Source organism: Nicotiana sylvestris, chromosome 12, assembly GCF_000393655.2.
Source record: "Nicotiana sylvestris chromosome 12, ASM39365v2, whole genome shotgun sequence".
NCBI lineage: Eukaryota > Viridiplantae > Streptophyta > Magnoliopsida > Solanales > Solanaceae > Nicotiana > Nicotiana sylvestris.
In genome coordinates, this window is record NC_091068.1 from 140,030,507 (window position 1) to 140,102,595 (window position 72,089).

General features: G+C 36.3%; 4 protein-coding genes and 1 long non-coding RNA gene across 9 annotated transcripts; 4 read left to right on the forward strand and 1 right to left on the reverse strand.

The window, feature by feature from the left end:
* Nucleotides 1–10,154: 10,154 nt before the first annotated feature.
* Nucleotides 10,155–11,736, forward strand: LOC104229670 (uncharacterized). 2 transcript variants are annotated; one of them, XR_011404535.1, is made up of 4 exons: nucleotides 10,199–10,346; nucleotides 10,470–10,586; nucleotides 10,694–10,746; nucleotides 11,306–11,736. It is a non-coding gene; the product is annotated as an uncharacterized lncRNA (long non-coding RNA). The 2 variants fall into 2 exon arrangements; XR_011404534.1 differs by having other exon boundaries at nucleotides 10,155–10,346; nucleotides 10,470–10,746.
* Nucleotides 11,737–14,402: 2,666 nt separating this feature from the next.
* On the forward strand, nucleotides 14,403–14,777 carry LOC138883846 (uncharacterized). Its single transcript, XM_070164563.1, has one exon. The coding sequence runs from the start codon at nucleotides 14,403–14,405 to the stop codon at nucleotides 14,775–14,777; it is 375 nt and encodes a 124-aa protein (XP_070020664.1).
* An 11,865-nt stretch (nucleotides 14,778–26,642) lies between these two features.
* On the forward strand, nucleotides 26,643–29,639 carry LOC104227352 (uncharacterized). 2 transcript variants are annotated; one of them, XM_009779577.2, is made up of 3 exons: nucleotides 26,643–26,987; nucleotides 27,622–27,952; nucleotides 29,193–29,639. In XM_009779577.2, the coding sequence occupies exons 1-3, from the start codon at nucleotides 26,743–26,745 to the stop codon at nucleotides 29,292–29,294; spliced, it is 678 nt and encodes a 225-aa protein (XP_009777879.1). In that variant the 5' UTR covers nucleotides 26,643–26,742; the 3' UTR covers nucleotides 29,295–29,639. The 2 variants fall into 2 exon arrangements, with proteins under 2 accessions (XP_009777879.1, XP_070021242.1); XM_070165141.1 differs by having other exon boundaries at nucleotides 26,701–26,987; nucleotides 27,627–27,952.
* A 1,019-nt stretch (nucleotides 29,640–30,658) lies between these two features.
* Nucleotides 30,659–36,080, reverse strand: LOC104227351 (vacuolar protein-sorting-associated protein 37 homolog 1). Its single transcript, XM_009779576.2, has 7 exons — nucleotides 35,878–36,080; nucleotides 34,885–35,109; nucleotides 33,863–33,950; nucleotides 33,152–33,191; nucleotides 33,017–33,063; nucleotides 32,775–32,895; nucleotides 30,659–31,140 (listed from the first exon to the last, which is right to left on the reverse strand). Exons 1-7 carry the CDS (start codon nucleotides 35,889–35,891, stop codon nucleotides 30,977–30,979), a joined length of 699 nt encoding a protein of 232 aa, XP_009777878.1. The 5' UTR covers nucleotides 35,892–36,080; the 3' UTR covers nucleotides 30,659–30,976.
* Nucleotides 36,081–42,232: 6,152 nt separating this feature from the next.
* LOC104227349 (protein RGF1 INDUCIBLE TRANSCRIPTION FACTOR 1-like) lies at nucleotides 42,233–44,831 on the forward strand. Of its 3 annotated transcripts, none has more exons than XM_009779575.2 (4): nucleotides 42,233–42,809; nucleotides 43,149–43,367; nucleotides 43,978–44,060; nucleotides 44,292–44,831. In XM_009779575.2, the coding sequence occupies exons 1-3, from the start codon at nucleotides 42,630–42,632 to the stop codon at nucleotides 44,017–44,019; spliced, it is 441 nt and encodes a 146-aa protein (XP_009777877.1). In that variant the 5' UTR covers nucleotides 42,233–42,629; the 3' UTR covers nucleotides 44,020–44,060; nucleotides 44,292–44,831. The 3 variants fall into 3 exon arrangements, with proteins under 3 accessions (XP_009777877.1, XP_070021561.1, XP_009777876.1); XM_070165460.1 differs by having other exon boundaries at nucleotides 42,235–42,809; nucleotides 44,299–44,435; XM_009779574.2 differs by lacking the exon at nucleotides 43,978–44,060 and having other exon boundaries at nucleotides 42,237–42,809.
* Nucleotides 44,832–72,089: the final 27,258 nt, after the last annotated feature.

Below are 72,089 nucleotides of genomic sequence, written 5' to 3' on the forward strand. Positions count from 1 at the left end.
GGACTTCGATTTGAGGTCCGATTTCAAAATAAATTATATATTTGGGTTCGTGGGGGAATGGGTAATCAGGTTTTGGTTCGAACCTCGGGTTTTGACCATGTGGGCCCCGGATCGATTTTTGACTTTTTGGGGAAAACATTGAAAAACTTATTTTCATGCATTAGAATGGATTCATTTAAAATTTATTAATATAATTAAGTAACTTGTGGCTAGATACGAGCGAATTGGTGGTGGAATCAAGAGGTAAAGCGATAGTTGAGACTTGAATTGTGTTCGTGGCATCGAGGTAAGTGTTTGGTCTAACCTTATCTTGAGGGATTAGGAGTTGTGTCTTATTTTCTATGTGCTAATTGTGGAGTTCGACGTATAGGCATGGTAACGAGTATCTATACGTCAGTGTCAAGCATGCCTGTGAGCCTTGTATAGTAATTGTTGTGACTCTGTTGTATTTTATTGTGCTTCATATGAGAATTATCATTATTGTACCCTTTCCTGGATGTTGTTGTCATTATTGTTCCCTTACCGGGATGTTATTGTGATATTATTGTTCCTTTGCCGGGATGTTATTGTCATATTATTGTTCCTTTGTCGGGATGATGTTGTGATATTATTGTTCCCTTGCCGGGATGTTATAGTTACATTATTGTTCCCTTGCCGTGATTCTTTTATTGTTGGTGTTGATAAATGAAAGGGAGTGGGTTGCACGCCTGCAACAGTAAGATGTGAAATGGGAGCGGGTTGCATGCCTGCAACGGTAATAAATAAAAAGGGAGCGGGTTTCATGCCTGCAATGGTAATATATGAAATGGGAGCAGTTTCACGCCTGCAACTGTAATATATGAAATGGGAGCGGGTTGCACGCCTACAACGGTACTATATGAAATGGGATCGGGTTGCACGCCTGCAACGGTATTACATGTGTACTTGTTTCTTATTTCCTTATCTTTTGCTGGTATTTGATTTACGGCATTCTTTACATTTTTCTACTGTTATTCTGTTGTTACCTATTACTCCCCGCAACATGTTTCCCCCGCCCATCTTTAGTTGCAATTATCTGCTTTTATTTCTGTTGTACATGATTTAACTACACAGGTTTATTTGGTAGTCTGGTTCTAGCCTCGTCACTACTTCGCCGAAGTTAGGCTAGGCACTTACCAGCACATGGGATCGATTGTGTTGATACTACACTCTGCACTCTGTGCAGATACTGATACAGGAGCGTTTGGACCGCAGTGAAGGTGTTGTTTTCAGTCCACACAAGCGGCCCCAAGTAGTCCTGCAGGCGTCCGCGGGCCTTGGCGTCTCCTCCTATCTTTCCTCTTTTAGTTTTTACTTTTTCAGAGACAGACTTATGTATTTCCATTTAGACCTTATTTGTAGTATTCTTAGATAGTCTGTGACTTGTGACACCAAATTCTAGGTAGTATTGTACTTCAAATTATGTAGCAGTGTTTGGTTGAATATTAAGTTTCGGCTTCCGCATTTCCGATTATTTAACTTATTCCGTTGTTTAATCACTTATTACTTTAAATTATTGAACATGTTTAATAGAAAGGATAATGATTTTATAATATTCAGCTTGCCTAGCTTCCATGAGTAGGCACCATCATGACTCCCGAGGGTGAAAAATCTGGGTCGTGACAATTTCTACCCAGTTAAATACAACTACAATAACATACAACTTAAAAACAAATTTTATACAATATGTCTTTTGTATATTTTGTATCTGATTTATACATAGTAAAAATAAACTTCATACAACTAATTATATATTATACAACTTATCTACAATTTTTATACATTATTTCTACTCATTTATATACAACTACAATATCATACAACTTAAATATAATTTTTATACAATGTTGTTCAACTTTCATACAATAGTTAAATGAATAAAAGAAAAATATATAAACAATAGAATACAATTTTTCTATAATTTTACTACAATTTCTGCAGTATAATGTATGTCATGTCTTCTTCTTCTTCTTCGAGTTTCAATCTGAAATTCACCCAAAACCAAATCTAATTTTCACCAAAACTCCTCAAAATTGAGATATAAACTCCAAACCATATTCCCAATTATTTTCAATATCACCCAATCCAAACAAATAATATTTTTTGAAAACCCAAATTCGAATTCAAAGCTTCAAAGCTTTTTAATGGTTGTCAATGATGAAATTGCTGCTCTCTTTTTCTTTTCTTTACATTACTGAAATTTGGGATTGAGAGATAGAGAGAGAGTAGAGAGAATTCTCAATTCTTTGAAACAACATTCAATTCAAATAAAATAATATTTTTTGAAAATCCAAATTCGAATTCAAAGCTTCAAAGCTTTTTAATGGTTGTCAATGGTAGAATTGCTACTCTCTTGTGCAAGATACGTGGGGAAGGGGGGTGAGATGCGGAGAGAGAAATGTGGGGGGAGTGGAAGATATGTTAGAGTAATTTTAGGACACTAATTATTATCATTAATTCCCTTAAAATATACATAAATGGTAATTGGGTATATAAAATGTAATTATAGTAAAACTGGAGTAGGGAGGGTAATATAGTTTTATATAGTGTATAGGAATGTAAAAATTCCTTTAGAAAACAAAGGCTTCAAGCCTTAAGAAAAACAGAACCTTGGTTCTGTCATTCACACAAAAGGGCCGGAAAAGAAGGCAGTTTGTAAATATTCAAAACAACGACAAAAATATAGATTTTCAAGTAGCAAGAACAAGGCAGCGTATAGGGCATTGTGAGAGCTATTCCGTAGGACCTCTTTAGGCCACGACTGAGGTAATTCTTTTTTTGGAATTATAAGTTATAACATCATTATACACTAGAATGTAACACTCTAATGGGATGAATTCATAAGAAAGTTTTACAAAACCTCAAGAACACCCATCAAGTACGAGTTAAATTTTTGGTCTTACAAGATAAATTCTTCACTTCTACTGGTTGCTATAATGGGTTATGGTTGTTAGAGATAGTAAAGAATTGTTAGAACAATACCTCATCCCAAAACCTAGAAATTTAAAAGTTGAACCTAAAGTTCTTAGAGTTGAGAAAAGATTAATACTTTGGGAAAGTTGGATACTTATTGTGACTTATTATTGTAGTATTTAATCGTTGACTTGCTTACAAGAATTGGAACTTACATTGTTGCTTTAAAGGAGAAATTGAGGTGAGTGGATATAACTCTTTACTAAGGTGGTTCTATTCACAAAAACATGCCCACAAAGTGTTTGATAAAATTCTTTAAAGAGTCAACATGTGCTTAATTGGAACGAATGAATACATGTTGACTAAGTATATTCTAGTTAAAGCTTATATATTTTACTCGAGAAGCATAATCGTCTATTTTTCATATTGTTATGCTTTATTACATGATCATACATGTTAAAGTTTCAAGAGTTAGATAGAACTTTAGAAATACTTTGAGTAATTTTATTTCATGTTTATGCTATGCATACACTCAAGAATATTATTATGAATACTGATGTATCACTTCCATACAAGAATTAGACTTGAAAAGATACAAGAAGAAGTTTTAGAAAGAAAAGATTGTTGGGAGTATCCTTTATTCTGAGAAGCGGTCATCGTCCAGGCCGAGGGTCCTGACCCAGGGTGTTGACTTCCTGAAATTACTTATGCCAAAGTAGGGAGCACACGAGCCGAAGGTCTCGTTGCTGATAATTTACTTAGTCATGCTAAGGTATGATACATGAGTGCTGAGAACCATGAAGCGAGTGGCACCTCGTGGATTGGGCATATTCGATCAGGTTGGGATCGAACCCGTACCGATCATATGGTAACTAAGACAGAAACAGGTCAGGATAGTTGGAACTCCCAAAGTATAAAGTGAAGTATTTTTTTGGAAAGAAAAAGAAAAGAATTTCTTTAGAATATTCATAAACTGCTATTAAGCAATTATTTTAAAATTGTTCTTATAAGCTTTATGTTTTACATGCATTTAGAACCTTTGCTCATCATGTATATGTTATTAATGTTTCGTCCCCTGTCATTGAGACTCACTGAGTACAATGGATGGTACTGACGTTCTCTTTTGGGAACCTATATTGGTCTGCGGTACAACGTAGGAATCGGTTTTGCAGGCGAGCAGGCTACGAGTTAGGACTTCCCTCACTTCCAGTACTATTGGTGAGCTCCGCTTTTGTTCATAGAGTATTCCTTAGAGTCATTTTTATTTAGCTATTTCTTTGTTTACTTAGAGAAATGGCCAGGAAATTTCATGTTCTGAGCAGTGCATCACAATGTTCGGAATGAAAGTCATGAACGAATTACGAAGCTAGAGAATAGAAGTTCTACAACTATTCAAGGAACTAAGCTTAACTACATTTCTGAGGCAATTAGCAACGTTATAGAAGAAATATAGTGTAGGGAGAATCATTAATATTCCCAAACATAAAGAGTTAGCCTCACATACCTTGACTCTGGCCTTTTTAAGTGTATCACAATGGTCATCGCCTCTTTCAATGATAATCTATGGCAATATATATCAAGAGGAACCAATATTAGCACGAATGCCTATGTTTTAGTCACTTAAGCATTTTATCAAATACTTGGCGGACATAAAGCTTCACAACTCTTATTAATGGTGTTTCTACACCCAAAAACTCATTCTCTTGCTCCTAGATAATTCTAAAATCTTAAATTGTTATAATCAATATCATTCTTCATCGCCCACAAGATAAACAACACCCTTAATCAATAATCAATACTCGACAACCCAAACATATAATCGTTCATGCTTTTCTATCAAACCCATCAACTCATATCTCATGAACTTAGAGCCTATAATCATTAATCCAATTCTATAATCAATTAGAGGGTGAAGATATTACCTTTTTGACATTCAATCCTCTTGAATTCGAGTTCTATGATTTTTTTTCTCAACAATGATGTCTCAATCAAATATCTAGTGATTTGAAGAGTTAACCATGTTAATAAGGTGTTGTAGAATTGAAATTAACTTAGAGTCTTCATTAGAACTTACCTAGGATGGTAGAGCGATCTCGGAGGAAGTTGGGTTCTTCGGAGCTTCCCTTTCTAGAGCAAATTTTCGTATTTTAGGGTGTAGGGAACAAGGTAGGGCTTTTAAAACGACCATACAGGTGCACGTCCATGAAGCTGAAGGCCTAGCCGCACAGCTGAATGCGCAACAATGGAAGTGGCACTGCCACAAGTGTGTTGCCGCGTACCTGAGCACGTAGATTGCGCATTGTCCAGTAATATGTGCATAACTTTTTGCACAGAGATCCGTTCGAGCTCCACAATATATCATTGGAAAAATATTTCAAAGAGCTACAACTTTCACGTTTTAAGTTTTCTAAAATTACTAACAAATTTTATGAAATTAGGCTGGAAGTCAGACCTTCTATAAACTTAGTCGATTTTATCGAATCTTATGTACCTCACTCTCTGTCTTGATTTCAAAACAACTATTTCCACTCATACTCATTCCGATAGGACTTCACATGTCTAAAATATCTGTAGAAAATATTGGGTCTACCCATAAGGGGTGCTCTAAGGCCCAATAGGGCTATTAGTTAACTCTAATATTCCCCGTATAAGTACACTTAGGGTGTACACTAAAAACATGACTCTGAGCAGTATTTTTCCTACACTATCTATATCTCACAATCAAACTAGGGTTTAGACTGTGGAATTGGGGGTTGCTCCAATACACTGTGACAACCATCGTAGACCAGTAATTCCAGCCACGGTTCATCCGTTTTCACTTCCGCTTCACGAAGAACAAGTAAGTTCTCGTTTTACGATTTACGTGTTATCTAATGTGTTTAGATTATCGTGTGTTTCTTCATTGGTATCAGAGCCATATGCAGGATTTCTGGTCCGAAAAAAATTATAAAACTATTCTGATTTTATGTGTAATCTAGAACTGTAATTTTTTTATCTATGTGCAATTAGGATAGCTTAATATGTTTAACTGTTGCATGGTCTTTTTTTTGACCACTTTGAAATTCGTTTTCAGATTTTTTTTATAAAGAAAAATATAAAAAGGACGATGTATAAAAAGAAAATCAGTTTCTTTTATATCTGTAATGCGATATAGAATATAGATTTAAAATAAGTTTGAATCAGTTCCTAAGAAACTTGATTTTCGAAATTTTTTTCATATCGTTCTTTTTTAATATAAAACTTGACCAAAGAAACAATTTCAAAGAGATAAGTTCTTTTGGAGTTTTCTCGATCAGTCGTCGCACCATAGCCGCCTGAATTTTAATACCGCTGAAGGTGATTAACGTCTCAGTCATGGCAGAGTCACTGTTTGAATGATAATAATAATAAAATTAATGGAACTTTGTGCTCCATTGATGGTGCGGCAGATCAATGGCAGTGGAGAAGAAGAGAAACTAATACTTCTCTTTTAATGGAAAGGGAAGGCGGCAGAACCTAAGAATAAAGGAAGATGAGAAATTAGAGTTTTACTCTTTCAAGTTTCGAAATTATTTAATAACTAGTTAATTAGCCTGCGCTTCGGGCCGCAAAATATTTTTTTTTATAAATCTAGTTGTTTAAATTTTTCAGTAACTAATTTGGTACATTTTGTATTCAAGCTAATGTTATTCCCACTCTTTTTTATTAAACGAAAAATTAACGGATTTCAGCTTAAATTTTAGTATACATTAATAGACAGTTTTGTGGAAAAAGCAGAACACGCATATATACTATTATGGTGGAACACTGACATTAGCTCCCTATCACCAAATCTCTATTAGGGAAGCACGACTCATATATGAATTAAAATACAATAACAATTCAAATATAAAAAACTCAAAATAAAAAACTACAATAGATATGTATAATACTGGAGTAAAAGATAACACCCTCCTCCTCAGCATAAACTCCCAACTTCTCTGTAATATTTTGCAGCTTCGCTTCAGCATCAAAACTACAAAGACAATCTATAGCAGTATTCTTATTACTTCTACGGGGAATGTAGGAGAAGAAGGAAAGGTGTCATTAAAATTCGGGAAATGCATAGTGATAAGGAGAAAGGAAGGTGAGAATGGTGCTACGAGCAAAAATAATACTATTTAAAACTAAAATTACTTAATTAAGGAGAAAGAAGCAAAAGAAAATTGAGAAATTGCTTGATCAGGACACAATATATAGCTTCTTCTACCCCAGTGACACTTCTCTTCATAATACTTAGCTTCCTAGCAAATGGCACGAAGAGAAGTTATCATATAAACACAATAACGCTCACAAGAAAAAAAAACCCGCATTATTGAAATTTTTTGTAGGTGTAGAAGGAATGCCATTAGCACAATATAAAGCAATTCTCTCATCAATTCAGCAATATAATTCTGCCCAGTCTTTGATTACTAAAGTTGGTGTGGCTTTTAGTAACTAAATAACCAAGATTAAGATGTATCATAAAAGAATTTTTTTAGTGTTATCTGATAGGTGCCCTATTTCAATCTTTATGTCAAAAATTATTTTCATGTACTACAAATTATCTCTCCTTTACAACAAAAGGAATCATTAATTACATAGACAAAAGATAATAAACTTTGAATAGAAGCTTAATTCATCTGACAAGTTATACGATTTCCTAGCATTTTTTTGAGTCAAATAAAGAAAAAGAACTAATACATTATATTTCCAAGCTTCAATTTGACAGGTCTTAGTTGCTTCTTGAATTCAAGTAAAAGCTAGTGGAAACTACACTACAACAAAATGATCTGTAGCTATGAAATCTAAGCTACAAATCTAAATTTCGTAGCTATTACTCACTAATAGCTACAAAAATTAGAATTTTGTGGCTATCTATAAATTCTTAAAATTTCTTAGCCACAAAACTAAATTTACAAAGCTAATTCATTATTTTTGCTATAATTACAAATTTTCGTGGCAATAACTACCTAAACAGCTACAAACTTATTGCTACAGTAAAATTTCATAGCTAATCATAAATTTTTGCCATGGGTTAAAAGTTACCATAGCAATAGTATACTTTTAGCTACGATAAATTTTTTGAAACAAATTATTGTAGCTAAATAAATATTTTTGCTTCAAATTATAAAATATTATGGCAATAGTTGACTTAATAGCTACGATTATTTGTCATGACAAAATAATCTTATGATAAACTTTCATAGCTAATCAATAGTTTTTGCCACAGGCTGAAACTTACTATAGCAAAATAAATTTTTTATTCACAATAAATTATTTAAATTAAAATGGTGTAGTTGAGAAAACAATTTTGCTTCAATTTTTAAATAAATCGTGGCAATAGTCGGCTCAATAACTATAATTATTTGTCATAAATGATATAGCCATATATTTATTATTGTGCTGAAATTTTATAGCTATTCATAAGTTTTTGCAATGACTCGGAAGCTTTTTGTAGCAATAATAACATTTCAGACACATTAAATTAGTTAAAATACAATCTTGTAGTCAGTTAATACTTTTGCTTCAAGTTAAAAAAACGTACAAATAGTTAGCTTAATTGTTCCAATTATTTGTCATGACAAAATATATAGTAGACAATTACCTTTCATAATTGACCATAACTATATATATTTTCATACAATTAATGTTATCATTGCAGTAATAAATATGTTAACTATAATAAAGCTATAAAAAAATTTGTAGAATAATTCTTTTACTTCGACTATGAAAGTCATGACAAGAGTTAGTCTAAAAAATATATGCGTTTATGAAAAAATAATTTCATATAGAAATTCGGAAAAACAACGATATATATAACTTGAAGAATTAATTAACTTCTAAATAAGAAAAATTAAAATGAAAAACATTTTCATTCTTAAAATAGAATTTAAACAGAATAAAAATTAAACTAAAATAAAATTGAGTTGTTCATATATAATATGAATTTTATAATTAACTAAAATACAGATAACTTACATGTTTAAAATATAAGAAAGTTTTCACTAATAGTTGCATATCTTATTAAGCAATTTGAATAAAAAATTTCAACAAAAATATTTATCTTCTATATTAAATTTTATATAAATAATATATAAAACTTTTTATTTAAAATTTTAATTTTTTTAATAAGTATATCTTACATACAGTCAAACCTCTCTATAACGACCTCTTTTGTTCCATTGTTTTTGTGGCTATAGTGAAAAATTGTTATAGAGGATACATATTATAACAACAACAACAACAACAACAACATCATCATCATCATCATCAACAACAACAACAACTTAGTAAAATCTCACTAGTGGGATCTGGGAAGGTTAGTATGTATGAAGACCTTATCCCTACCCCGAAGGAGTAGTAACAATGGAGATGCGGGGTATCGATCCCCGTACCTCTAGAATGCTGGATACATATTATAACATAATATAAAAATCAGTTATGAGAAAAATTTGACTTTTAAAGTAAGTGCTTGTTGTATAAGGATGTTGTATAGAGAGATCTGACTGTATAAGTTTCAATTATAATTTAAAAAAATTAAATTATATACCTCAATTATGTACATGACTAATTATATCAAATTTAAACAACTAGTATAATATTGTACTAACTACACTGTACAATAAATATTTTATATTACTGAATCAAAGAATTAAGAATTTAATATAATTCATATACAGTAAGAGGATTTTGTCTTTCAAAAAATTAAGAATTTAATATTGCTTGATAAATGAGTGTATAAAAAATTAATTAGTATATAATAATTCATATCAAACTAAGTAGTACTTGTGATTTTCTAATATAATTTAAAAAAAATATGTAGTTATACAGTAAATGTATAACTTTGTGCTTGTAATTATTCACATTGATCACGAATTATTCAATTTGAATAAGCATAATTTTTTTTATAAATCTAATTAAACACTAAAATATGAATCTAATATAATAAAAATAGGAGTATATAACAAACTACTAACAATATCATATAGGATGAAATTAATTAAGAATATCTTTATTTTATGCAAATAATTATTTTTTCTATGTTACTTAACATAAATTATATATTTATTCTTTTTATATTTTCGTAGGCAGTGTTCTTAGTTATAATTGTTAGCACTTACATTTCTTTGTATTTGTACTGAATTAAGATGTATTAATTAAGAAATAAAAGAAAGCAATACACAAGAATATAATAACAAGTAAAGGAACGAAAAACACTAATTGCATTGGCCCAAAGCAAAAGCACCAAAACCTAAACTACATTCTATTCTTTTCTGCCGCCAATCCCACCCCCACATCTCCTTCCCCACTTTTTCAATTCTTTCTTCAACCATGGCTAGACTAAAAAATGCGAGAACGACAAAGAAGAAGAGTGAGAGAGAACCCCATAGCTTTTCTATTCTTGAGCAGAAGAGGTAAGCTCGTATCTCTATATTTTACGGTTTGCTAATTTTCTCATACCTACTTGACACGAATTTTTGGTTTTAATTTGCGAATTATTCAGCAATTTAATATTCTGTCCTATTTTTTATATATAGTGAGTGAAAATTTGAAGATTTTGAAGTGGTAATTTTGGGAGGAGCCATAGTTCATGGACTGAAACAACAAAGCAACATTACAAAATTGGGATGAAGATTCTTTAAGAAGTTTAAAAAGTCTACAAGTTTTTTTAATTCTTTTGTTGCTTTGTACTTTTCTCTTTTGTTATCTGTTATAAATTCTTGTAAAAGAATTAACAAGATTTTTTTTTTTGTCTTTTTAGGCAATTGTGTTATGGGCATCAATGTAAAAACAAACAAGTTTAATAACCATGAGGTATGTATAATAATTCACTCTTTCTCAAAACAAATTCAATTGGATATACTACATACTGAAGGATGAAGTGTTTACAAAATTCTTGTTAAAATATGTAGGACTTCTGATATTTTATTTAGAGTACTCTAGGACTATTTGTTGTTATGAAACAAGTGTGAGGTTGAACTGGTTTAGCTTGTGCTTTTTCCTTGAGCCGAGAAATATGAGAATATAATTTTTTGGCAGTTACAAACATAAGGATTTACAAGACTTAAGAGTTGGAAATGCCTAGTTATTAGATACAAAGAAGAAATGCAACTTTTTGATATTGGTAGTATTTTCTTATAGTGTTGCACTTCAAATTAAGAAGAGCTAAATAAGGCTTATGTTTTGAACGGTTTGCAAGTCTTTTGGTATATACATTGCATTAATAATCTTAAGGTTTTAAAGAAGCGAATTTTTGTTTCTAGCAAAATCTTACCCTGCCAAAGGAAATGTTGTTATGTTCAAACGTAATTGACAAGTCCCAACTAGTTAATGTACTAACCTTATGGTGTGGATGTCATTTTTGTATATATAGGTTGGTAGTCCTGCAAGATCAAGAGGGTAACATTGCCGTCTTGCTGGATCAGGAGGTGGTGTCACCGGGTGAGATAATCGATGGAGTGCTATAAGATCTTATTTACTGTGCCTGCCTTCTTGATATCCACAAGAACAACAATTTCTTTCACGCATTTGGTACAAATACAATCCACTAATGTCTCTCAACTCGCCATCAAAACCTGGTATTAGAAAAACATTGGAGCACTTTTGGGTTTTCACTTCTTTACTGGCAGCTAAAGGTTACCATCACTATCCAGTCTCACATTAGCTAGCTTTTTTTTTTTTTTTTTTGAACTTTATTATTCGTGTTGTAAAAGAGTTATGTACTGTGGATCTGTATGAAATTATTCTTTCTTTTGTAAAAGAATACCGTTACATTTTGAGTATATCAATATTTTAATTTATCTTGAATGATATTGTTGAACCTTTAATTATGTATTCTTACTAATGTATATCATTTATTAAAAATAATAGAAAAAATATTTTCCTAAAAATTTATATATTTGATGCTAAAATATGGATTGTTAGCTACAACATATAAATTCTTGTAGCTAAAGCTGATCGTGGCAAATTCTTCAGTCTATTGCTACGAAATTATGGAATTCATAGCTAAACACAAGTACTATTGCCACGGGAGTAAATTATAAATTTAGCCACAAAAGTTGAGCTTGTGTAGCAAACAAATTATATCTCTTGCTACAATACAAAATCTTGTGGCTACAATACGAAGAAAGCTACAAATTTTATTTGTCGTGGCAAGAGAATAAAACCACTTGCTACAAGTATATTTTTTGTGGCAAGATTTTTTTACCATCACAGCTACAACATAAAAAAGATTTGTGGCAATAAGTGTCCTTAGCCACGGATCATGTAAAGTTTGTAGCTAACATTTAGCTACGCTATATTTTGCTACGAATGCTACGGAAAAAAATATTGTGGCTAAAGTGTTTAGCCACGAAATTTTTCATATTTCGCTACAATGTATTTCGTAGCTACAGATGCAGTATGTTGTAGTGCTATTTCAAGCTTTATATTCATATTATTCTTTATATTAACATGTGACCTTTTACCTATAACAATTTCATTGAAGTTGTCTCCATCCATGTAATTCATTAAATTTTACAAAAGTAAACTGAAATCTCTAGAGCTCTTGTTCAATTCTTGAATCAATAAAAAATTTAAGAAAAAATGATTTGTTTATGTGGATATATCTTTGACAGATTTTATAAAATGATTTTTCCTTTTGTGCATTAAATATACGTATATAAGTATATTTATTTCCATTATAAGAGACTCAATTTAATACTTTGCAATTTTGTTCTTACTTAAAGAATGTAAAAAAAATCATATACAGAGAGATATGAAGTCGTAATTGCACTAACCAAAGGTCACTCTTTTATTGAACTCAGATAAAATCGCAAACCTGGAAAGAGAATATCCCCAAAGCCAATCATACCATAGCCATAATAAGGATTAGAAGATTAGATAGTCGAGAACTCTTAGAAGCTACAAAAAATTTAAAAAAAGAACTGAGTCATATTTCATCCCATACAGTTTAAAGAAAAACATATATAGTAAAACTATTTAAGAAATAAAAGTTTATCGCAAAGAACAAACAGAAGGGAACATAAACAAAATTCCAGAATATTGGATATAGTGATACAAGGAATACCAACCAAAAAATCTCAAAAATAAGGAAGAGATAATCAAATCACAAAATCAGAGAGAGGCGATTTACCTCTAGCACTAGTAAAAATAAGAGAAACAGAAATTGAAGGGAAAAATTAAAATACTGAAGAGCAAAGGAAGAATTTTACCTTGGGCGAGGGGAGGAAGAAGAGGAGAAGAAGAAGACCCTATAAGGGAAGAGAAGATTTGCGATAAGGATTAAGAGAGAAGTCGTTTAAGAGCAGTAAAAGAAGCAACCGTTTCTTTTATAGGAAAATAAGCGACTGTTGAGTTTTCTTTATTGAAAAACTTTTTTTCATCAGTTTTAAAAGGAAAACGTCAAAAAAGAATGACAATAAAGATTAATGTCAATGCTGGGCTGAGAGAGGTACCACATCATCCTCTCTTAGACCCAACTTTATATATATATATATATATTGGAAAGAAGAATCAGAAGATCCATAGAGATTCTACACTCATGTTATTTGAAATCAAATACTACGATTGTTGAAATATTTTTCGATCTTGATTTTATTTTCTTGACGAAATCTATTACACCTATATATGATAAATATATGCTGATTATGTATAAAATATGTATATTTTTTATATTAAACATTAATATACAATAAGTATATATTTGTCTAACTATTATTTTAAGAGCGGTTATATTGTATAGTATTCCCAAGTAATTAATAATTGAATGGATCGACAATTATTACTAAGTGCCTGATGGGCTAGCTGGAAGATATAACCCACAAACAAATTTTAGGAGTAGACCTCCCTTGTACCATGTTCAGATTGTGGATTAGTTTAACATTAAATTTATTTGTTAATTGTTTAACATTAAATATGTTTGTTAATTTGTTTAACATACTAAAAAATGTTAATTTGTTTAACATTAAATTTCTGTGTTAATTTATTTAACATGCTTGAAATGTTAATTATTTTAACATTACTTTGGTTAATTAGCTTAACACATGCTTTATGTTAATTTATTTTAGCATGAAATCAATATTAATTAGTTTAATATTAACAATACTTATTAATTTGTTTAACATGTATAATATGTTAATTAGTTTAACATTAAAGTAAAATTTATGTGAATTTGTATAGCATGTAAGAAATGTTAATTAGTTTGACATTAATTTTATTTGCATGCTAATATAAGTTATTTGTTAACTTATGATCCAAATGGGATTGTAAAATCATGATTAGATAATTATGTTGTCTTAAACATGATTAAGACGCTTAGCTAGATAATTGAATAGGTTAATTTTCATAATATTTTAATTTTTGGACGATGATTGGGAACATAGTGAACTTTCGACTCCATAATTAATATATGTGTTTATTAACGCTATTTTTTTACATGATCCTCATTTTATTTTTTATTTTGTTAAAGAATGACTACTGCTTCAAAAAACATTGTTGCTGAGCTCAACAAAGGGTTGAAACTCAATGGTGACAATTATGAAACCTGGAGCTTGAAAGTCCAGTATGTGCTAGAGGATCAAGAGGCTCTGGAGGCCATCAACAATGTCATGAATGAGCCTGAGGAAGTCAACATTGCTCGGCATAGGCGTGAGTGTGAAGCCTATGACAGTTGGAAGAAAAGGAACTTTATTGCTCGCATTACGTTGTTGAGCACCTTAGATGATGACATTCTAAGGGAGTTTAAGGATCACCAAAGAGTTATGGATCTTTGGAATGCTTTGAGGAAAAGGTTTGGTACTTGTTCAACTGCAAGGCTGAGATCCTTAACGTTCAAATTTGACTAATATAAGAAACGCCCAGAACATTCAATGAAAACACATCTGAGGCAAATGACAAATATGATCGGGGAGTTGAAAGATGTTGGTCATGTGTTGACTGATAAACAACAAATCCAAATTGTCATACGCTCTTTACCTAGTTCTTGGGATCATATGAAAATGCATTTGACCCATAATGAGCGAATCAGAACTCTGGAAGATGTCCTGAGACACCTTGAGTTAGAGGAGGAATGACTTGAGGCTGCAAAGCCAATAGCTGAGTTGCACATGGCAACAACCTCCAAAAACAAGAGTGATTCAAAGAAAAGAAACTGGGGAAAGAAGAGAGGGCTACCTCAAGTTCAGCCTACTGAAAGAGCAAAGACTGAAAAAGGCAAGAATAGACGTCCCAAACGTGTGAAAGTTGCTAAAGTGAGATGCTATAATTGTGACAAGAAGGGTCACTATGCTAGAGATTGCTCTGAGCCTCCTAGAAAGGTATTTCACAATGCTCGAATTAGTGAAATTTGTGTTTCTAGTTCTGTTTTTTTAACCAAATCTAATCCTTTGTGGATTGTAGACTCAGGAGCAACAGACCACATAGCCTGGGAACACAGTGCCTTTGTTGAATTTTGGCGAGTTCCACGTAGAGCAAAGTGTATATATGTAGGCAACAACAATAAATTTGTTGTTGAAGGGATCGGTACATGCAAGTTAGTCCTGCGTGGTGGTCGAGACCTAATACTACACGATGTTCTCTTTGCACCAACAATTCGCCGGAATGTTATTTCAGTTTCTATTTTGCTTAAGTTAGGATTTGACTTGTTTTGTCATGGCAATTCTACCAAGATGACTTTTGGTTCAACTTTATTTGGTTTTGATTATGTGGACGGAGGTTTAATTATTATGGATTATGATTTATTTAATAATAATGCTAGTTTTTTTATGTTTTATTCTTCACATAAATATGATAGTGATGTAAACATGTGGCATGCTAGACTTGGTCATATTGGACAACAAAGAATGCAAAGGTTACCAAAACAAGGTTTGCTTTCTAGCATTAAACATGTGGAATTGTCCACTTGTGAAAATTATCTAGCTGAAAAATCTGCAAAAAAAACTTTTGGTCTGGCGACTAGAGCCGAATATCCTTTGCAATTAGTCCATTCAGACATCTGTGGGCCTATGAATGTTAGGGCTAGGCATGGAGCAAGTTATTTCATCACATTTATTGATGACTTTACCCGTTTCAGTTATGCCTATTTGATTCCCACAAATCAGAAGCAATAAGTTGCTTCATAAGCTATATGAGCTTAGTGGAAAATCAATTAGACAAGAAGATAAAAGCTCTTCGAACTGATCATAGTCTTGAATATTTATCAACTCAGTTTAATAATTTATATGATGAAAAGGGAATAGTTCATCAGTTGACTATCCCAAATACTCCACAACAAAATGGTATTGCAGAGAGAAGAAATATAACGCTCCTAGAAATGGTTAGGTCAATGATGGAACAATCTAACCTCCCAATTAGTTACTAGGATGATTCATTGCTTACTACCACCTTTGTACTTAACCGAGTGCCTACAAAATCAGTTACTACTACTCCATATGAGTTATGGACTGGAAGACAATCCGACCTAAGTGTATTAAGACCTTGGGGTTGTGCTGCCTATACACATGATTCCTCTCACAAATATGACAAATTGGGTCCGAGGGGAAAGAAAAGTATCTTTATAAGATACTCTGAAACCTCAAAGGGTTATATGTCTATAGGTCAGCAAGACAGTGGGAGTATAACTGAGTTTGAATCACGGGATGTCACATTCTTAGAGGATGAGTTCCCTAAGAAGGGAGAGGTAGGTCAAGATCTAACCTTATTTGAGATAAGGGATCAAGAAGTACAAGGATCACTTCATTCGAGTGGGAGAATTTTAGCAGATGATGAATTAGTTTCTCATCAAAAAACCCCTTCATCATCAAATGCGAATGAAAGTAATCCTTTTACATTTAGTGGAAGTGACCAAATGGATCTTGTTCTAAGTGGGAGCGAGATGGTCACAGATCTTGTTCCAAGTGGGAGCGGGATGAATGATCTTGATCCGAGTGGGAGCAACATTGATCCAAATGGGAACAATGATGAATCACAAATAAGGCGTGGTTCTCGTAAAAAGATTCCTCGCCGATGATTTGATATTGAAGGAAACGAACTATTTATGATGCTCTTACAAAAAGAAAACTAGCCTAAAAATGTAAAAGAGGCTCTCCCAGGTTTTTCTAAGGATAAATGGACAAAAGCAATGGAAGACGAATTGGAGTCTATGAGAGTTAACAAAGTTTGGGAACTAGTTGACCTCCTTGAAGGACGCAAAGCAATTGGGAGCAAATGGATTCTCAAAATTAAGCTCAAGGATGATGGCATAGTTGAGAAATATAAGGCTCGACTGGTGGCGAAAGGGTATACACAGCAAAAAGGAAAAGACTACGAAGAGACTTTCTCACCTGCTGTACGATTTACCTCGGTTCGCCTGGTTTTAGCTATTGTTGCAAGCTTGGATCTTGAATTACATCAGATGGATGTAAGGACTGCCTTTCTCAATGGAGAACCAGACGAAGAAATCTATATGGAACAACCTGAGTGTTTCATTGAAAAGGGCCACGAACAAAAGGTTTGTAGACTTTTGAAGTCTATTTATGGCCTCAAACAATCTTCAAGGAAGTGGTATATACGCTTTCAAAATGTTCTTGTATCCAATTGTTTTACCATGATGGACGAAGACCATTGCGTTTATACCAAGAGATCAAAAAACAAGCTTTGTGATTTTAACATTGTATGTAGATGGCATACTTATAGCTGGAAATGATAAGGAGTTTATAACTGAGATAAAGTCATGGTTATCATCCCAATTTGAGATGAAAGATATGGGTAAAGCTGCATATATTCTTGGAGTTAAGATTTCAAGAGATCGTCCAAAGAAACTATTGTATCTCTCACAAGAGAATTACATTAGAAAAGTTCTTGAACGATTTAATATGCAAAATAGTAGCCCAGTTGAAACTCCTATAAGTAAAGGCCATACCTTGGGAAGTCAGATGTGTCCTAAGACTCCTAAAGAGACAGAAACAATGAGCCGAGTTCCTTATAGGAGCGTAGTCGGAAGTCTAATATATGCTATGGTATGTACTAGACCTGATATCTGTCAAGCAGTTGGCTTGGTAAGTAGCTATCAAACCGACCCAAGTTTAGCACATTGGCAAGCAGTAAAGAGGATCATGAGATATCTGAAGGGAACTGCTGATTATGCCATTTGTTATCAAGGCGGCAAGGATCTGCGATTAGTTGTATACAGTGATGCTGATCATGGAGGAGATCTAGACGAGAGGAAGTCTACCTCGAGATATATTTTCTTACTCAGTGACGGCACCATATCATGGAGTAGTAAGAAACAATCATGTGTATCACTATCTACAATGGAAGCCGAATACGTGGCTCTCGCATCAGCAGCACAAGAAGTCGTTTGGTTGAAAAAGTTCTTGGATCACTTGTTGGATATCACTAAAAATACTGAACCAGTATTAGTATACTGTGACAGTGAGGCTGCAATATCCTCCACCAAGGACCCAAAGTTTCATTGTAAAATCAAACATATAGATATCAAGTATAAATATATGAGAGACATGGTTAGACACAAGGTAGTGAACGTAAAGTATGTGTCTACAAAAGATATGTTAGCATATCCATTGACCAAGCCTTTGTCTAGAGATGCATTTGTGAAACACACTAGGTCTCAAGGCTTGCGTAGACTCTAAGATACTTTATTTTGTTATTTATTTTCCCGAGTTCACAAACTGATGTTCTTTAATTATCAATAAAGTTAATTTACATACATACATATTTTAATCGTTGAATGTTATGTGCATTCTTTATTTTTTTGATAAGTATGTCGGGTAGACAAGAGGTTGGCCTTCTCACACAGGCAACCGCCTCCTTATCTTAGTGATGTGAGGAGATGAGAAATGGTTTTAAGCAAAATTATCATAAGGATAATTTGAGAGATATTCGCTTAAAATTAGAATGTCGCGTAAACAATGACATAAGGTCATTAGGGTGAACGTTGTTCACCTAGTCTACTTTGTGAGCCAGATGCGAGTTAAAAATGATCTTGTAGATAAAAGAATTTAAATTTAGATACTTATGGTGTCTAAATATCATATGTACAACATTCTTTATGAGATAAAGACATACGCTCCTTGGGAAAAGCGAGAAAATGTTGTAGCACACGTTTCATACCATGTGTGCTAATGTCGACCAATTGGATTAATATAAGTCCATTCTCAACTTATTGTTGTGTGAGACCTAGAGCTTTTTTGATAACTCAAGATTTTGTACCCTTAGAGACTCCGATCAGATACTTGAGACTTAGTGTGATGTTAGCTATCTTAGTTTATTTCCAAAAAGACCATGTACACAGATTCGGTCTAGCGGAGCATATCTAGAAAATCAATCATACTAATGTTAAGGGAATCGTGAGAAGAGGAAGATCATTGATGGAATCTTATTTATTTGTATTCACTAGTGCACCAATTATAACTTATGAATTATGATTGTGAATACAAGAAATAATGATATATGAGATTTTGAGACTATATCAAATGTGATTTACATGATCTAGGGTACTGCATATTTTATGATCTACTTGCAGGTTAGCGCTCGACGAGAGGCTATATACTCCTAACAGATGTATAGCACTAAGCTCTCACAGTATGCTGGTCGCACGGTCTACTTCTCTGTATGAATGATTGAAGAGATGAGTTGAGAATATGTTTCTCAAGCTAGATGAGCACTCCCATTATGTGTGAGTAGGAGATGTAGGAAATATTGGGTCCACCCACAAGAGGTGCTCTAAGGCCCAATAGAGTTATTAGTTAACGCTAATATTCCTTATATAAGTACACTTAGTGTGTACACTAAAAACATGACTTTGAGCAGTATTTTTCCTATGCTCTCTCTATCTCACAATCAAACTAGGGTTTAGACTGTGGGATTGGGGATTGTTCCAACACACCGTAACAATCACCGCCGACCAGTAATTCCGGCCACGGTTCATCCGTTTTCGCTTCCGCTTCACGAAGAACAAGTAAGTTCTCGTTTTACAATTTACGTGCTATCTAATGTGTTTAGATTATCGCGTGTTCCTTCAATATCATATTAATATTCAGTTAACACAACCACACCTAATCTGAATTTACAGAGTGTTACAATAAAGTAGGGAAAAAGAAAGAATTAATGGCCTTCGAGTATATTAAAGAAACTAAAGTGTGACTCATTCTTTGATTCAATAGTTTCAATTTCTAACATACTTGTAAATTAAATGGTTACTTTGTATAACAAATATATGAGGTAATATAGGAACGTTCCACATTTTAGTTGTTGAAAACAAAAACCACTAGTTCCGTCAACAATTGGAAATCTAACTTGTACACTATATATTGAAGAGTGGTGGAATGATGAATGTTCATTCACCATTTGTTAGAGGTAGGGGTTTTCAAGAAAAATTGAAAAAATAAAAATAAACCGATTTAATATATATATATATATATGCATGCATGCGCGCGCTTTGATTTGGTTTGTCATTAGGAAAGATTGAATCAAACCGGCATATAAATATATTAATTTTTAATAATTAGTGTAGACATATTTGTGATCCTTATTTGAGATGTTGTTTAATATAACTATCACAAAGGATTTGTTTTTGTTTTTGTTTATCTAAATGCTTAATCCCAACGTGTATGGTCACTTTTCTTTCTTTTTTTTCTTTTTTTTTTTAACAAATGTCGTTTAGATACTTCAATCTCTCTTCCAATTATGGTCGTATATCTTTTTTAATTTTGAGATATTATTTTATTGACAATTCCTGAAGTAGACCGATCCTATCATTCTTTAGGTTTTATATTGAGTTTTGCATTCAGCATTATAAATTATTTGGAATCATTTGCTTATTCTTTTTAATTATTAAAAATTTGGTTATGTTATAAAGTATAGTGTGATTGAAATTTATGAAAGTGGCTAATTATTATGTATCACGGAGAAATTTATCACATAAGCATATGAAACAGATCGAGATTTATCCATTCGTTCGATTCTTGCTAGACATATAATTGAGTTTTAGAGAGCAACCTTTTATATATCCTTGAAGATACTTAATTACCATTTTCTGTCCTCAATGCTAGTTTAGGATCAGAAAAAGTTTATCCCTAAAAATCGTAATTCTTTAGGCACCACAACAGGCAAAATAGGCTATAAAAATCTTGGCCAAACAAGTTATTATCGACTCGAAAGAAGTAGAAATGGACGGTTCCGTACTTGATGTTAAACAGACCACCTTACCAGAAGCGTAGGAGGAAATTACACTGGTCGTGATATAACTGAAAAGTCATCGCATAAATGACCAAGACAAAATCCCTTTATAAATCTCGGGGCTTACGCCTTATCCTGTGTTAAAATAAAATGTCCCATCTTACGCCGCTGACTTTTAACATTTATACGAACAGAAGACTCGTTGCTCCCCGAAGGAAAAACTATGTTGTGTAGCCGCTTCAAAAAATAATAACCGATAAAATATATATTTTTTTATATATTAATGTATAATATACATATGTTATACACAATTCTTATATATGTATTTTATATCTTTTTACCGATCGATTAAACGTGTAACTTGCATAAATATTGCACGGGGCGTCCTATACCTACACCTATTTTTTAAAAACATTTAATTTGTACTCATTTTTTAAACAACTTCAGCCCCCTTTCTCCACCTCCTTCTCCTCCTTCGTTTTCTTCTTTCTTCTTCTACAACGATGACTTCAACATTGTTCTCTTTGATTAATGAAGTTAAAGCAAATATACTGAGGACTTCCACTTGGATTATTATAACATTAAAATCCCAAACCAAGAGACAATAAAAGTTCTTTGAAATTTCAGTTCTGTATTTGTGAATTTCGATGAAACAAACTAAAGTGGCATATGTCAAGCCGGCAATATTATTAAATACATTATGTCGTCTCTTTTTACAATAAGGGTGTATTGTGGGTCGGGCCCAGCCCGGGACCGGCCTGAGACCGCGGGCCAAACGGGCCGGTCTCAAATGGGCCGGTCTTTAATGGTGCATAAGCCCGAAGAGGGCCGGTCCAACCCAAATAGCCCGTGAGCCCGGGACCGTTAAGCCCGGAATCGGCATGAGGGCCTGGGCCGGTTCAACCGGGCCCCAACGGCTATTTTTTTAAAAATAATTTTTTTTTTATAAAAAATGACCAACGGTCATATTTTAAAAATCTAGCCATTGGTCTTCAATTTCCAACCGTTTGGAAGTTTAAAAAATAGTCATTTGGCCCCCAAACTTTGTTTTAACCCCAAACTTTTTATAATTACACTTTTTTCCAATTCTCAACTATAAATATCCCCTCATTCATTCATTTTTACTCACAAATTCATCAATCTCTCTCTAATTTTCTTCTATAATTGCTTACTTTATTATTGCAATTTCGTGAAAAATTGTGAAGTTGGTGAATTGAAGTATTCAAGTCTTCAACGATATTCAATTTTCAAGAAGTTGTTCGTCAATTCGGTAAAGTCGTTCCAACTCTTAAGTTTTAATATTATAGTTTTGTTTGTTTTATTTAGTATAATTATAATTAATATGGACTTTTCTTTGAAAAAAATATTTGGTGGTAAGAGTAAGGGAAAATCTAAAATTGGTGAATCTAGTCGCCAAGCTACTACTCTTTCCTCGGCTCCCCGACCCAACCTGTTACTCGTCCTCCTCCACCTATTATTCTTGATAGTGATAACCCTTGTTTTCAATTTTTCGATAGTCAATTTTGTTATGATGTTGCACCAGGTCAACAATTAAATGAAGAAGTTATGAATGTTCTTTATCCTAATCAAACTATCTTTGAAAATGATGAGGAAAATGATGATTTAGATGAAACGCAACCAGATTTAGATAATACACCTACTAGTCCTGTTAATAACCCAACTGATGCACCGCTTGACCCTCCTGTAGTAACCCCTACTTTTAATAGACAACCTTCTAAACGGCCCGAAACATCTCTTGTTTGGCACTTTTTTACTCAACTAAGAGAACAAAATAAGGCTAAGTGTAAAACTTGTTGGTCTTTGTTGGTTCATAAATTTACTAGAGACCGTAGCGGTACAGGTAGTTTGACTAAACACATAAAGACATACCCTAGAAATAAAGCTAGATATTTACAAATGAAAGCTGCGCAAGAGGGGACAAGTATAGATAGTACGGTTAACCCTAGTACAGGGTCAAATCTAGTTCAACCGGGAATTAACACTGTTATCGGTGACATTTTATATTATGATCCAAATAAAGATCATGAAGAATTGGCAAAAATGGTTACTGTTATGTGTTTATCCTATAGTTTTCCTTCTAACCCTCAATTTGTGCATTATATTAGAAGAGTTTTTAATCCTACTTATAAAGGATGGTCTCGCGCAACCGTAAAGAGCGATATTTATAAATATAAACATGAATATGAACAATATTTGTGCTATTTATTTACTCATATAGATTGTCGCATTGCTATTACTACTGATATTGGTAGAAGTGGTAATGACTATGATTATCTAACTGTTACAAGTCATTAGATAGATGAGGACTGGATAATGCAAAAGCGCATTATTGCTTATAGAATAATTAATTCACGCCACACAAGTAAGTTTATTGCTAACACAGTTGCAGATATTTGTAGATATTTTTGCATTAGAGATAAAATTATGTCGGTTTCAATGGATAATGCTTCTAGTAACACTAACGCTATAGGTTTGCTTACAACTACACTAAATCCTGCATTTAGTAATATTTTTCATGTTAGATATATTTGTCATAGTTACCATTTAATCGTTGGTGATGGTATGAAAGTTTTAAATGTAGAAATTGAAAAGGTTAAAATGGCTCTTAATTGACTTTTTTATTCAAACCGTAGAAGTAGACTTAGAGACTATTTTAAAAAATGTGATGAATTTGGCCTTAGAGAAAGAAAGGTTCCTAAACCTTGTCCGACTAGATGGAATTACATGTATGAAAGTTTAGTTGTTGCATATGAATATAGGAACCCAATAAGCGCAACGTATAATGCTCGTGTAGGTGATGGTGATGATGATGATGATGATGAGCACCTTACAAATCAAGATTGGACTAATGTTAAAATGCTTGTAGACTTTTTAGAACAATTTCATGTTGCTACAAATGAATTATCTGGGCAATATTATCCTACTATTTCTAACTGTTTAGTTTATACTGCAGCACTTGCAGATTTGTTTACTCAATTTTCAGAGGATGGTGTAATTTATCAACTTGCTATTGATCCTAAGAAAGCTAAGTTTAAAAAATATTTTTTCCCTATCTCCCCTATTTTTGGTGTTGCTGCAGTGTTAAATCATACAATGAAATTAGGAGGTCCTCACTTTTGGTATTCAAAAATTTATAACGCTTTAGCACTTTCAGCTGGGGAATATGCTACACTTGGAGATGCAAAAACCTCAATTAAAATAAATGCTCTAACAATTTATAATGCTTATCAACTTGCCTTAGATCATGCTATACCAAATGTTCCAACTCCTACTTCGTCTAGTTCGCAATCATCTAAAAATATTGCGGGCCTAAAAGCCCTTAGTTCTTGGACAGAGTTCAGGGGTTCTCAAGGAGATAATATTGGTGATAGTTCACAACTAAATGAGCTTAAAGTTTATTTGTCGCAGGGACTTGAATCATAAAATCCCGACGGCTCTTTCGATGTTTTGGAATGGTGGAAGGACAAACAAAAACACTATCCGGTTCTTTCAAGGATAGCTCGAGATATTTTAAGTGTTCAAGCTTTAACAGTGGCATCGGAGAGCGCTTTCAGTCAAGCGAGACTTCAAATCGGTGATCATACAGCGTCTATGAGGGAGAGCTTGGAAAAATCGGTACTCTTCAGAGATTGGATCCGTCCGGAAAGAAGAAATTTTGGACTTGCAGAATCACAACCGGAGATAGACAAAGCTTATGAAGAAATGCTAGCGGAACTTGTGCAGGATGCTGCTTCGCTCGGAAGTGGTGATGAACAAGCTTCTTTTATACCACCACCAACGGAAATTCCTCCGGACCTTGAAGGATTTATGAGATTTGTTAGAGATAATACATAGACTAATATGTAACTTGTATTTTGGCACATCTTCCTTAGTTTTCTTTTTCTTTTTAATGGTGGTAGTAGTACCTTGTTGTGCTCATTCCATTGGGGGGAGGAATACTAAGAAAGATATTGCCATTTTTTGTTAATGTCGTAATAATAAAAATTATAAGACATTCCCTTGAATATTTCTTTGCAATTTATTTTGTGTTTAAATTTGATATAGTATATATTATATATCTAATACATATAAAACTATATATATATAAGGCAATATATATATATATATATATATATATATATATATATATATATATATATATATATAAGCAATTTATATTAGTATATACATATATAGTTTACAAGATATTGCCTTAGATAGAAAAATTTTAAACAAAAAATAGCCTAGAACGAAAAAGCCCGTTTAGACCTGTGGGCCCGACCCATTTAGCCCGGGACCATGTGGGATTAGGACCACAGTAGGCCGGTTTTACCCATTGGGACCGTTAGGCCCGGGACCGCCAAAGCTCGGGACCGTTAGGCCCGGTCCATTTGTCCCGTTTAGGCCCGAGCCCGGACCACAATACAGCCTTATTTTACAAAGATTCAGAACAGTACAAAGGAGATGGAGGTGATGGTACTGGACATTGGGTTTATGATAAGGTACAATATTTCCAAAATTAATGGAAACTAACTTTCATTAATATAGAACAAATATATAACAAAACTTCAGCCCTAGAGCTGAAGTTCCCCAGTTACAAAGACAAAAACTTTAGCTCTAGAGCTGAAGTTCGTCAGTTACAAAAACAAAAATTTTAGCTCTAGAGCTGAAGTTCGTCAGTTACAAAAACAAAAATTTTAGCTCTAGAGTTGAAGTTCGCCAGTTACAAAACAAAAAGTTCAGCTCTAGAGCTGAACTTCAGGTCCGACTACTAGAATGCTGATGTTTTGCGTGATTGTCTTTGCTACTTCAGCCCCGTATGCTGAAGTTATGCGAAAAAACGGGTTCGCTTGCAATTTTTTTACAAAGCTAGCACAAGTTAAAACGTGACACAAAAAGCGAGTATAGATGCAAATGCCCCTTACCAGAATTCAAGAATTAGACCAGGAAAAGGTCCAATTAGAGCTGAGTTTCGTTTAGTGATATAAAGTAGGCCACGTATAGCAAAAATTTGTAAAAATAGCACAGTATAGCCAGTTTTCGGACTAGTCATTCAAAAATAGCCAGCGTTTACGAAGTCAATGAAAATTAGCCACTATTTTGCTACAACAGAGACCGGTCCAGCATAATATACTGGAGTCTGGTGCACCTGTGTATGAACTCCAGCATATTATGCTGGATCGGTATACTTTGCTGACTCCAGTATAATATATTGGAGACTGGAGCACCGGTGCTCCAAACTCCAGTATATTATACTGGACAATTATACTTGCTGGAACTCCAGTATATTATGCTGGAGTTCCAACATACTTATCCTAGAACTCCAGTATAATATGCTGGAGTTCAAGCATACTTATGCTGGAACTCCAGTATAATATACTGGCGTATTTTTCGAGTTTTGAACAGTGTTTTCGCTCAGATTTATCTTTACATGAAAAGTGGCTAAATCTCGATTACTTTTAAAATTAGGCTATTTTTGAACGACCAGTTGTAAATCTGGCTATTTTTAAATTTCTCCCTAAAAATTTTGAGTCGGCCGCATAACAAATTAAAATTGTCAAAATCATCAGGACCCCTTAGGCCCAAGCCCAATAAGCCCAAACAGCGTGAGGGAGGGAATTTCCCTCCACCGCCATGGCAGCTCGTTTCGCGAGATCGGTCGGAGTTTTATCGTCCTCAGTCGCTCTTAGATCGGCGGCCAGAATTGAAACCTTCAGCCATGGTGCGTTTAAGCTACGATGTTCATCTTATTCTTCCTCTTCTGATAGTGAATTTCCTAAGTCTACTAAGAAAATCACCGATCGTCTCTCCGGCGTTATCGACTCCGTCAACGAACGTAAGCTTCCGCCTGAACTTCGTGGTCAACGTAACTCCGTTAGGTAATATTTTTACTTAACTTTCGTATTCACTGGCGTATTCTACGTAGAAAAATGGCAATTGAAATATTGCTTTGTGTAGTAAGTGAATTCATTTCTACTAGCTCCTTGTATTAGTTGATGATTGGATATTGGAAGCTTGTGATTTTTACGGGATAATAATAAGTGCAACTCGTTTGTGTTGCAGATTATAGTTTCCGTCACCTAGTATTTGAGAAAATGATATAATGTGTTAATACGGCTGCTAGGATAATATGTTGAATTTTGTGCATGAATTGCTATAACAAAAAAATTCGGTGATGTTGATTTAAGTTTCCACCTCTGTTTGTTAAAAAGGGGAGAACTTATGATCTTAATGCTATGACTGGTGTGGTGTGTGCCAGAATACGTTCTTAGTATATAACTTCATTTGTCATGGAAAAATAGTCAGAAGAATGTTCTTTTAATTCATGAAAGTATGTTGCATGATTCTCTAGCTTTGGCTTAGTTACTATTGCTGTTTTTGGCTGGAGCATCTGCATTTGTGGTTAATAGGATTCTGATTTATCCTGAGTGTTAAGAGACAATCGTACAGTTTTTATTTTGGAAAATTTCTTAATGAAATTCTGGTTTTTAATCTTGAATGACCATTGGTCAGGTCAGAAACTGATATTATAAATGTTGTTGAACAACGAATATGGCATTCCATGGAAGAAGGGCAATTTGAGAACTTGCCAGGGAAGGGAAAACCCTTGGACCTCAATACTAATCCTCATGTTGATCCAGCTGAAGATACCTTGTATAGGATTCTCTCCAGAAATAAATGTGCACCTGAGTGGGTTGAATTGAACAAAGAAATAAGAAGTAATGTAGTTGATTGGAGATCAGCACTTAAAAAGGCATGGACACATAAAGACACTGTCGGTGATTCTAAATGGATCGAGGCATCCGAGTCTCTAAAGCTGCAGATGCGTGACATCAATAACAAGGTGAGCAGAGTGAGGAACTGATTTACTTTTCAATTAGCTTTTAGGTTCCTTTTTTCCCCTATTCCATGTATGGTGAACTGCTACTCCTTTACCCCGTTTTTATTGTCAAAGTATGTCCGGTATTTTCTGCGTGCACATAGATGCATCTGGATTTTCCATATTTGATGCTTTATCAGATTTTATACCCTTTTATGCGAGATGGTTGAGCTAGGGTACTAGCGTCAAAATTTGTTAAGCTTTGATGGACAAAGTCACTAAAGATTCATAACAGCCATGCCCATTTAGAAAAAGAACTCTCTTCAGGTTTTCTGGTTGAGGGATGGTCACCTAGCTGGATACATGAGATGAACTGTTTACTGTCCTTCGACAACTAAGTAGAAGGTTTTGGAAAAATGAGATAACGATCCATGCAGATATATTGCATATGGGTTGAACCTTTCTTCAATTTTATCCCCTAGGATGATTTTTGCAGCTATATCTTTCTAAATGTTTGGTTGAGAAAAACAATTTGGTTTTTGGTTTTGGTTTAGGGATCTCTAGTTTTTTGGGTCTGATTTTTTAAAACAACCTACAGATTTGGATTTAGTTTAGTTAGCAAATCAGTTGTGTTGAAAAAACATCACTTAAACATGTTAAAGACATAATTAAGTAAATAAAAGTGTGCTTCTCTAACAATTTAAGCTTTTGTATGAGATAGTCACACGGTTCGACGTAGTATCAGAGTAGGCAGAAGTCTTTGGTTCAAGTCTCATCGCCACCTATTATCAAAACTGAAAAAGAATCAGGCCTGCACGTGAAGGGGTGTTTTGAAGGTTTAATTAAGTAAATTAAATGTGCTCTCTCTAACGCCTTAAGTTTTTAGATGAGATGATCACACATTTCAACAAAGCTTAAAACTTTATTAGTCACTTTCGTATAGGTGAAACTTAATAGATCAAAACTGTCTTAAGACATATTTAAATGCTACTAAATGTGTTTCATTATAATGGAAAGAAAAGGAAATGGTTAAAAGGAGAAAAGAATTGTTGGTTACTTCTGACACTGGCCCTTTGTTTCAGCCAAAGCTGGACCTTGAGCTGCTCTTTGGTCGTGGTTTTGTTTCTCAAAACCAACTTGTGTTGGTTCTGGAAAACACATTTTTCAAATTCGTCTAGAAAATTGTTTGGCTGGCTCATTTTGGAATTGTTGAGGTTTAGCGTAGTAAATTAGAGCTGCTACTAATACATGGGTGTTGGTGCAGGTTTTCCGATACAACCTCATTGTCCCCTTTGGCCGCCAAATGTTTGTACTCAAGTGGGAGAAGGAAATTGACAGACTGAACGAGGAACGTACAGGGAGCTGAAAATTCTCTGGGTCTTGTTGCTGGTGCAGTCTATCACTTGAGGGTGGAACTTCTATAGACAAGGGTGGTTTCTTATGTTCTTGCTTCTTGTTCTCTTCTTTGTAGCTCCTAATCAGTGTTGTGAATTGAGGGTTCTCAGTTTGTTGGCTTTCTGGTGTAGCCACTGTAGTCTCTGGCTTATAAGTTTGATCAAAGGTTTAATAACATTCCTATAGCATCTCGCTCCACTCGATACAACAGCAGAAGTTTGAAAACTGAATAGGAAAGGTATGGCTGTTATTTTGTTTCTGTTTGGACGTTTCTGTGCAGTGCCAGGTGGTTTGAGCTCCTTTTTGTTGGCTCCAACTCTTCGTCTTTAACCACTAACCTTTGTACTTGGATGGTCATTACTTTTTGATAATACAATGAGAAACCTATAAAGCGTATAGGGGATCAAAAATTGAAGGATGACTGTGAAAAAGATATAAAGCGTTTTGCTCTATGTTTTCATCATCGATTGATCAATAAGTTTCAAACAGTTTGTTGGCATTGTCGGGATATTTTTTCTTTCTCATCAATTTTTTTTTACATATTTAGAGTAGTTTGGGTCGATGTTGATTGTTGATTACTGGTGAAGGAAAGTATAGGGAAGACAGCTCCAGGACGTCTCTGTGAAGGAGGAAAGAGCAAAGTTGGGTTTTAATAGCCCCAACATATTCACAGGATGACTGAACAAAAATGTAGATGATAAGATGCGTAGCCATGGCAACATTAGTTGAGGTTAGAAATGATCACTTCAGACCGAAGGTCAGCTTATAAATATGTTATATAGGTGCACCATGATAACTGGAGGTGTTAGAACAAGATCAAATAGACTTAAAATCAAACGAAATAAGTTGTCGTAAGACCTGCAATCTCTCAAAATTCATGTGAACTTTGATAAAAACATTAGAAATGAAAATAGACGATACGGGCGATACGAAATACAAACAAATTGAGTTTAAAGTAGTCATGACAGTACATTTACATGAAGTATTTGCTAGTACTAGAAATACTTCTTAATCAGTTTAGAGATATGTATACAATCAGAAATCGCTGAAAACATCTGCTGCTAGATAACCTGAATCTAATACTGATAACAGAATGAAGTCAAAATGAGTCAAATAGATGGTTGAAATTCAAGCGGATTGCAACTAACTAGACATTTAAGACATAGCAATTGTTTGGAGGGAGGGTAAAGGCGGGGGAGAAACGCGAGTTGTCATATCATTTCTCTATCCCATGGTGCATTGTTCACTGGTAAAGGTGGTAAAAACGAAAAGGCCTGCACCTTCAGTAGTTACTTTCATAAGAATCAAAACGAGTAACTACCCATGGTTGAAATCTTATGGTAAAAATGCAATTCTAACAACAAATTTCATGCCTCTGAACTGAGTAGTGAACATTAAGCCGTATCTCTTCCTCTTTCCCTACAAAGATTATTAAGCCAGATGAGGCATGAGGAATTGGCATACAAAAGCCTGTCTGTGTTAGAGCGTAAGCATGATAAGTGACAGATATTTCAACGACAATTAGTTCAATTTGTCCCTGTAGAAACTTGCAGTGAGCCTGAAGTTGATCCCAAAATTACATCTGGAGAATATTTACACTCTATGGTTTCAATAACGAGCTGCCAAAGCTGTAATATCCATGTATCAAATCATTCAAGCAGCAAAAGATGACTTAGCAGCAAGATGTGTGAGGGAACGTCTGTGGTAACTGCATCCCAGTTTTTTGTACTTCTGCACGAATGTTGTAAGATCAATTTCTCGATCAAGAAGCTGGCCAAGCATGGCTTCAGATTCCTCCTCTGTTTTCTTCATGGCATCTGTAGCAATAGCAACATCAGTTAACAGTCTTTTCTCTGGCAAGTCTGATTTTTCAGCTATCTAATCCCATCACTGAGTAACTGAAGTTCCTTAATTACTATAATCCAGCTTTTTATTCACATAATCATTTAGGAAATTGTGCGGTGGAAAGAGGCATCTAATAGAAACTTCAAATTGGAAATTCTTTGTTGATCTACAAATCAATCCCCTTATTCCCCAACATTTATCCCCAACATAACACCACTACCAAGAACAAAGTAACAATGTGAACTAAATTGAGCATAAGCTATTAAGCTAAAATTCCCGATCCTACATATAGTTGCTCACATTACGTGGAACTTCTGCAAGAAGAGAGAAAAAGTTTCATTGCCAAATTAAAACCCAATAATCTTAAGATGATCCTTAATATATCTGAGTGTTATACAGGGTGTTCGCATCTACCCATCCTTTTCCAGGTGATATCAGCTAGAGCAGGCAAATAGAATGTTAGCAATTTTGAACTTCCTTAAAAAAGAATGTTAGCAATTTTGATTCAGTCACCCTTCATTAGCAGCTTAAATCATCACTGATAGGGCAATTTAGGTTTGCGAACCGCCATAGCAAAAATTTCAAAGCTATTTGGAGTTGGCAAATGTAGACCCATTTTAACAGTTGAAATGCTTTGCCCAAAAAGAAAGAAAAAAGAGTTGAACTGAGCTCCTGATGAAGAACGGATGGCATTGAGGTGTAGAAAAGAAAAAAAGTTTGAACCAAGCAGAATACTCGGACACAATCTGATGATAACATTCATATGGATGGAATTTGTTCATTAGGACATAATAAAAATGCTGTAGAGTGTACTACTCTAAAAAGTATTTGATTATTGGAGTAGAGTGAAAACTTATCGAGAGAAACTAAAGGTTTTGCAAGAGGTTGAGGAAAATAAGCATATTGTTAAAGTAGATCAAGAGGGCACCAATGAAGAATGCACATAATAATGCAGTACTGACATATACTGGTCGCGTTGTGCATATTGTTAAGGTCCAATTTGGATATTTCTTTTTCATAAAGGTGGTGTTCAGGCCATCTCGCGCACACCTCAACCTGCTATCTCCCACCAGACATCGGGTAACGCTGCCTACTAAGGGTTAGCCAGATAGAAAAACTACCTAGCGTTTCTTGTCTCTGCAGGGATTTAAACCCTGATCTCCCATGATTTTTTGTTTTAATTAAAGACGAAGCCTAGCATATGAACTGGTTATGAAGAAATACAAAACATACACGCGCTATTGAATTATGACTATTTTGTGGAGCTCTAGCAGAAAGCCCTAGAGGATTTAGAAGAACATTACGCAATTTCAGATATATCATGCAACATAACCGAGTCAACAAAGCACTCTCCATGTCAAGCTCTTACTATGTCTAGACCTGAAAAGTTTATTTTGACCGGTCTAATTTAAATGCTGACTTGACTCCTACCGGGCTGTTCACTCAATGTGTTGAAGTGAAAGCCTCATGAGAATAGTACCCTAAAAGTATGCTATAGCCCTGTTAATCTAAGCTTAGTTCAAATTATTTTACCTATGCATAAAGAATAACGAAGAATCTAAAAGAAGCAAAAAAGTATACAAGTTTATGTGCTTCCACTATTTACCTTGTAGGTGATGGAGGAGAGATAAAGGGGAGTACAACTTCAGAAGCTCTTCTTTTCTCCTTTCTAGCTCATGCAGCTTTTCTTGAGCAGCAGCCAATTCAGTTGTGCGGATGATTCTACACTGTAAACAAAAATAATGGAGGGTACATGGAAGTTTCCACTATCAGTGCTTTGATGCTGAAAGGTTAAAAATGCTTTTGAAAAAGAAATCAATATCCTAGAAACAATGTGAAGTATCTAACCTGATTCCTGAGCTCCATTATCCGAGGTTCTTTTTCTAAATTCTCCCCTGTATAAAAGAGTTCACCATAAACTATCTGCAATACTGGTCAATAAAGCATTACGCACAATAAGGCAAAGAGCAATCTATAACTTACTAGCAAGCTGCAGAGTTTCATTCCGAAGCTCGTCCTTGACCTGATCAGATATGGGGAAAACAGTAAGAGTAACATGTAACCACAAAAATCAACATAGAGCAGGAAAAAAACATTACATCATGATCATGGTGTCTATAACTGATAAAAAAATTGTCTTCTTCCCTTGATATTACCCTACTAACAGCCATAAGACACGAGGATACACAATCCATCACATGCATTAAGTGTATAAGAAGAAGGGCAGAGCATAGAGGGGGTAGAAAGTTCACTCTACTTCATTTTGGCAAGGGAAAAAAAGAAAGCAAGAACACGGTCATTGAACTCTGAACGTGCAAGTATTGTGATACTTGATTTGTATGAGATGGGGTTACCAAAAAGCAATACACTGTTGTGGATAAGATTGTAAGCAACTTGAATTGCTTCAATACATTATGGCATCATGAATGTAAAATCCCACACAGACAGAACAACTAATTTCAGTCATCTCACACGTAAAACTTGATTCTTTACTACAAGAAATAGAAACTCACTCGATTTTACATTCAATTTGATATATGTATAATTTGGTCGAGCACATCGCCTTATTTGAGAAAATGAGAATGTATCAGGTCCATCGCGTATGCTTAACAATCAAAGTGAACAAGGTATAGCAAGAAACACAGAGCAGCAAGAAACACAGAGCAGAAAGAAACAAATAATTATACTACTTACTTTACTCTGAGTTTTGACAGCCTCAAGTGAAAGTAAGAAGTTGCGATAAGCATCATCGTCAGAAAGAAGCTTCCGAAGTTCATCAACACTGAATAAATTAACAAGCACGCCAGAAAATCAGAAAGTACAATTGCAAAGAAGAATAAGGAAAAATGCTAAACCTTTCACTTAATTGTTTAATCACCGAAAAATATAAAGTCATCATCTTTCTTTATCAGGAAAATATCTCTCTTTTTTCCTTTTCCAATCCCAAGTACAAAAATTAGATGACCAAGTCATGAAATATTTGCTGACATTCATCTGCTGGCAGAAGATACTGTAAACTCAAATTCATATTTCACAGATAAAACTTACTAATACTAACTTATACTAAAAACATGCACGAATGGTGCATTAAAGGATGCCACTAAATGCTCCTTCTACATGCTTTCTCTGATACTAATGATAAAACTAAAATATATATGCTCTTTCATGTACCAGAAAGATGTCTCTGACTGTGAAGCGAACCATGAGGACCTATTTTTGGATAGAAAACATATATCTTGATTAACGCATTTCCTATCAGCCAGCCTCTCTGCATGTATTGCAAGGATTCTGCTACCAAATGACAAAATCTGTACTAAGGTACAGATTTTCCCAATGCACTCCGTTCGTTGCACAATTGGTGCTCATAACGTGCCATAAGATAAGAAAGCAAAACTCTTTCATGGAAGAGCATTCATCAACACTCAAAAAGGTTGATTCCTAAAGCATACTTATCACCACTATAAAGTTTTTAGGATTTTTATTCACACTATTATATCGGAAACACCAAAATATATTGATTTTCATTTCTAGATGTTAACATTAAGCTGGTCTTGATAACCAGATAGGAAATGCAGAGAGAATCTTTGTTACAAATCCCAGCAAGTTCAGAACCTAATTCCTGTAGAAAGAAAAACTGCAAGAACTGTATGCTAAAATGTAATTGATAATCCTTGCTTTATAAGTGTAATTGCTTTCGCATATCAACTAACATCTACCTCTTATCTTTTAAAGCAGCAATGATGCCAGCAGCCTCTGCTGGAGAAACATGGGACACAGAGCTTGGCCTGTTTGTTGGCCTCTGCACATTAAAGCTGCCAGACGAGCTTGAACTAGGGGTTGCAGGGCGGGAAGAACTTGGTGAACTGACTACAGATGGCGAATACATTGAACCATTATTAGCTTCCTGAGGATGTGGCTGAGCTTGTTGCTCTTCAGAACCCCTGTTAACATGACGCAAAGTGAGAATAGGTACAAAGAACTCATGTAGTCGACACCAATTAATTTAGGATTGAGGGGCATAATTGAGTGATTGAGATATGTATGCCAAAGTCTTAAAGATAACTCAGATTAGAAGTTAACGTCGTACTCATATATTCTACTACATACAGCATGGCACGGCAGCGCACAAGTCAAAACAAGCTATCCTATAATCTAAGGCGGAGTCACAGCCAATGAAGGGGGTTCAATTGAATTCCCTTCGTTAGAAAATCGGACTGCACAAATAGGCCAAATCTTTTTTTTCGTATATGTGTACTTTTGAATCCCTTTGGCTTACTATAGGTCGCAAGTTCTGAAATTCTGAATCCCTTCGTTAAAATTCCTGCTCAGCTACTAGCTATAATCAAACATCCAATTGAAATTACATGGATATCAGTGGTGATCCAACAACAGGTTCGTGGGTTGGGTAGAACCTAGTGTATCAAGGTCCAACGCAATATATATGTGCGAAAAACAACTATAGATAGAGTTAGATATACATTTCGTAACTCTCTCTCTATCTCTACTCAAAACCCGCAGCGTCTAAATCCTCGATCTACCCTAACACAGTGCGTAAAGCAAATTTAGCAGATTCTTCAAAATTAACCAAAAATTAGCAAAAAATGAGAAAAAACGAAAAACAAACGAACAATTCAACTACGAAACGCGATCATCAGATTGGGAAGTGGAAAAGGAAGTGAAATCCGTAAATCTGAAAGAAATAATATTACCAGAATCTGAACATATGAGAAGTATGACGCAAGCTATGCCTTTGATGATCGGATTGCAAAACGATGTTACCTTTCAATTGACTGATTTCCTTTTCTGACTACGAACAAAGAAAGAGCTTCTCAATTTCGTTCTATTTTCTGTTATTGTTTTTTATTTCTTTTCCTTTTTTTTTTCGTATTCCTTTAGTTTAATTTATTTGTGTAATCCGGTAGCAATGGTCCCTTATGCTTTGAGAGAGAACAACAACAATAACGGGAGGATAGAGTGTACGCAGACCTTACCCCTACCTAGGGTAGAGAGGCTATTTTCAAATAAACGCCCGACATCCTTCCCTCCAAGAACTTTCCACCCCACCTTGCTATTGGGAGACTCGAACTCACAACCTCTTGGTGGGAGTGGAGGTTGCTTTGAGAGTAGATTCAAAATGGTTCCTTAAACATATTTATGTGCGGTTTAGATTCTTTAAGTTTGTTAAAACTGAGTATTTTATCCTCTATCGAGTATTTAATAATGGGAAAAGAGTCTGATTTACCCCTCTACTTTACAATATAATACAATATTATCCCCGTTCTACTATAAGCCCATTTGAAACCCTACCATTAGTAAAGTAATCATATTTGCCCCTATTTTTAACAGATTTCCATCGTGACAAGGACCGATTATTAAGTACATTTTTTGTGAGGTGTACGCCAAGTGATATGCTACCACACCAACTCTTAATTTTTACTTATTTTTTCTTTTGCTTTTTCTTACTCACGGACCCATTTTTATATTGATATGGGGGGCTGAGTATTAGTATACCTAATGATAATTTAAACTCATATCCTATGAAATAGTAACTAATTACCGAAAACCCATTAACCCATTTAGCCTGTCAAATAAATAAGAGGCAACCTAAATAATTTCAATTTCAGAATAAATTCTTTTGGAGGCTTCGAAATTTACCAAAACAGAAATTGAATTTTTGACCTCTATAATATATGTATGAGTCTAAGGCTTAAAACTCTAAGGTCTAAACCACTTAATCCTTCATTAATCTCTCTCTCTCTTGGTGTCTTCCTCTGCCTGCAAATTTATTTGTTTCAACTCTTAATTTCAATTTTCAACTTCATGGTTCTTTGGTTTTAATTGGAACTCTTGAAATAATTGTGGATATGGGGTCTTTCACATTTTGCTATTTTATGCCATAAAGGCAATAATTTTTTGCAAGAGCATTGAGTCGCTTTACCAGATATTTTTTTTACTAGGCTCAGTGAATAAGATCCTGCCAAATTATTCGGTATTTTTGTATTTTTTCGACATCATCTCTCTATGCTCTTTTGTTTTGTTTTTGCTTGAAAAGAGATTTCTTTTTATGATGTTGTTTGGAAAGAAACTTAAGGTCCCGCCATGGAGTAAGTCAAATTTTAGGGAAGAACGCAATGGTATATTAATAAAAAATAAAATATATGGCTAAAAAAGTAGTCATGTCAGTAAAAATATAACTTTTTAAAGTTTTTTTCGTCTCAGTTGGAAATCTATTAAAAATAGGGGCTAATACGGCTACTTCACTAACAGTAAGGGTTTAAATGACCTGATAGTATAACGGGGGCTAATATAAGTATTATTTTTCAAAGTAAAGGGGTAAATCAGGCCTTTTTCCCATGTTATGATTGTTAAATTTCATTGACAACCCTATTTAACTTACAATCACTTTTGGAGGTGCATTTTAGTGTTTTCTGTTATTTTTGGTCTATTTTTATAGTGCAGTTTCTACTGCTTTAGACAAGAGGGGATGTTCTGATGGTAAACAACCTCCACTTCCAATCAAGAGGTTGTGAGTTCGAGTCACCCCAAGAGTAAGATGGGAGAGTAAGATGGGGAGTTCTTGGAGGTAAGGATGCCGAGTTTCTATTTGGAAACAACCTCTCTACCCTAGGGTAGGGGTAAGGTCTGCGTACACACTACCCTCCCTAGACCCCACTAGTGAGATTATACTGGGTTGCTGTTGTTATTGTATTTTCTACTGCTTTAACATACTTTTGGTGTCTAGTAGTATATTTTTGGTGGTGTGATTTTTGTGATTGACGGGGTTTCATGGTGAATCAATTTAAATCTTTTTTTTCATAATTTTCATAAAAAATTAACAGACATAGTTTGATAAATATTTGACAGAGACTAAACGAACTCACTTTTGACGATTCAAAAGATCCAAGCCGCTCAAGAGTATATTTAAATGACCTTTTTGAACCTATCCCCAAAATAAGGGATTTTTTTTTTTATTTTTCGCCGGTAGCTATTCATGTGACTTCATTAAAGTAATTTAATCCGAATCCAATATTATATGAAATAAAAATTAAAAATATAAAATAAAGAAGTTTTCTATATTTTCTACTATCTCATATTTTATTACATAACTAAGAAGTTGTTTAAAAGAATCATTTAAGCATACTAATAGCTAAAACTTAATTCCAAATACTGTTATCTCCTAGTAGTAATTTAGAAGTATTACGATAGAGTTTTACTTCTGGAAAGAAAGAAGAGTATTATAATAAGTATGCATAAAGCTACTTTGCAATTGAGGAGCGCAATTGTCGTTTTGAAAAACAATTTCTTTTCGGTTATAGTCTTTTGATAAAGTCGTCCCAAATTTATGCAAAAAAGTTTCCTCTTTATTTCCCCAATGCAAATTCAATTCCTCAATTCATATTGTTTTTTTTTCCCACAACAACGACTATGTAACGAAGGAAGAAAGATTACCTAACCATTAAATTATTGATTTTGTTGAAGGTGGATAAGGTTTTGCTATCACTTATACGCCAGCAATTTTATTTATTTATTTTAGTGAAAGGAATTTGTGCAATGTTTGGGCGGAGGCTCGCTGGAAAATTAGAGGTTTTGGTTAGAGTCCTGTATAGAATCGTTTTTTTACAGGGAATACTTACATACCGCCTGTCTCCCCAGGCGAAAATTTTGGGCACGAATATAAGTTAGTCGAGTTTCAAAGTGACAAAAACCTCCAATGAAAATTAAATTTTGCAGCTAGAAGACTCAAATTAAGAAGTTTGTTAATGAGTTGCAACTCAAATATCTATTTTTTAATTTCCATTTTTCTTCAAGGTAAAAAATGTATTTCTTTTTTCGTATTAGTACTATTGGATGAGTTAAGAGATCCAAATCCATATATACAAGTGATAGACAAAGTTGGGCAATTTCCCCTTAGACGTATATACAATTGAGAGGAGCGTTGAGACATTAGAATTTGTCAAGAAAAGGCATTTAATATACCCCTTGAATAGTTGAATGCAATATCGTAATTTATTGACGGACAAAAAGGATTCCCACATCTCCCTCAATTTTCTCAGATCTTGACCTCTAACATGCAAGAAACTGTCAAGTGTCAAATCATCGCCAGAAATTCTTTTATTGACGTGGTGGTCTTTTTTCAGCAGAAAAATGAACAGACAAAAACTAGATTCATATAATAACATTATTTTAAATCCATTCAATTTGAATTAGTATTTTTTCCGTCACACTTATTTTAAATAGACATCTAAAATCATTAATCTTGGACAATTTATTTGTGAAAATGTATGTATAACAAAAAATTGACTGCCCCTAAAATTAAGTCAAGTTATACTTGTTCAAATTGACTCGAATGTATTCAAATTCATGTTGGGAACTACTTTTAGCAGAATTTTTATATTGTATTCGATTCGAAACATCTAATTAAGGGCAGAAGGATCTTAGTCATCCTACCACAACTAAGTGTTTTTGATGTGGCCCATAATTTACTTTTCATTTGGATTACTTCATGAAAAAGGGTTTTGCAGAATTTTTTTGGAGAAATTTTTTGTGGAAAAAGGAAAATTGTTTAGATGCTTGCAGGTTAAGTTTAAAGAATTGTGTGTTTTGATTAGTGGAAGAGAACGTCAATTTTTAATGAAAAACTGCATCATTTACAACTCTTCATTAATTAAAAAAAATTGAAATTGAAAAGTTCTTTGAAAAATAAATAAATAAATAAGCTGTTACTAAAAAATCAGAATGTTCAAACTAACGACCGATAAAGACCAGAAAAAATGGCCTCTTGATTTTTAATGCCGGGGAGATGCTGCTGCATGTTTCTTCGTACTTTAGTGTTTGATTATTATATTACTTTTATTCTTCTATAATTAATGTTATTGAAAAAATGTGATAATATATTAGGTTGTAAAACGGATTTTATTTTGTTATCTCGCCAACTTGTGCATAGTAATTTCCTTATTAGTTAGATAATAGATGCAATAACCAACAAGATTTTTGGTGAAACGGATAAGATCTCTATTTTTAATTAAATATTTCGGGTTTAAGGTCTGAGAATATAAACTAATATAGTAAAAAATATTTTTCTCTCTAATTAATTTATGTGATGAAAAATTCGAATTAATCGGAATTCAAAAATAAATATGAAACACCAAATGAGAAACCAAAGCAATAACTGATCTACACTCAAGTATACATAGAGCTAAAATAAACAAATGTATGTGTGTATATAAATATATCAAATTACGAATGTTCATATCCTATTTTTTTCCTCTTTATTTTATTTTCCAAGGGTACATAGTAAAAGACAAATTATTTGTATAAGCTACTCAATGCTGGCAGCTCCGTTGAGCTGTTCTTTTCTGTTTTTTCTATTATATTTCTCTTTTCCAAATCCATGAGATTATATTTCGTTTTTTTAAAACGACTTTGAAAAAGTAGTACTTTTGAAAGTGATAGGCGAAATAATAAAAAGAACCTTAATCGCTTCTAGTTCCTAAGAATATTATACTTAAGCAATTTACTTAAGTATTTCCGGGTACACCATTTTGATCTTTTCTAATCTTGAATCGCGGCTAATTATATGAAGAATTGAATTATGTCTTCTTTCTCTAAAACATTTTTGATTTATTTATCATCTGCAATATTGTATTATTGTTCCTTTTTTGTATTATATCATCAGTGTGCCGTGGTGCTATTGTACCTTATCCTTAGTTTATTAAAATTTTGAATTAAAAAAATCATCCTTCAGAATATTAATTATTTTTTCTTCCTTAGACGCGCAATGTTAGAAACTTACTAGCCAAATCAATAACATGTATAACTACTAAGCTAGCGTTCGGACATAGATTTAGTTAAAACTTTAAAAAAGAATTTTAAAATTGTATTGAAAATAATTTTTGGAATTTGAAATTGTGTTTGGGCATGCATTTTACTTGAAAAAAGGTTGAAGTTTACGAGTGGAAGAAAAGATGTTCACCCAAAAACTGCTCCAAACTGCTTTTTGGAACCTGAAATTTTTTCTTCATTTTTTTTTAAAAAACAGATCGAAATTTCATGAACAAATAGTATTTTAAAATATTTTTTTTGTCAAAAAGGTAAAAAAAAAAAATCTATATCCAAATGGGAGCTTGAAAAGTAAAGTAAAATATATAGTTAAAGATAAAAGGATCCCAAAGAAAGAATTTATCTACATTGATGCTTATTATGTCAACTCAATTATTACATAACATGTGCTTCTTATAAATTGTTATCACTAAATTATAGTTACTAATATATATTTTTATTTCAATTTACAACTAATTTTTATAAATTTATGTAACTTTATAAATAATAAACTAAAATAAAATTTCTATCGAATCCAAACCATGTCACCACATTTTTTCCTTTTGAAAATTTGACATTCATACTGCCAAAAATTATGAATTAAAGAAGCCATTCTCAAGAAACTCTAATAACCTATTTGGCCAAACATTGAAAATCAGCTTATTTTGAGAAATGATTGTCTCAAAAGTATTTTTGGTAGAATCAGTTTGTGTTTAACTAATTAATTTTAAAAACATTTCCAACCAGCAATTATTATTTGACCAAAATTTTAAAAAGTATTCCTAAGTGTATTTCTCTCAAAAGTATTTTTCAAAAAAGTACTTTTATGAAAAAGTTATTTTTTTTGCTTCTCCAAAACTACTTCTGCTTCTCCTCAAATTTTTTTCTTCCAAAAGCTTGGCCCAATATTTTAACTTTTAAAAAAAAATTAAAAAAAGTGCTTCTCCGTTTTGGAGAAGCCTCGCCAAACTATAAATTTTATCGACCGAAATGGTAAATATTTAGAAAATAAAGGGTATTTATGGAACTTTAAAAAGCTCATTATACTCAATTCTCATATCGACGTAATTTACAACAAGAAACCATATCGTGGGACCCACATCAAACCTCCATTGAGACAATGACACGTAAGAAGCTGCATAAAAACAACAACAACGACGTCGTTTAGTGACCAGCTGTTTTAGCTTAGACGTAGCTTAATAGCCGACCTTTCTGCCTACATAGAGACGCAAAGAACATCCAAAGTAACGTAAGCGCCAAACCCATACCCTTTTTCTCTTTCCTTTTTCCCCCATAATCTAACGGCTGAAATCTAGCCTCAGCCACCACATTCTTTATCAGCCGTTTGATTTACTTGTATATTAGTTAAATGCTTTTGTAGTTGAATTCTAAGTTGCTGTTTGTTTAGGTTAGGCCTTCCTTCTTCCTTTTCCAACCCCACTTCCTCAATTCTCTCCCCCCCCCCCCCTAATTCTTCTCTGGATTCTTCACCATCATTACAAGAATCCAAGAATCCCTTTGTCCAACTTATTCACATTACATTGTTTCTTGATTCTTTCGCCGTGTGAATAAGGTCTTAGTCTGGAGTATTTTGAGCGGGTCATCGCTAGTCGGAAGTTTAGACGGATTACAAGTCTTTCTCATGACAATGCTGGTTCCTCCATGGCTAGAACCTTTATTAAACACTGCTTTTTTCTCTATCTGCCGGACGCACGGTGACGCTGCGCGAAGTGAATGTAATATGTACTGCTTAGACTGCAATGACAATGCGTTTTGCTTCTATTGTCGCTCCTCCAAACACAAAGACCATCAAGTCATTCAGGTAATTTTGTTTGATTCCCTTTGCAACATTCTTTTTTTCCCCTCCAAGCATTCGAGGTCTAAAACACCATCCTGATTAATCTGAATTCGCGCAATATAAAGTCCATTATATAGTAGTAGCATTAGTAGTAAATTTTTGGTATCTTAAATGTTGACATTATGAATATCATTATGATCATGTCTTGATTCTTGTAATGTATCTTTTCTTACATGGTAAGTATCCTTTTTGTTTCAATTTTTTAGAAAAAAAGTTAGGTATGTGGTTTGGACATTATTTTTCCACAAAATGCGGTTGAAATTAATTAGTAATGTGTATTTTTTTCCCCTTTTCTTGAAATAGATAAGGAGATCTTCATATCATGATGTGGTAAGGGTTTCAGAGATTCAGAAGGTATTGGATATAAGTGGAGTGCAGACATATGTAATTAACAGTGCGAGGGTTTTGTTCCTAAATGAAAGGCCACAACCAAAGAGTACTGGCAAAGCAAGTTCTCACGTTTGTGAAATATGCGGGAGAAGCCTTTTGGACACTTTCCGTTTCTGTTCTCTCGGATGTAAGGTAAATTATTTACTTATTTTCTCCCCATTTATATTAATCTTGTTTTCCTACATTTTTCTTATTCAGTATTACTTCATTATGTTAGTCGAAGGGTAGCTTTGGAGCAACGGTAAAGTTGTCTCCATGTGACCTGTAGGTTACGGTTTGAGCCGTGAAAGCAGCCACTAATGCTTGCATTAGGGTATGTTATTTACATCACATCCTTTAGGGTGCGGTCCTTCCCAGGATATCTTATGCACCGGACTACCTTGTTAGCTAGCTATCTTAGCCATGCCATAGCATCGTTCATACATCATGATTCATGACCATGTCCCACTCTTCTTCATATTTCACATCTTGATCACCATCATTGATTGTAACTCCCTACCAAAGAATCATCTCCTATCATATCATATGCTAACAACTCAAAAATCGTGGATTGGCATTTTATTATACACATGTACATAGAGATAGGGTGGAGCTATTTTTTATTAAATGAGGTTGAATTGAATCCGTCTCGCCGAGAAACATTGTATAAATAATTTATTCGTACATATATAAATTGTTGAATCTTCTTTACATAAGAAAAATTTATAATATAGTAATAAAATTTATTTAATAATTATTTCAGGTCACGGGTTCAAATCTTGCATCTTCTGAATCCCCTAATTAAATTTGTGACTCCCCATAGTAGCCACATTGGGATCTAAGAAGGTATAAATGTATATAGATATATAATACCCATGCCATCTTTTTCATGAATATAAGCGGCCTAACTTTTGATGCTATTATTGCAATTTCTTTTTTGGGCACACAAGGTATACACTATATGTTGATTCATCACCATCATAGGCCAGTTAATTTTCCCATTTAATTAAGTTATGAATTATGCTTTGAAAGATGAGTTACATTTTTGGACTATATCAAATTTTTTTAATGACTTAGCTTGTAGGAATAAAGAGGAATGGAAATGCAAGCTTTATCTTAGATTCCAAGAATGAAGTAGCATTGCAAAGAGGTGAAGGGATATCATCAAGAGAAGGAAGAGTGATTCCATCATCAAAAAAGGAAGAATTATTTGGAGATCAATTGCGTGAAGGCTCACAACATGACATATACCCAACCACCCCACCTCCGCCACCTTCAAATTCTAGAAGAAGAAAAGGCATTCCCCATAGAGCTCCGCTCGGCTCTTAACAGATACGGATACAACAATAATAACTATATCTCAATCTCAAAAATATTTATTTTAATATCCTTTAAAAAACTATTTTATACAAGTCATTATTGTAGGTCACATAGGGGAGGGGGGTTGTAAAGTTTGATGAAGTTTCCTTTTGAGGATGTTGTGGGGTCTTGAATCAATCAAAAAGTACAAAATTCTCATGAGGGAGAGAGCAATAATGCACAATTTGTTTATTTAGGAAGTTGGAAGATGTACATTGTAATTAATTAAGAAATTAAAAGGCAAAGTGTTTGTTGGAATTCGTTTTATATATAGTTTTCATTGGCCTACCAACCCATATGGGCCGTTTACATAAAGGAACAACCTTTTCCTTTGTTTAATACATGCAAATGGTGGCAAATCAACTTTCTATCATTTTACTTAGTTTGGTGTTTGGATATTCTGCTCAATGAATTTTTTGGTTTTTTCTTTTCTTTTCTTTTGGTCATTTGCCTTTTGGTTGTTACCTTTGAAAGCTATATTTTGAGCTTAGAGCTTTTTCTAATATTTAAGCAGTTGGATTGTCATTTAGACAAACAACTACAAAAGGGTGATGGATTTTACAATGTGATGTGATGATCCCATCCAATAATGTATAAACAGTTGGTTTGGTTGGTATTGAATTTACTAATTTCTTTCCTTTTTTTTTTTTGGTAATAATAATGATTTGAAGTTGACACTTACACAATATATAGAAAAGATTCAAATTGATTGTCAGGTAAGGTAGAGAAGCATCTTGCATCTTTTGCTAGTTAACCCCCCCCCCCCCCCCCAAAAAAAATAGTTCATTTCACAAAATATTCGGCGTATACGTAGGGTCTGGAGAAGGGACGCACCCTAAGTGGTGTGATGTAGACAACTTACTCTAATATAAGTATTAGTGACTGCATTCACGGCTCAAATATGTGACCTATAAATCACACAGAGACAATTTTACTGTTGCCGAAAGCCCCTTCGTCTTGCTAGTTAACAAAAAGAAGAAAAAAGAAGTTTTAAGGATTCTACTACATAACGTAAATGTCCGTCGGAATTCATTTTAATAGAAATACACATGAGATAAGTACAATTGTAGGAAACACTTCCTTTTAATTCAAGGTAGTTGTACGTACTTTGTGCTTCTTATTTCTGTATTTTTTTGACTTGGAAATATGGAGGTTCAGTTGGGATTGAGCCATTAGGGTTAGGGAGAAGCTAATATTTCTTTGGAGCAAAGGTGAATTCAGAATTTAATTTTTCTGAGTTCACAATGTCGCTGAATTATTGATTATTTGAGTTATTGGGTTCAAATATAAAATAGATTTCATAACACATATGCAGCGAAAGAGCAAAAGTAGGGAGCTGTCACTGGTATATAGGCCCATTTCAACATCAAATATCATTTTAATAATTCAATTTCTGAAATTTAGTATTTGCAGATATTGGTTTGAATACCGGTATGTGCAAATATTTAACTTCAATGTTTAAAATACTGACGAAATATTAAAATAATGGGTTGAACAGTATTTCAAGTGAAATAATAATTTTCACTTGCGAGTTTCATAAAATTTACTTTCAAGTAAAGTTCATCTTTAGACACAATTTTGTTTTGTTAAATATTTTCTTCGACTTTAACCTCAAATACTCTTTTGTTTTTCTCAATTTCAACCAAATATTGTCCAAGCGCCTTATACGTATATCTTAATAAGCCCTCTTCATCTTACGTGAAGGAACCCTGCCAGAAAAAAATTATGGAGAAAATAGACAACTAATACGAGGGATGGCAGCCTCCGTTAGAAATATATCTCGTTTTGATGATCAACTGATTAATTAATTCATAAAATTAGATCATAAGCTGATGAATTTGTCGTTTAGAAAGATGATGTTTAGAGATTTAAAGTTAGCATAAGTAAGAAGACATCAGAGCGAAACCTGTAAGAAAACTTGTAAAAGAAATTGTAAAAGAAAAATAAAAAGCTTAAAGGAATTGAAATCGGAATGCAGAACACTTGATTAATGGCCAAAATCATATGTGGCCCTAAACTTGTTTGAATTTCCTCTAAGAGCCCGTTTGGCCCTGCCAAATACTTTTTTTTAAAAAAAAGTTTGTATTTGGCCGGAGTGAAAAAATGGAATGCCTCATTTTAATTTCTAAAACTAGAGTTATGCTTGAAATCTGGGAGATGATACCGCTCACTCTTATACGATCCTAAATAACCCATCGTTGTTGGCTAGCCTAAATCAACTATGTGAGCACGTAATGTTTAGGAAATATTCCAACATAATAAATTTTTAGGAATATCTATATTTTATTTTTTTTGTTTTGTGCATTTTTAGCAGCATTTTAAATCATAAAATGACAAAAATATTTTATAATTTACTCTTTGCATTGTTAGATCTTAATTACATGTTAATTGCGTTTATAAAATACTAAAACAAAAAATACATTAGCCGTTTTGTATGTTAACTGTTTTAGGTCTAAATTAGTTAATATCAATCATTTAGTTAATTAATTAATTAGGAAATTAAGTAATTAGGCTAACTTTACAAAAATTAGTTCTATTAAACAAGTGGTCAATTTTGGGATTAAAACAAAGAAGAAAGGAGAAGCCGACTGTTAGCTTGGTTATTTCGAATTGGGTCACGTTTTAGGTGGGCCGGTTATTTTAATGCGGTCCACGCCCGTCTAAACCCGATCCATACCCGGTCTATTTCCTTTTAACAACCAAACGACGGTGTTTTAGTATTAGTTAATCCTCACCCTTTCATTTCTCTTGATCGAACGACTGAGAACTAGCCATCCTTTCCCTTATAACTGTCCGAAACAGCCCCTACCTCTCCACCCCCCCCAAAGACCTCTCAAATTGTCTCCCTCACCCTCTCTCTCTCTCTTACTCCACCTTTCGCCGCCACCGAAAATCGCCCACGGCAGCGGCCACCTCGAATCAACCCCAAACTATCACCAAATACTCCCCATCTCTTCCTCATGCCTCCCATGCTTTCAATTCCCCTAGAAAACCACCCAAACTCCACGTCTAGTAGATCTAGGAAATTCCAAAACTCTAATATGTCCTTGTAACGACCCAACAGATCATTTTAAGCAATTGCACTATGTTCAACTATTTAAAGTCTTGAGTAGCTTCGTATAATGCATACGACCTATGTGAATCGTCAGTTTTGGTTCTCGGGTTAATCGGAATTGATTTGGGAGAAAGATTCTCAACTAGGAAGCTTTAAGTTAGAAGAATTGACCAAGTTTGACTTTTGAGTATTTGACCTCGGATCGGAGTTTTGATGGTTCCGCTAGGTCCAGTAGTGATTTTGGACTTGAGCGTATGCCCGAATTTCCATTTGGATATTTTTAGAAGGTTTCAGCACTAATTGGCGAAAGTTGGAAATTTAAAAGTTTGGAATGTTCATAAGTTTGATCAGGAGTTGATTTTGATGATATCGAATTTGGATTATGGTTCCGGGAATTGGGATAGCTTTATTATGTCATTTATGACTTGTGTGTAAAATTTGAGGTTATTCCGAGTTGATTTGATATGGTTCAGCATGAGTTTTGGAAGTTAAAGTTCAAAAGCTCATTAAATTCGATTTGAGGAGTGATTCGTGGTTTTGATGTTGTTATGAGTGATTTGAGGCCTCGAGTAAGTCTGTGTTATATTATAGGACTTGTTGGTATGTTCGGACGGGGTTTCGAGGGGCTCAGGTGAGTTTCTGATAGATTTGGGTTACGTTGCGCTCGTTTTTTATGGTTCGACGTCGTTTCTTCAAGCATAAACGGTACCACATTAAGCAAATGACCTTCAATTTCTGTTTTGATTGAAGCATTAGATCCATATCGTAATTTTGGAATCATATCAACTGAAATATATTAAGTTTCAACATCGTATGAGGAATTTATAGTCATTTTACTAAGAATTGGGTTGCCATATTTTTTCCAGATTAATTATGAAATTGTAATTGAATTCGTATTTAAAAATCTATGTTGTTTTCAAACATTGAAACCAACATATCTCCTTTATTATAATGTCAAATGGAGTGATTCAAAAGCCTAAACTGACTAGAATTTTACAAAAAATTCATTCGAGGCATCAAAAGCGAGTTTCGGGATTGTTTGGCATGAGAAATAAGGCAGAACAACTGGGCAGAAACATATAATATCGAGGGTTTATTCATTTGGTCATATTTTGAATTGGGAATCTCGGATTTGGGCGATTTTGGAGGCGTTTTTACCACATGGATTGGAGTAAGTGTTCTATACTTGATTTTGGTTATATTTTATGAATCCATTTTCGTTTTTGGCTTTTGATTGATGATTACAAAGTGAAATTTGTGAGTTTTTGTCTAAAATTTTATAAAGTGAATTTTTGAGTTTTGAACATCAAGTCAGAGTTGGATTTGAGTGAAACTAGTATGGTTGGATTCGTAATTGAATGGGTTGTTGGATTTTGTGAGTTTCGTCAGATTCCGAGGTGCGAACTCGGGTTTGACCTTTATGTTGACTTTGGGCTTTTGATTAAAGATTCCACCCTTATCGATTGAGTTTATTTCCTTTGGCATTATTTGATGATCTTGAATTGCTTTTGACTAATTTTGAGCCGTTCGGCGGTCGGTACGCGCGGAATAGCATTTTTAGAGTATTGTTTAGCTTGCTCGGTATTGGATTTGGCTTGTTCAAGGTAAGTAACACTTCTAAACTTGGTGCTGAGGGTATGAACCCCTGAATATACGTGTTATATATTTGGTGTTGAGGTGTCGCACATGCTAGGTGACGGGTGTGTAGGCATGCACCGTGTGAGTTATGACTCAATTGACTTTTTGGCAGTGTGTAGTTACCTAATCTCATTTGTATCCATGAAATTTCTACGTGCTAGCGTAATTGAGCTTTGATCCATGTTAGAAACCTTGTTTAGGCTATATGTTTATTCTGTTGGGACTCACTGAGGTCATTTCTACTAGTGAGTTCTTTGCTTAAATCGCATCTACATACTCGGTCATATTCATTCTTTTGCATATCATACCGCAGTCTCTGTTATCATTTGTTATCACATCATGTTATCATTGTTGGACTTTTTGTCATGAGATTTGTGAGACCAAGAGACTGGAGAGATTGATGACTGAGTCGGGGCCTGAATGCCGGATTGTGAGTGATATTTATGGGATCAGGCTATACGCCGCAACAAGTCTTATATTCATAATGGGATCAAGCTGCACACCGCAACGTGTATTAGTGATTTATATGTGGATTGGGTTGCATGCCGCAATAGGCCTTATAGCTATATGTGGATCGGGTTGCACGTTACAACAAACCATATGGCTATATGTGGATCGAGTTGCACGTCGCAACAGGCCTTATGGCTATATGTGGATCGGGCTGCACGCCGCAGTTAATTACTTTTGATGGGATCAGGCTGCATGCCGCAACAGGCACCGTACAGTGCCGAGTGACTGAGTGTGCCGAGAGATTGAGCATGATAAGTGGGAGAGCGAGACAGTGAGGTTGAGCACTCTGAGAGTGTGAGTACATGAGTTCATCAGTGTAATGCATTGCATTGACATGTGTACTTGACATACAGGCATAGAGATGTATTTCCTCATGCTATACAGTATTGTGACATTCATGACTTCACATGCACATTGACATGTAGGCAAAGAGATGTACTTTCCTCATGCAATCTGAGATTGAAATATTTTATCCGTTGTTGAAAGTTTTTGGAAAAAATCACAGTTTTCTGATATACTCACATTTTGGTGAATTCGGTGAAAGATTTGGATTTACTATTGTACTTGAGAAGAATGCCTATTTTTCCGAAATTGTGGCCGAATTGAGGACCATATCTTTGAGTTGTTTCTTGTATTACTTTTATTATATTGTTATGAGTTGTTCTTGCTCATTAGTGTTGGACGCTGACTGATTGTCGAAGCTTATCATTGCTTTCAACCTAAAGTTAGGTCTGTTACTTATTGAATACATGGGGTCGGTTGTACTCATACTACACTTCTGCACCTTGCGTACAAATTTTGGATGTTGATTGTTGCTGTGTATGGCGGGAGCTGGCATTGAAGATGTACCTACATTCCGGTCATAGCTGCCTCTTATTCTTGGTAGCTTTAAAATTATTAATATGTTCATGTATATTTCAAACAGATGATGTATTTATTTCATACCAGCTTTGTAAACTCTAAATCTTAAAAGCTCTTGATTTGCACTACCAGTCCTTGGAATTTTGTATGAAAGCTCAGTTATTTCATCATTTATTTTCTCAATTAAATATCATTTGAATAGGATTGTTACTAATTGACTTACCTAGCAGGTTGAGTTAGGTGTTATCACGACTAGTCGGATTTTGGGTCGTGACAGTCCCCTTTTGATTTTTTCTCAATTTTTGGTTTTTCTCGAGTTGTAACTTACATTAATCGACTCCTCTCGATGAGAGCTAGTGATTGATGTTGATTTTCCACCATTACACGACTGCCGGAGATTAGTCAACCGCCATTGACCACCACAGACCCACTCAGCTTTGCCGTCTTGTTTTTCATCCAGCTTGCGGGAAATAGTGTTCCATGCATCACATGATAGGTTTCAAAGCCTGAACCTATGGTCGTGGAGAACTGACTCCTGCTGGCCGGAGTTTGTTTCTCCGACCTGAGTTCATTCAATAGGTAATCCCCTTTCCTTTTCTTCTTAGTTGATAATTCCTTTTCTTCTGTTTTGTTTTCGCCAAAGTATGCTACCTTGTTTTGTGTTCTCTACATTGATTAGCACGCTTTATATTAATTAGATTAATGATTCTGTATTTGCATGCTTAATTATTTTGGATTTATTTCTAATTATGTGTTTAATCTTGTTAGTTCTCGTTAATCACAGTAGTACTTTAATCAATCAGTAAAATTGGTTAGTTGATTTTCTTGGATTGAGTAGAACAAAGGATACGTTAGGTTTCAAGCCCAGTTTAATTAGGCCTGGTATTTTCACATGGATTTATTTTAGGCCCATAATTTTAGAGATTTGATCAGGTAAAACTTTAAACTAGAGGTAAAACAGAAGAGTAAAGGGAGAGGGGTAAAAAAAAGAAGTTCTAGAAGAGGAGACAAGGACTAATGGGCAATAAAATAATAAAAATGGGTCAGGTATTTGGGGGAAATGAGTAAAAAATAGAAATTGGGAAGAGTAAAAGCAAAAAGGAAAACTGAAAGATGCATAAATCTGTTTCTATAAGACACAAGCACTCACACAATTAATTTGGACTTGTTGGTGTTATTGGTTGAGGCCCCGGGGGGCCTTGGGGGGTGATTCGGACCATGTTCGGCGCATTTCTGAACATTATGACTGCTGATATCCGGTGCTTCTAGTTTTCTTCTACGCGTTTGCGAAGGTGTTCCCATATTCGCGTAGAGGAGTTTGAGTTTTGCTGGAAAATTTTCCTTTCACGTTTGTGAAGAAGGTCTCGTGTTCGCGAAAGGCTCAGGTCTTGGTGCTACGCGATCGCGAACTAGTTAATGCATTTGCAAAGAGGAAGGGAGATGGGGTAAATGTCAAGCGTGGTCTACATGTTCGCGAGAGAGCTTCGCGTTCGCGAAGTGTCACGACCCAAAAACCGACCCGGTCGTGATGGCGCCTATCGTGAAACTAGGCTAGCCATTTATTTTCTCACTCCATTTTTCCATTTAAAACTTAAGAAAAATCATATTTTTAACAGAAATCCAATAAGATAAAAGTAGAAATCAAAATCCAGTGGAAAGAAATACAAGCCCGACCTCGGGTGTCACTAAGTCATGAGCCAAAACTGCTACAACTCTCCGAAATAACATGACCAACACGGTCTGAGAATATCCAACAATAAACTAAAGGAATATAGGAAAGAGAAGGCGGAATTGCGGTCGCCAAGCCGCTACCTCGTGATCTCCAAGGAAACGTCCACAATGATATGATCAGCAGCCGCTACCATGGCCCAAGATACCTGGATCTGCACATAAGGTGCAGGGAATAACGTGAGTACACCAACTCAGTAAGTAACAAGTCCAAACTATGGACTGACAGGTAGTGACGAACAAAACCTCAACAGGTAATCAAATAACTGTACGGAAAAATAGACATGCTTATAGTTCAAATAAAAGCTCAATAGTAAGTATTTACAATATGACCAGTACGGAGTAATAATCTCAGTAAAACTCTAAGTACCAATGCACAAATAGCATGATCAATGTTCCGCATGCCTCCACTCACAAGTTCTCAACCACTCGGTACTGTATATGGCCATCCGGCCCAGGGAAGATCCATCCCGGAATATATACATCATTGCCCGTAGTCGTCCAGTACCGAGGAAGACCATTCCAACCCTATGGAGAATATCCATCTCCAGATATCAATACTTCGGACAATATCCATGTCCAGGGAAGATCCATCCCTCAATATCATCATCTACGCTCACTGGGGTGTAAAGACTCTGGAGGGGCTTCTCTAAGCCCAAGCGCTATAACAAGCCAACGAAGGCAAGTTCAATATCTCATTGCGGCGTGCAGCCCGATCCCATACTATCACTCAATATCAGGCTCTCGGCCTCACTCAGTCATAACTCTCCAGTCTCATACACACGAGCTCAAAATGTCATAATACTATCCCGAACAATGATATGATATGTCCAATAGCAATAATTGAGACAAAGGCAGGATATAGTATGCATGCATAGGACTAAGTACAGAATATCAATAATGTTAATGATATGACAGCAAGAAACGACCTCTCAGGTCTCAACGGTATTGGCGTGAAGCCTTAACATGATAATTAGCATGATTTGCAGCTCATTAACTTAATCACATAAGTACTGTGAGCACATGATTTTTGTTTTCGCACGACAATCGCTCCAAAAAGAAATAAAAAAATATAATTGGCCCTGCTGTACAATTTCGGATTTCTGTGCGGCACCTTGTTGATTTATTTGTGACTTTGGCCCATTTTTATTTATTTACTTTATTAAAATGAAATTCAAAAAATATATGTGTCCTGCATAATTCAAACCGTAATCCGGTCGTTAAATAGAAAATCATGAATAGGCATTTTCGTCCGTTGATTTTATTTGGTTTGACTTTACCTGTTTTGAAATATTTTAGTGTGTGTGCAAATAATTGTATTGAGTGTGTATTTAATTTTAATTTGATTTTTTGGCTTAGTTTTGTTTTTAAAATAAATAAGAAAAAGGAAATAAATAAAAAAAAATAAAAAAAATAAAATAAAGAAAAGACCCCTTCCCTTCCGGACTTGGGCCAATTTTAACAAAATTGGCCCAAACGAACAGCCCAAAACCCAGGCCTGCCCGGTCCAGACCACCTGATGCCCAGAGAATCCAAACGACGTCGTTTTGGTACAGGTTGATCTGGGCCGTTGATCTCAGATTGATCAACGGCCTAGATCACATCCCCATACCCATGAACTAACCCGACCCGTCTTATCCAAACCGACCCCCAAACTCTGAATGAGAAACGACGCCGTTTCCTCATCAAAAGAAAGATCTGAGCCTTCCATCTCGCCTCATCCAATGGCTTAGATCAACCCCTTCCATCCATATATAAGCCCGTAACATACCCTGCCCCCCTATCCTAACCCCAGCCTCCGTCTTCAACCTCATTCCCCAATCAAACCCTAGAGCCGCCCTTGTATCCTTCACCATGGAAGCCGGCGGCACGGACGCCGGTGACCTCGCCCCTAACACCGTAGAACCCCCTTGACGTCCTGAACCCAAATCTATCAACCACACACCTCGAATCCTATCCCACCTTCTCGAATCTTCATTTGAAGATTCGAGTCGGAACCTAATCTACACCAATCTGCCCTAAATTCGTACCAGACACTCCCCAGACCCCCCTCGTGACCAAACCATACTTGGTTTGGTCCGAATCTGACCAGGGGAGTATGAATCCCGGATCTGAGTTTTGGAACTTTGTAGTTCTTCATCACAGGCCTATGTCCGTCCAAACCAAAGAGATTAAGGTCTAATGGACCTTAATCGAAGTGTTTCTCATTTGAGAAACACTTCGATTAAAGTCCATTCACCCTTAAGAAAGTCTGTCCAAGTCCGAGTCAAGGTTTTTTGATTTTTCAAGATTTGAGGTGAGTCTTGCTTGCTTTCTTTATTTCTGTTTGGTCCATGTGAGTGATTGAATGAATGTTCATGTTTTGTTTCAATTTGTATCTTTGAATTTTTACCAACTTTTGTTTGTCCACTTTGCTTGAACCACGGTGTTTGTTTGAACCCCTCCTATTCTGATAAAGCATGTGCATTGGTTGTGTTCCAAATTTGTATTGATTAACTGATTCCTCGAAGTATAATTTTGTTTAATCAGTATAAGTCAAGTCATGTGTCCCATACTTTAAATGTCTGATTTTTGGCTTCGATTGTGTATGTTAATGCTAATATAGTCGAGTCGACATGTGTCGTCAATTAGTTTCAACTGTCTGAGCAAAGTTAAATCGATTTGCTTCTATTGAACATTTGCCTGAATCAATTAAGAGCCAGTTTAGTTCACTTATAGCTGTTGGATTGTTTGTGTTTAGATTCTGAATTGGAAGGCATGTGCATTCGTGCACAGCATGTGCATTAATGCACCTCATGTGCTTTGTGCACAGCCTGTGGCCTGCATAAAGGCCTTTGTTAAGTTTTAAACAATTTGACAGCATATGCTGTCAGATACATTCCACTGCCCATACTTGGCTTTAGTTTAAAGAAGTATTTAAACCTTTTAAAAGTGAAATCTGCCAGGGAATGTTGATGGGGTTTAATACTTAATTAGCTAAAGTTGGAAATGGAAGGCACATGGGAAGGGTACTGTGATTTCTGAAAACAGGCTGTTTAAAAAGAGTAGGATAGAGGCTTATAAAAAGGAGGGATAGACATACAGAAAAGGGACGGGAAAAAAAAAACTTGGAGGGTTGTAAAAGAAAAAATACTGTGAGGGATTGAACCTGAGGAGAGCTGGAAATACATACAAATAGATACACATAGACAGAGAGAGTTGAGGGGAGAGAGGGGATACAACCAACAATCAGAAGCTTTTTCCTCCTATTATTACTGGGTTTCAGTTGTTAAACCTGTTTCAAATCAATTCTGATTCTTTGAAATTCCAGTTGTGTCTATTAGTCGAGTGTTTTCATTGGTTTACTACTGGTCTGGTCTGTTTGGATTTCTGTTTCTATTCCACTGGGTGTTGCTGCTATTTGGCTATTACTTTCTATTGGCCATATTTGCATCTCTGCACTCGAGCCTGTTTCTTGCTATTTGTTTTGCCTGCTGCTATTCTGCCCTGTTGCTGTTGGTGCTGTTACTGCTGCTGCATTTGTTCATTGTTACTCTACTGATTGCCCTTTTTCTTCAATTGCAAATATTCCCAGGTACACAACCTTTGAACCTTGTATTGTTGAAAGTTTGAAGTTGAAGCAGAAATAAAGGAATGAACGCCAGTTTATGTTATAGCATTGGTGTAAAAAGATAGTTCGAATGTTGGTTGGGCCTGTATTCTTACTGTGAACTGCAAATATTCTGTAGGAACTAGCATACATTTTGTTTAAGATGAACTGTTAGATAGCATGGCTCAATAGTAATGACAATATGACATGGACAGCATGTTTTGATTTAGTATACATTCAGTTCAAGTATAACACTTGTTTGATTTAGTATGACTGTATAACATAGAGTCATGGTAAGCATTGTATGTATTTTGCCTAGACCACTGAATTGACAAAACTGTGATACTGGGTCCGGGATAAATGTATCCCCAAACAAACTCCCATACAGTCACACTAAGAGTATGGCTATGAATGCCAGTTCTCTTGTCAGTTTATTCGTTCCAATACAGGTTCGATACTGGGTTTCGTTACAGATTTTTATTTCGAAATGATGTAATGATTGTTGAGAAAAACTGATAATCATTTTTGAGTTCAATTAGTAGTAATTTTTCCTAATAAAACAGCCGATTTCTTTATCAATTTCGAATAGGTTAGAGTGTTAAGAATAGAACTTGGAGGTCGTTAAAACATAACTCAATATATGTTGTTAGTTTGTTTGCAATCTCACTTAGCGAATTAATAAGCATATTCACTTGTTGAAGACAAAGCATGCCGTAGCTCTCACCTCATGAACAATCAATCAAGTAATCAAACAAGTTTAGGTTCGGCAAACATAATAAGGATTCAGTCCGTATTTGTCTAAACCAGCAAAATTCGGCATCATCCTTCCCTTAAAAGATAAATGTAGTAAAATGTAGTTCTTGTAGGGTACCCTTCTAAAATAATGAGACGAGCCTCGCCAAATCAAAAGGCAAATTGCGGGGCCCTCAATAATTGGTCATAATAAATACTTAGAATTTGGGACGGGCTGTTTAGTGAATTCCACTGCCCTCCCCGAAGACAATAACGCGTTAGATTCTTTAGGCGCGACTTAATCAAATCACATTCTTAAATTCGGGTGCGCATTTATGTGACCCAATTTCAAATCTCAACGGAGTCGAAATGTGTTAACAACTACGGGTGCATTGATTGTGACGTGGTTCGAGATACATTTTCACGACGTTGCAATTCTATAAAAATAAATGATAATAATAAAAGCGGTTAAAACTTAATAAAAGCACATAAGTCACAACATGTATTTAAATCAGATATTTAGCCATTATAACAATTTAAGCGACCGTGCTAGAACCACGGGATTCGAGGGTGCCTAACACCTTCCCTCGGGTCAACAGAATTCCTTACTTAGAATTTCTGGTTCGCAGACTTCATTTGGAAAAGTCGAAAATTTCCTCGATTTGGGATTCAAGATAAACCGGTGACTTGGGACACCAAAAGCCAAACCTTTCCCAAGTGGCGACTCTGAATTAAATAAATAATCCCATTTCGAATATTGTCACTTAAATTGGAAAAACTCCACCCGCGCATCTTACCCCTCGGGGCGGGGCGCGCAAAAAGGAGGTGTGACAGCTCTGGCGACTCTGCTGGGGAATTAAAAACCCAGAACCACCGGTTCAGGGTTCAAGAATTCGAGCTTAGAATAATTGTTATATTTGGCTTTATTATCTGATCTTTATTACATATTTTTGCATAACGTGCTAAATATTGTCTTTTACCGCTTTGATATTATCTGAACTGTATATAAACTGTGCCGAAACCCTTCTCTCTTCACCTCCGGGGAGAAGCTCGCTGGTCGAGACTCCCTATTCTGTTAGTGTCAATACCCGAAATAAGAAAGAGGACGGATAAGTTACGAAGCCGGACGGCCTTTTGGTTCCCGGTAAGTTGCCCCTCCTCGACTCGAGTTGTCCGCTCGGGTACACAGTCTAGAACAAATACCAAGGTTTAAACCTAGTATAACTCGACTTCATGCCGGATCCCTAGTAGGAACGCTTATTTGCATCATGTTGCATTTGACTTAGGGGGCTCAACACAGGGGTTGGGTCCGTCTAGGACAAGCAACCAGAAATGAAAAGGCCACCCTGCTGCATCTTATTTGTTTTGCGCATTTACTTGCTTCGGTTCCGCATGTTGATCGGTTTCTAAAAAAAAAAAGAAAAATAGCAGCATAGGGAGATAATTACTTATTTTGGAAAAATAAAACCAATGTCCAAGTAGTGTCGAAACCTCGTCGGAATTTTTCTAAAAAAAAAAGAAAAAAATAAAACCAAATTCAGCATTAGGGTTTTAAACCCTAAACTGAATTTTCCTTTCAGCCAGCATTAGAGTTTTAAACTCTAAACTGAGCTTTTTCATGCAATCAGCATTAGGGTTTTAAACCCTAAACTGAATTTTCCTTTTTAGTCAGCATTAGGGTTTTAAACCCTAAACTGAATTTCCCTTTCAGCCATCATTAGAGTTTTTAAACTCTAAACTGAGCTTTTCCATGCAATCAGCATTAGGGTTTTAAACCCTAAACTGAATTTTCCTTTCAGCCAGCATTAGAGTTTTAAACTCTAAACTGAGCTTTTCCATGCAATCAGCATTAGGGTTTTAAACCCTAAACTGAATTTCCCTTTCAGCCAGCATTAGAGTTTTAAACTCTAAACTGAGCTTTTTCATGCAATCAGCATTAGGGTTTTAAACCCTAAACTGAATTTTCCTTTTTAGTCAGCATTAGGGTTTTAAACCCTAAACTGAATTTTCCTTTCAGCCAGCATTAGAGTTTTAAACTCTAAACTGAGCTTTTTCATGCAATCAGCATTAGGGTTTTAAACCCTAAACTGAATTTTCCTTTCAGCCAGCATTAGAGTTTTAAACTCTAAACTGAGCTTTTCCATGCAATCAGCATTAGGGTTTTAAACCCTAAACTGAATTTCCCTTTCAGCCAGCATTAGAGTTTTAAACTCTAAACTGAGCTTTTTCATGCAATCAGCATTAGGGTTTTAAACCCTAAACTGAATTTTCCTTTTTAGTCAGCATTAGGGTTTTAAACCCTAAACTGAATTTTCCTTTCAGCCAGCATTAGAGTTTTAAACTCTAAACTGAGCTTTTTCATGCAATCAGCATTAGGGTTTTAAACCCTAAACTGAATTTTCCTTTTTAGTCAGCATTAGGGTTTTAAACCCTAAACTGAATTTCCCTTTCAGCCAGCATTAGAGTTTTAAACTCTAAACTGAGCTTTTTCATGCAATCAGCATTAGGGTTTTAAACCCTAAACTGAATTTTCCTTTTTAGTCAGCATTAGGGTTTTAAACCCTAAACTGAATTTCCCTTTCAGCCAGCATTAGAGTTTTAAACTCTAAACTGAGCTTTTTCATGCAATCAGCATTAGGGTTTTAAACCCTAAACTGAATTTTCCTTTTTAGTCAGCATACGGATCGAAATGACCCACGAGATGAGTCTCAACTCAAAATCAAAGAAGAAAAAGAGGTGTCCCAAGATTCGGATTAAATGGAAGGCGGATTGACTCCAGCATTTAATTAAGGTCCTTAACCCTGCCAGTCACGCCTCACTCAGTATCCCAGAGATTAAACAGGTCACCACAACTCGCAAGCATCAAGATTCAGATCGGAGTCTGCAAGCAGAATCAGCTAAGACCCAAGATCAAGTCGTAAAAGAATCATAGATAGGAATCTTGTAACTAGCAGTTGACATACACACAAGTAGTTAGCTTAGTTTCCAATTTCCATTTGGTTGTAATAAGGCGGTCAGTAACGTAGCAGTGGCAACAGCAGCAGCAGTAGCAGCAAGCATTGCAATCCCATGGTAGTCCCAGCTACCAAAACCTCCCGAACTACATTGACCTGATTCCTGTTTAGCCCAGGATATGTAGGAAATCTTTGAAGCAAGATTCGGTCAGATCTTTCAAAAATGCTTCATACGGAGTGTTCTATAGGCAAAAATCGCTCATACACGCTCACTTTATATTTGCACGAAAACCCTTCGTGTTTCCGAACAAAGAGGGGCAGCTGTGAGCACGTGATTTTTGTTTTCGCACGACAATCGCTCCAAAAAGAAATAAAAAAATATAATTGGCCCTGCTGTACAATTTCGGATTTCTGTGCGGCACCTTGTTGATTTATTTGTGACTTTGGCCCATTTTTATTTATTTACTTTATTAAAATGAAATTCAAAAAATATATGTGTCCTGCATAATTCAAACCGTAATCCGGTCGTTAAATAGAAAATCATGAATAGGCATTTTCGTCCGTTGATTTTATTTGGTTTGACTTTACCTGTTTTGAAATATTTTAGTGTGTGTGCAAATAATTGTATTGAGTGTGTATTTAATTTTAATTTGATTTTTTGGCTTAGTTTTGTTTTTAAAATAAATAAGAAAAAGGAAATAAAAAAAAAAAATAATAAAAAAATAAATAAAGAAAAGACCCCTTCCCTTCCGGACTTGGGCCAATTTTAACAAAATTGGCCCAAACGAACAGCCCAAAACCCAGGCCTGCCCGGTCCAGACCACCTGATGCCCAGAGAATCCAAACGACGTCGTTTTGGTACAGGTTGATCTGGGCCGTTGATCTCAGATTGATCAACGGCCTAGATCACATCCCCATACCCATGAACTAACCCGACCCGTCTTATCCAAACCGACCCCCAAACTCTGAATGAGAAACGACGCTGTTTCCTCATCAAAAGAAAGATCTGAGCCTTCCATCTCGCCTCATCCAATGGCTTAGATCAACCCCTTCCATCCATATATAAGCCCGTAACATACCCTGCCCCCCCTATCCTAACCCCAGCCTCCGTCTTCAACCTCATTCCCCAATCAAACCCTAGAGCCGCCCTTGTATCCTTCACCATGGAAGCCGGCGGCACGGACGCCGGTGACCTCGCCCCTAACACCGTAGAACCCCCTTGACGTCCTGAACCCAAATCTATCAACCACACACCTCGAATCCTATCCCACCTTCTCGAATCTTCATTTGAAGATTCGAGTCGGAACCTAATCTACACCAATCTGCCCTAAATTCGTACCAGACACTCCCCAGACCCCCCTCGTGACCAAACCATACTTGGTTTGGTCCGAATCTGACCAGGGGAGTATGAATCCCGGATCTGAGTTTTGGAACTTTGTAGTTCTTCATCACAGGCCTATGTCCGTCCAAACCAAAGAGATTAAGGTCTAATGGACCTTAATCGAAGTGTTTCTCATTTGAGAAACACTTCGATTAAAGTCCATTCACCCTTAAGAAAGTCTGTCCAAGTCCGAGTCAAGGTTTTTTGATTTTTCAAGATTTGAGGTGAGTCTTGCTTGCTTTCTTTATTTCTGTTTGGTCCATGTGAGTGATTGAATGAATGTTCATGTTTTGTTTCAATTTGTATCTTTGAATTTTTACCAACTTTTGTTTGTCCACTTTGCTTGAACCACGGTGTTTGTTTGAACCCCTCCTATTCTGATAAAGCATGTGCATTGGTTGTGTTCCAAATTTGTATTGATTAACTGATTCCTCGAAGTATAATTTTGTTTAATCAGTATAAGTCAAGTCATGTGTCCCATACTTTAAATGTCTGATTTTTGGCTTCGATTGTGTATGTTAATGCTAATATAGTCGAGTCGACATGTGTCGTCAATTAGTTTCAACTGTCTGAGCAAAGTTAAATCGATTTGCTTCTATTGAACATTTGCCTGAATCAATTAAGAGCCAGTTTAGTTCACTTATAGCTGTTGGATTGTTTGTGTTTAGATTCTGAATTGGAAGGCATGTGCATTCGTGCACAGCATGTGCATTAATGCACCTCATGTGCTTTGTGCACAGCCTGTGGCCTGCATAAAGGCCTTTGTTAAGTTTTAAACAATTTGACAGCATATGCTGTCAGATACATTCCACTGCCCATACTTGGCTTTAGTTTAAAGAAGTATTTAAACCTTTTAAAAGTGAAATCTGCCAGGGAATGTTGATGGGGTTTAATACTTAATTAGCTAAAGTTGGAAATGGAAGGCACATGGGAAGGGTACTGTGATTTCTGAAAACAGGCTGTTTAAAAAGAGTAGGATAGAGGCTTATAAAAAGGAGGGATAGACATACAGAAAAGGGACGGGAAAAAAAACTTGGAGGGTTGTAAAAGAAAAAATACTGTGAGGGATTGAACCTGAGGAGAGCTGGAAATACATACAAATAGATACACATAGACAGAGAGAGTTGAGGGGAGAGAGGGGATACAACCAACAATCAGAAGCTTTTTCCTCCTATTATTACTGGGTTTCAGTTGTTAAACCTGTTTCAAATCAATTCTGATTCTTTGAAATTCCAGTTGTGTCTATTAGTCGAGTGTTTTCATTGGTTTACTACTGGTCTGGTCTGTTTGGATTTCTGTTTCTATTCCACTGGGTGTTGCTGCTATTTGGCTATTACTTTCTATTGGCCATATTTGCATCTCTGCACTCGAGCCTGTTTCTTGCTATTTGTTTTGCCTGCTGCTATTCTGCCCTGTTGCTGTTGGTGCTGTTACTGCTGCTGCATTTGTTCATTGTTACTCTACTGATTGCCCTTTTTCTTCAATTGCAAATATTCCCAGGTACACAACCTTTGAACCTTGTATTGTTGAAAGTTTGAAGTTGAAGCAGAAATAAAGGAATGAACGCCAGTTTATGTTATAGCATTGGTGTAAAAAGATAGTTCGAATGTTGGTTGGGCCTGTATTCTTACTGTGAACTGCAAATATTCTGTAGGAACTAGCATACATTTTGTTTAAGATGAACTGTTAGATAGCATGGCTCAATAGTAATGACAGTATGACATGGACAGCATGTTTTGATTTAGTATACATTCAGTTCAAGTATAACACTTGTTTGATTTAGTATGACTGTATAACATAGAGTCATGGTAAGCATTGTATGTATTTTGCCTAGACCACTGAATTGACAAAACTGCGATACTGGGTCCGGGATAAATGTATCCCCAAACAAACTCCCATACAGTCACACTAAGAGTATGGCTATGAATGCCAGTTCTCTTGTCAGTTTATTCGTTCCAATACAGGTTCGATACTGGGTTTCGTTACAGATTTTTATTTCGAAATGATGTAATGATTGTTGAGAAAAACTGATAATCATTTTTGAGTTCAATTAGTAGTAATTTTTCCTAATAAAACAGCCGATTTCTTTATCAATTTCGAATAGGTTAGAGTGTTAAGAATAGAACTTGGAGGTCGTTAAAACATAACTCAATATATGTTGTTAGTTTGTTTGCAATCTCACTTAGCGAATTAATAAGCATATTCACTTGTTGAAGACAAAGCATGCCGTAGCTCTCACCTCATGAACAATCAATCAAGTAATCAAACAAGTTTAGGTTCGGCAAACATAATAAGGATTCAGTCCGTATTTGTCTAAACCAGCAAAATTCGGCATCATCCTTCCCTTAAAAGATAAATGTAGTAAAATGTAGTTCTTGTAGGGTACCCTTCTAAAATAATGAGACGAGCCTCGCCAAATCAAAAGGCAAATTGCGGGGCCCTCAATAATTGGTCATAATAAATACTTAGAATTTGGGACGGGCTGTTTAGTGAATTCCACTGCCCTCCCCGAAGACAATAACGCGTTAGATTCTTTAGGCGCGACTTAATCAAATCACATTCTTAAATTCGGGTGCGCATTTATGTGACCCAATTTCAAATCTCAACGGAGTCGAAATGTGTTAACAACTACGGGTGCATTGATTGTGACGTGGTTCGAGATACATTTTCACGACGTTGCAATTCTATAAAAATAAATGATAATAATAAAAGCGGTTAAAACTTAATAAAAGCACATAAGTCACAACATGTATTTAAATCAGATATTTAGCCATTATAACAATTTAAGCGACCGTGCTAGAACCACGGGATTCGAGGGTGCTTAACACCTTCCCTCGGGTCAACAGAATTCCTTACTTAGAATTTCTGGTTCGCAGACTTCATTTGGAAAAGTCAAAAATTTCCTCGATTTGGGATTCAAGATAAACCGGTGACTTGGGACACCAAAAGCCAAACCTTTCCCAAGTGGCGACTCTGAATTAAATAAATAATCCCATTTCGAATATTGTCACTTAAATTGAAAAAACTCCACCCGCGCATCTTACCCCTCCGGGCGGGGCGCGCAAAAAGGAGGTGTGACAAGTACAACACAGATATCAGCAAGAAAGAGTCACTAAACGATAGTCTGGAATGATCTAGGCTGCATTTCTCACGGTCACGCCCGTCACTTGGCATTTGCGTCACCTCAATAGTAATCATAGAACACATAGTTTGGGGTTTCGAACCCTCAGAACGAAGTTTGGAAGCGTTACTTACCTCAATCCAAGACAAATTCTAGCCCGCGATGCCCTTTCCTCTCGATTCGGGCTCCAAATGCCCCAAATCTAGTCAAAAATAAGAACCATAACATCAATATATGCTCAAAGAATAAAACCCACGCGAAAATAATCAAATTACATCACAAATCCCAAAATCGGTCAAACCCGACCTTCGGGACCACGTCTCGGATTCCAATAAAATTCACAAAACTAGAATCCTTACACTCTCACGAGTTCATACATACCAAATACGCCAAAATCCGACCACAAACGACTCCTCAAATCCCTAATCAAAGTCTCCAATTCCAACCCTAATCTCCCAACTTTCTTCCTAAATTTTCCACTAATACCATGATTAAACAGTCGAAAAATGGCCATAAAACCAAGTAATAAGGCTTAATAAGCTTACCCAACTGAAACCCTTCGATTTCCTTGAAAAACCACTGCCCTAGCTCTCTTTCCGTCTTCAAAAATGGAGAAACTTAGCAAAAATTCACGAAGGCATCTATTTATATGTTTTGCCCAGCGATACCACATCTGCAGTCAATTACTCGCACCTACCGACCTGCACCTACGGTATTGGGTGCGCACTTGCGGAAATCACTTATCCACCCAAACTCGCACCTGCGCTCAAATATCCGCACCTGCGCCTCGCAGGTGCGCTCCACTCTCCGCATCTGCGGCTTCTGCCTTCTTTACCTGTGGCCGCGTACGGGGCTTGATCTCACTTCTGCGATTATTGCACCTGTGGTCCCCTAACCGCAGGTGCGGTTATGACAGAACCTCAGCAGCTTTAGCTGCTCAAACTAATTTTCAAACTTTTCGTCAACCATCCGAATACATCCCGAGGCCCCCGGTGTAACGACCCGGTAAAGTGGAAACTTTTGAGAAAGTGCTGAAGCTGCTACTTCTATCATAACCGCACCTGCAGTTGGTGGACCGCAGGTGCAAGACCACAGATGCGGAAATCGCAGAGGTAGTGAGTTCATTTGTTACGGGTTCTAGGTCCATTTGTGCCATATTTCACTCCTCCATTGTGCGATTTTAGAGTTTTTGAGAGAATACCTTCACCTAGCATCTTGAGGTAAGTGTGTTCTACCTATTTCTAGTTTAATATTTATGTCTTAGGTAGATTAAATACTAGTATTAAGGTGAAATCATGAGGTTAGAGAAAAAACCTATGGTTATAATAAAAGTTAGATTTAACCACGTAATTTGTTATGAAATGAATTAGAAATCATATATAATTGATCCTTAGGTTATGGAGAGCAACTTCCTTCGAAATTTTTTGGAATCCGGGCACGTGGGCCTAGGGTCGGATTTTGGGAAACTTGTGTTAAGGGTTGGAAAATTGCTTCAATAGCTAGAATATAATCTTGTGAGCTTATATTGACTAGTTCCTACCTCATTTAACTAGTTTTGGATCGTTCGGATCCAAATTGAGAGTTTGGGATCGTTCTTGGTATTAGAAGTGGACTTTGGAGAGGTGAGTCTCCTTTCTAACCTTGTAAAAGGGAATTGTCCCCATAGGTGTAATAATTGAATTAATTGCTATTATATGCGGGGGCTACGTACGCACTAGGTGACGAGAGTCCGTGCGTAGCTACTATTATGTTAAGTCCGGGTAGTCTAGGACCCCAAGAGCATGCTCTACGTGGTATTCTTGTAACTTGATGATAAATTCGGATTCGTATAAATTATTTTGATTACGGTAAATGAGACTAGTGGAGGAACCTTATCTTGCTTGGTCTTTTAAAAGAGCATTTGGATATTCTTGTGAATAACTACTCCTCAGATATATATATTATTGTCTGCTTATTGATGAGCTTATTTATATTTGACCACGTCGCACGTGTGATTCGCAAGCGGGGTAATAGATGCATCTATGGTTCGAGCCGTTCGACCCTCGGTAGTGCACAATTTACTTTTATGTTGGATCGAACCGTACGTCCCTCAGTGTTATTTGCGCATGCTTTACTTAGTATTTCTCGGTGGACTGAACTTCATATATGCCTTGAAATGTAAATGGGTACCATGACATTATTTGGAAAAAGAACTGTTACTCATCGGCATAAAACATTAATAAATTGAGCTACCCATGCTTATTATAAATTCTTCTCATATTATTTGACCCTAGTAAGTATCAAGTTGACCTCTCGTCTCTACTTCTTCGAGGTTAGACGAGATACTTACTGAGTACATATTGTTTATGTACTCATACTACACTTCTGTACTTAATTGTATAGGATTTGAGGCAAGTGTATCTGGCTATCAATCTGGTGCACATCCCTGAGCGGACTTCGAGACTTCTATGGTGAGCTGCTTCCCTTCCATGCCGTTCAGCAGCCTGAAGAAGTCTTTCTTATCTATTTTGCTGTCTATTCTGTTTCAGACAAAAGGATAGGGTAATTCTTTTGTATATTCTACTAGTTGCCCACAGGTTGTGACACCAGGTCTTGGCACACATATTAGTAGACTGTATTATTTTTAGGTTGTAAGATTATTTTGACTTTACTGATAAATTCTGATTTTATTTCAACTTAAAGAATCATTTCAACTATTTTGGGTAAAAGTAAATCAAATTTTATTTAGTACTTTCCGCGTTGGTTTGCCCGGCAACGGTGTTGGGCGCCATCATGACCTATTATGGAAATGGATCGTGACAACATGGTATCAGAGCACTAGGTTCACGTAGGTCTCACAAGTCATGGACAAATCTAATAGAGTCTTGTGGATAGGTACAGAGACGTCTGTATTTATCTTCGAGAGGCTATAGGGTGTTAGGAAAACTACTCTTTATTCATTTCCTATCATGCAGTGGTTGGTATACTAAATTTTCCTCTTCTATTCTCTCACAGATGGTGAGGACATGTACGGCTGATGTTCCAGAACTGGGCGGAGATGCTCCCCCCGTTGCTAGAGGCCGAGGCAGAGGCCGGGGGAGGGCACCGACCCATGGTAGGGGACGAGGACGTCCTAGAGTTATTCTAGTAGTACCACCAGCAGATCCCGTAGGAGATCCTATCAACGAGGAGCAGGGCGACGTGCCCGCAGCTGAGCCCACCCTGGCAGACTTTATGACAGTATCGGGATTCCAAGAGGTCATGGGCCGTATACTGCGGTTCATGGATTCTATGACTCAGGCTGGTTTATTTCCAGCAGATCTAGCTACATCACAGGCAAGAAAGAGAGCATAGACCCCTACTACTCAGGCTCTTGGACATGCAACTGCAGTGTATCAAACTCCGGGTGCACTACACGTACATGGGGCCCAGCCAATTGCTACAGTGGCGCCCTAGCTCAGACCAGCTGCGGACGATGACCTATAGAAGTTATTGGATAGATGGACTAGACTTCACCCTCCTATCTTTGGGGGTGAGCAACATGAGGATGCCCAGGACTTCATTGACAGGTGCAGGGACAGACTGCACAACATGAGATATTGGAGTCGCATGGAGTTGACTTCACTACTTTTCAGCTGGAGGGTAGGGCCCGTAGATGGTGGCAGTCTTATGTTCTTGGCAGGCCAGCAGGTTCCCATCCCCTCACTTGGGGTCAGTTCACACAGTTATTCTTGGATAGGATATTTAACCCTTTGAGAGGGAGGAGCTGCGGTATTAGTTTGAGCATCTTGAGGGTCAGATGTCTGTGACCGATTATGAGGCGAGGTTTTCTGAGTTGTCTCGCCATGCATTCATGATACTTCCCACAGATTCAGAGAGAGTGCAGAGATTAGTTGCGGGGTTGCACCCCGGTATTCGAGCTGGCATGCCCCGAGAGGTGGATATGGGTACTGAGTATTAGCTAGTGGTAGAGATTGCTTGCAGGATTGAGGGGTATCGCCAGAGGGGTAGAGAGCAGATTCAACAGGACAAGATGGCCTAATTTTTGAGAGAGTTCAGAGGCGCCCCAGTTAGGGGTAGAGGTCACTTCAAGAGGGGTCAGCCCAGCAGGCCCCCATATTCAGCACCACCACCCCCTCCCCAGGGTTCTCCAGTGAGGCCTTATTTCAGTGCGATGCCGGAGAGTTCTTACCGCCCACCAGCTATTCAGGGTTCCTCCCGCGGGTATTCTAGTCATCAGGATTCTTCCAGTGCTGACTTCAGTGCCGTGACAGAGAGTTCATATCGCCCACCAGCCATCCGGGGCTCTTCTAGTGGGTATTCGAGTCAGCAAGCTCAGACTTCAGGGTAGCAGGCTATGGTACCGAGAGTATGCTACGAGTGTGGAGATCTGGGTCATATGAATAGGACCTGCCCCAAACTTCGGGGCAAGGCAGTGCAGCAAGGTCAGCAGCCTATGACTTCAGCACTGGCTGCCCCGCCACCTAGAGGTGTAGGGCATACTGGTAGGGGCTGTCCTAGAGGTGGAGGCCAGGTAGGGAGAGGTCAGTCAGTTATTGCTCAGTCAGGTGGAGGCCAGCTAGCTGGCACTCCAGCCAGATTCTACGCCCTTCTAGCTAGGCCAGATGCATTGGCCTTAGATGACAACATCACATGTATTATCTCTGTCGGCGGTAAAGATGCTTATGTATCATCTCTATTTGCTCGCTTCCTGGTTATTTCTCCTGAGCCTTTGGGCACTCCCGTTCATGTGTCCACTTTTGTAGGTGATTCTGTGGTTGTGGATTGGATCTTTGGTCCTATGTGGTCACATTCTATGGTTTTAAGACTAGTGCGGATCTCTTGTTGCTTGATATGATCGACTTTGAGATCATCCTAGGCATGGATTGGTTGTCCCCATATCACGCCGTCCTAGATTGCCATACCAAGACTATTTCATTAGTGATGCCAGGTTTCCCGTGGGTTGAGTGGAAGGGTTCCGCAGCTGATACATCTAGTAGGGTTATTTCTTTCCTGACGGATCGACATATGGTCGAGAAGGGGTGTTTGGCTTATCTAGATTATGTTCGGGACACCACCGCAGAGCCTCTGATGATTGATTCAGTTCTGGTGGTTCGAGAGTTTGCCGATGTGTTTATTTCTGATCTTCCTGGCATGCCACCGGATCGTGATATTGATTTCTGCATTGATTTGGCTCCAGGCACCCAAGTTATATCTATCCTACCGTACCATATGGCTCCGAAGGAGTTGAAGGAGCAACTTGAGGAGTTGTTAGCAAAGGGGTTTGTTAGACCTAGTGTATCTCCTTGGGGTGCACCCGTGTTATTTGTGAAGAAGAAGGATGGGACTGTACGGATGTGCATTGATTACCGCCAGTTGAACAAAGTCACCATTAAGAACAAGTATCCATTGCCCCATATCGATGATTTGTTCGACCAGTTGCAGGGTGCTAGGGTGTTCTCCAAGATTGAATTGAGGTTAGGGTATCATTAGCTCAAGATTCGGGACTCGGATGTTCCGAAGACTGCATTCCGGACTAGATATGGCCATTATGAGTTCCTAGTGATGTCTTTTGGCTTGACTAATGCCCCAGCAGCATTCATGGACTTGATGAACATGGTATTCAGGCCTTACATTGATTCATTTGTCGTCGTTTTCATTGACGACATCTTGATATATTCCCATAGCCCGGGGGAGCACGAGCAACATTTGAGGGTAGTGCTTCAGACCTTGCGAGAGCAGAAGCTATATGCTAAGTTCTCCAAGTGCGAGTTCTGGCTAGAGTCAGTGGCATTATTGGGGAATATTGTGTTAGGAGAGGGTATTAAGGTAGACCCCAAGAAGTTGAGGCAGTTCAGAGTTGGCCACGTCCTACTTCGGTGACTGAGATTAGGAGTTTCCTGGGGTTAGCAGGTTACTACAGATGATTCGTGCAGGGCTTTTCATCTATTACATCACCTCTGACTAGATTGACCCAGAAGGATGCTCCTTTCCATTGGTCTGATGATTGTGAGGCGAGCTTTCAGAAACTCAAGATAACCTTGACTACAACACTAGTTCTTGTGTTGCCTTCCGGTTCATGGATGTATATGGTATATTGCGATGCTTCACGCATTGCATTGGTATGTGTATTGATGCAGGAGGGGCGAGTTATTACCTATGCTTCGCGCCAACTGAAGGTTCACGAGAAAAATTATCCTGTGCACGACCTAGAGTTGGCCGCGATCATTCATGCTCTTAAGATATGAAGGCATTACCTGTATGGGGTGTCATGTGAGGTATATACGGATCATCGTAGCTTACAACATTTGTTCAAACAGAGGGATCTTAATTTGAGGCAGCGCAAGTGGCTTCAGTTATTGAAGGATTATGACATCACCATTCTTTATCATCTGGGCAAGGCTAATGTGGTCGCGGATGCCTTAAGCAGGAAGGCAGAGAGTATGGGTAGCTTGGCATTCATTCCAGCGGAGGAGAGGCCACTAGCTTTGGACATTCAGTCCTTGGCTAACAAACTTGTGAGGTTAGATATTTTAGAGCCCAACCGAGTTCTTGCGTGTGTGGTTGCTCAGTCTTCATTATTAGGGCAGATCAAGGCCTGACAGTTCGATGATCCACATTTGGCGGTTCTCAGAGAGACGGTGCTTCAGGGAGGTGCCACAGAGGTTTCTATTGGCAAGGATGGTGTTTTATGACTCTAGGGTCGTCTATGTGTTCCTAATGTTGATGGTCTGAGGGAGAGGATTCTAGAGGAGGCTTACCGTTTGCGGTATTCCATCCATCCGGGTGCTACGAAGATGTATCGTGACTTGAGGCAACATTATTGGTGGTGAAGGATGAAGAAAGACATAGTGGAATATGTGGCTAACTGTTTGAACTGCCACCAGGTCAAATATGAATACCGTAGGCCGGGTGGCCTACTTCAGCAGATGCCTATACCAGAGTGGAAGTGGGGGTGCATTACCATGGATTTCGTAGTTGGGTTGCCCCGGACTTTGCGGAAGTTTGATTCAGTATGGGCCATTGTGGACAAGTTGACCAAGTTGGCCCACTTTATTCTAGTGGTGACTACTTACACAGCAGAGAGGTACGCTCAGATCTACATTCGGGAGATAGTCCGATTGCACGATGTGCCTATTTCTATCATATCAGATAGAGGCCCTCAGTTCACTTCCCATTTCTGGAGAGCGGTTCAGAGTGAGTTGGGGACCTGTGTAGAGCTCAGCACAATATTCCATCCTCAGATCGACGGGCAATCGGAGTGGACAGTTCAGATTTTGGAGGACATACTCAGAGCATGTGTGATTGACTTTAGAGGGCAGTGGGATCAGTTCTTGCCCTTGGCAAATTTACATACAACAACAGCTATCAGTCCAGCATAGAGATGTCTCCATACGAGGCTTTATATGGTTGACGTTATCGTTCTCCTATCAGACGGTTTGAGCCTGGTGAGGCTAAGTTATACGGTACAGATTTGGTACGGGATGCCTTGGACAAGGTGAAGTTGATCCAGGAGAGGCTTTGCACAGATCACTCCAGATAGAAGAGTTACGTAGATCAGAAGGCGCGTGATGTATCATTCGTGGTTGGCGAGAAGGTTCTCTTGAAAGTCTCTCCAGTAAAAGGCATTATGAGGTTCGAGAAGAAGCACAAATTGACCCCAAGGTTTATTAGCCCCTTTGAGGTGTTGAGGCGAGCTAGGGAGGTTGCTTACGAGCTAGCTTTACCTCCCAGCCTATCGGGAGTTCACCCGGTTTTTCATGTATTCGGAAGTATCATGCCGACTTGTCCCATATGTTAGACTTCAGTACTATTTAGCTGGATGAGAGTTTGGGTTATAAGGAGGAGCCAGTTGCCATTATTGATAGACAGGATCGCCAGTTGAGGTCCAACAGGATTTCTGCGGTAAGGGTCCAGTGGAGGGGCCAACCAGTCGAGGAGGCGACCTGGGAGTCCGAGGAGGACATG

What these genes read in the sequence shown, in the direction of transcription:
- LOC138883846 (XM_070164563.1), top strand. Translation starts at nt 14,403, where the DNA reads ATGACTACTGCTTCAAAAAACATTGTTGCTGAGCTCAACAAAGGGTTG.
- LOC104227352 (XM_009779577.2), top strand. Translation starts at nt 26,743, where the DNA reads ATGGCAGCTCGTTTCGCGAGATCGGTCGGAGTTTTATCGTCCTCAGTC. An exon ending in GGTCAACGTAACTCCGTTAG is followed by an intron (nt 26,988 to 27,621) that starts GTAATATTTTTA and finishes ACCATTGGTCAG; the next exon opens with GTCAGAAACTGATATTATAA. An exon ending in TGCGTGACATCAATAACAAG is followed by an intron (nt 27,953 to 29,192) that starts GTGAGCAGAGTG and finishes GTGTTGGTGCAG; the next exon opens with GTTTTCCGATACAACCTCAT.
- LOC104227351 (XM_009779576.2), bottom strand. An exon ending in CTGTCAAAACTCAGAGTAAA is followed by an intron (nt 33,192 to 33,862) that starts GTAAGTAGTATA and finishes ATATCTGATCAG; the next exon opens with GTCAAGGACGAGCTTCGGAA. An exon ending in TGAAACTCTGCAGCTTGCTA is followed by an intron (nt 33,064 to 33,151) that starts GTAAGTTATAGA and finishes TCTTTTATACAG; the next exon opens with GGGAGAATTTAGAAAAAGAA.
- LOC104227349 (XM_009779574.2), top strand. Translation starts at nt 42,630, where the DNA reads ATGACAATGCTGGTTCCTCCATGGCTAGAACCTTTATTAAACACTGCT. An exon ending in AAGACCATCAAGTCATTCAG is followed by an intron (nt 42,810 to 43,148) that starts GTAATTTTGTTT and finishes TTCTTGAAATAG; the next exon opens with ATAAGGAGATCTTCATATCA. An exon ending in TCTGTTCTCTCGGATGTAAG is followed by an intron (nt 43,368 to 44,291) that starts GTAAATTATTTA and finishes TTAATGACTTAG; the next exon opens with CTTGTAGGAATAAAGAGGAA.